General features: G+C 40.0%; 4 protein-coding genes and 1 non-coding gene across 7 annotated transcripts; 3 read left to right on the top strand and 2 right to left on the bottom strand.

The window, feature by feature from the left end:
• The first annotated feature begins 9,015 nt into the window (after positions 1-9,015).
• LOC128864278 (uncharacterized) lies at positions 9,016-15,445 on the top strand. Of its 3 annotated transcripts, none has more exons than XM_054103880.1 (5): positions 9,016-9,400; positions 9,470-9,731; positions 9,819-10,430; positions 10,488-10,704; positions 15,145-15,445. In XM_054103880.1, exons 2-5 carry the CDS (start codon positions 9,504-9,506, stop codon positions 15,336-15,338), a joined length of 1,251 nt encoding a protein of 416 aa, XP_053959855.1. In that variant the 5' UTR covers positions 9,016-9,400; positions 9,470-9,503; the 3' UTR covers positions 15,339-15,445. The 3 variants fall into 3 exon arrangements, with proteins under 3 accessions (XP_053959855.1, XP_053959840.1, XP_053959850.1); XM_054103865.1 differs by having other exon boundaries at positions 9,017-9,400; positions 9,456-9,731; XM_054103875.1 differs by having other exon boundaries at positions 9,020-9,400; positions 9,502-9,731.
• A 1,741-nt stretch (positions 15,446-17,186) lies between these two features.
• LOC128856144 (U1 spliceosomal RNA) lies at positions 17,187-17,352 on the bottom strand. Its single transcript, XR_008453809.1, has one exon. It is a non-coding gene; the product is annotated as a U1 spliceosomal RNA (small nuclear RNA).
• Positions 17,353-31,079: 13,727 nt separating this feature from the next.
• On the bottom strand, positions 31,080-32,773 carry LOC128856587 (uncharacterized). Its single transcript, XM_054091898.1, has 2 exons — positions 31,523-32,773; positions 31,080-31,454 (listed from the first exon to the last, which is right to left on the bottom strand). The coding sequence occupies exons 1-2, from the start codon at positions 32,661-32,663 to the stop codon at positions 31,255-31,257; spliced, it is 1,341 nt and encodes a 446-aa protein (XP_053947873.1). The 5' UTR covers positions 32,664-32,773; the 3' UTR covers positions 31,080-31,254.
• Positions 32,774-38,283: 5,510 nt separating this feature from the next.
• Positions 38,284-40,281, top strand: LOC128856596 (uncharacterized). The gene is made up of 2 exons (XM_054091909.1): positions 38,284-39,434; positions 39,498-40,281. The coding sequence occupies exons 1-2, from the start codon at positions 38,396-38,398 to the stop codon at positions 39,701-39,703; spliced, it is 1,245 nt and encodes a 414-aa protein (XP_053947884.1). The 5' UTR covers positions 38,284-38,395; the 3' UTR covers positions 39,704-40,281.
• Positions 40,282-61,338: 21,057 nt separating this feature from the next.
• LOC128856607 (uncharacterized) lies at positions 61,339-62,980 on the top strand. Its single transcript, XM_054091918.1, has 2 exons — positions 61,339-62,516; positions 62,584-62,980. Exons 1-2 carry the CDS (start codon positions 61,445-61,447, stop codon positions 62,781-62,783), a joined length of 1,272 nt encoding a protein of 423 aa, XP_053947893.1. The 5' UTR covers positions 61,339-61,444; the 3' UTR covers positions 62,784-62,980.
• The last annotated feature ends 9,109 nt before the right edge of the window (positions 62,981-72,089 follow it).

Genomic DNA, 72,089 nt, shown 5'->3' on the forward strand with positions numbered 1-72,089 from the left:
ACTATACATAATTGTTTCATTAAAGCTGGGTTTGGGAAATCAGATATCCCAAATAACGATAGCGGTTAGACCGCAGAAGATGAGCGTCCGCTATCAGCACTTGCTCAGTTCTCCAACGTTATTAATCGAGTGCAGAGCGAAATCCAAGTTGACATGGAAGACTATCTTAATTTAGATAATGAAATATTCATTAATGATGAAGATTTGGAAAATGTCAATTCTGAAGTGTTAACTGTTTGCCAAGAATCGTTGGCCATCTCGTCTGAAGATGAAATAGAAAATGAGGTTGACGACAAGTTAACTTCCTATAAAAAGGCTTATTTAACTCCAAAAAAACTAAGAGCTTTTTTTCTAAACCACAACGATCTTAGGGGTGTTGAACTGCTTACTGATCTTCAAATACATCTTCAAGATATTAAAATTGAAGAAAAAATTCGCCAAGCAACAATTACTGTCTTTTTGAAATCAATTAGAATTTCTTGTTTAATAAATTTTGGTTTTTAGTTTGGTTGAAAAAATTTTGAAAATCCTTTCTTTGTCTTATGTATGTATATATGTATTAGTATTCTTGTTTCGGAAATAAAACTGTTTAAACAAACACCCAAAGAAATTTCCAATAAGAGCTGTTATTTTGATAAAAGATTAATGGTTTCGTTGCTTGTGTGACACGTAGCGCCGTGAATCATCTCTCGATAGCGCAATCCATTCACCGTAACTGTGGCTCCAGCTTCATTTTCGAAAAAGTAAGGTCCAGTGACTCCGCCGGACCATAAACCGCACCAAACAGTCACACGTTGAGGATAGAGAGACTTTTCAACCATAACCCTTGGATTTTCTGAGCCCCAGATCCGACAAGTTTGCTTGTTCCCGTGCCACCGAGGTGGAAATGGGAATTCGATAGAATTCCGGATTATTTTCATGCATTCCAACGACCCGATCAGCAAAGACACGACGTTGTTGTTGATCGGCCGGCTTGATTTCTTGTGTTAACTGGACTTTATAAGACTTAAGATCCAAATCTTTGTACAAAATACGGTGTAATGACGTTTGTGGAATGCCCAATTCCAAAGAACGACGAGGACAAACCTGGGTTTTCTTCAACACTTTCGGCTACAACAGCAATATTTCCGGCGGTTCTTGAGCGACGTGCACGGGTTTTATTCTTCACATCACTAACTTGTCCCAACAGCTCGAATTTTTTCACCAATTTCTGTATTGCGTCCGACAAGGAGCTTCACGTTCACCCAAAAATGTTCGAGTTTTACCAACCGACCCTGCCAAATTTTCACCAGTTTTATAGTGAATTTTAATAACTTCAATGCGTTGTTTAAGCGTGTGTCGTTCCATTTTTATTAATGGCGCAGTTTTTACTTGTCAAATTTCAAAAAATGACAGCTTCAAAAGTGACTTCTACCGAAATAGCGCGCTATTCAAAACAACACCTGTTATTGGAAAACACCTGTTCTGAACTCTTTTTATATTTTTCTCATAAGCTGACAAATTTGTCAGTTCCTTGGGTGTCAGCTTAATGGGAGTACACTGTACATATGTATGTAAGTATGCACGTATAAATGTAAATATAGATTTCCAGGTCAGTGCTTCATAAACGCGCACTTCATATTTTTCTTTTTTTTCGACACGATTATCAATTTCAATGTTTGTGTAAATGTGTGTGCATATCGCTTATGTGGGCCACAAACGGGCAGCTAATCATAAGAGTGGGTTGAAATTCGTTTCGTTCCCAACAAATTTTCATTTCACATTGTTCGCCGCGGAGTAAACACGAAACACGGAAAGATAATAATTGCCCTGTATGGGGGTGCTTATTATGGATTTTGGAACCTTTCCGCTCATTTGTGCACTTTGAAAGCTCAACGGAAATTTGAAAAATCGTCAACTTCGTCACGTATACACAACCGATTGCAAGAAAAACAAAAATGTTTGTCAACGTCGATCTATTGAACTTTCAACCGATTCTTATGATTTGTTGCCTGTTTCTGACAAGTAAACAAAAACAAATGACAAAGATTCAGTTATCGAATGTAGCTCGCTTGTGCTCACGACATTGCAGCACAGTGTGTCAAGTGCAGTAATTAATTAACACAAACGGCATTGCCACACATCTGATTGAGAAATTTTGTTTCCGATATTCCACTGCGGAGAATAACAGCGCTTACGAGAAACAACTAATCTTATTGCAATGCGAAAATACTTACATATTTTAGGTGAATTTTCTGAACACCCCTGTATGGCAGTCCGACTTGTTTGTAAATTTTTCGTTTTGGATTATCTTTTTGAAGGTGCGTATTTTATTCGCCAAACTGAAATAAATCAGTCAACTATTTTTAAAACTATTCAAAATAAATAAGTTAATAAATGGAGAAAACAAAGGCAACACTGCCTTTTGATCTACACTTTATAAGGGCGAATAAAGGGGAAAGGGTCAGATTTTAAATTTATCGTGGCAGAACTATTATTTTTTTATTAATGTTTTTAATTTTTTTTTTTTAACATTAACATTTTAGAAAATTTAAAAGTGGCTAATTTTTAATTTCTGATTGAAAATAAATTAAATTTCAATTCATAGGACGACAATTTTGATGACGTACGGGCGTTCGCGAGTTAGGTTTTGCAATTTTTTTTTTATCTTTGAGTGTGTGGGAAAATGTAGCAGTTTTTTTTTAATAAAAATGCTTCAGGTTAGGTTAGGTTTGGCAGCCGCATCGCACATAGAGACAGCGATGCCACTTATACCACGAAATGGGTCCGTTGTGAGCCAAAAATGCTTTAAATTCGTATAGAAATAAAAAATAAATAATTGGCGTGTACAATTCTGTTAGGTGTTTGGCCGAGCTCCTCCTTCTACTGGTGGCGTTTGCCTTGATGTTCCTCCGCAAATGGTGGGACCTACAGTTTTAAGGCGACTCCGAACAGCAAATGGTTTTGTATGAGGAGTTTTTTCGAGGCAGAAATACACTCGGAGGTATGCCTTTGCCTGCAAAATGGCAACCGCTATTAGAAACAACTCTTTCTATTATTTGATGCTCATGCACAGAAATTCGAGCCTATGCACTCCCGAATGGTAGTCACGCACAAACTCATTCGATTACGGCGGCCACATAAGGCACCTTTCTGCTCTAGAGACGTAAAAATTGAATGCGTTGAAAATTGAAGAAAAACAATCGGTATCAATTGAAAAGAGTTTTTATTCATTAGATCAATTCTTTATTTACAATAATAAAAAAATTGCTTCCCCTGACGTAACACATGTCACTGGCGTAACTGGTTGCGTTGCTCAGATACGACTGAAAAAAAAATCGTTCGATTATTCATCAGCAGATATTTCGCTATGGTGGGTAGCAGATTTACAAAAAAAAATGTATAGATATTTTATCAGTTTATTGAAAAACAAAAAGGAAAGGATTTGTTTCCACGTTCTCGCTCTTAAAAAAATTAGAAAAATTTATTATAAAGTTATAATTCTGCTACTCGCGAGAGCCACAAGTCTACACAATAACATATTAAAAATTCAAATTAAGTGACTCAGTACTTTTTAAGAAATTACCAACGCCAACTCGGAAAAAATAGTTTCGAGAAAATCACGGGTAAGGCGCTAATACCTGGACGTCGTACTCCAAGCCGGCCTCATTTTAAAGGGCTGTAACGTAGCCGGCGGCCGCCATAACCGAATGGGTTGGTGCGTGACTACCATTCGAAGTTCACAGAGAGAACGTAGGTTCGAATCTCGGAGAAAAGAAATTAAGAAAAAAAAATTCTATCTAATAGCGGTCGCCCTTCGGCAGGCAATGGCAAACCGACGAGGGTATTTCTGCCATGAAAAAGTTCCTCATAAAAATATCTGCCGTGCGGAGTCGGCTTGAAACTCCTCAAATAGGAGGGGGAGCTCGGTCAAGCACCCAAAAAGGGTGTACATATATATAACGTCCAAACTACAAAGAATTTCAATATAAAAATTTGCTAGTATAAACTATCATAACATGAAGAAAAAAATCGATTTTTTCAAAATTCTAGACCAGAAAGGTGCCTTAATTCGTATAGAATGCAAAAATACTTATAAATACGTAGGTACATAATTTTTCGACCCCTAGTCTTTAGACTACACCCTGAAGTCTGTAAATATCGGACCACCCCAATCTTCTTCACTCTAACGCCTACGGGTCCGGCTGTTGCAAAAGTTTTGCTTGCCAACCGTGAATTACTGTCCCTGCCTGACAGTAATATTGAGCACTCGTTAACTTTGCTGATACGCTGTGCGACGAGCTTACTTTATGCCTAAACGAATAACATTTATTCTAGTTTAGATTAGATTAGATTTGTGGGGGGTTGGACAAGTCCGAGCACTCAGTAAGGAGACCATTGTACTACACCCGGATAGAATTCAGTAGAAAGAATAGAGATAGGATAGATAAAATGTATTCACTTGTAAATTAAAGCTGTGCTCAGGGCGGTCGTGTTTTTAGCCACCAGGAAACCTGCCGTAAAACATAAAAATATGCAGTGGCTCACAGCTTATTTCATGCAGGTGAACTACTAAAACTTCGAATGCTGTATTTTGAAAGCTAAAACTTTTTTGAAAAAATTTAATTATCAAATAATTTATACGCAATTGCAGTATAAAAAAGGTACTTTATATATTTTTTAAAGTTTTAAACAAAAAATATAAAAAATAAAAACACAGAGCAGTTCAAAATTTTATGTCACAGCTTATTTCATGCGTTATTCATTTTTTCTTAAATTTAAGTTAAACTAATGATTTAAAAATGATTCAGTACTTTGTGTGGTATCCTTTGGCTTTATTAACAGCTTTTAACCTTTCTGGCATTGACTCCACTAGCTCTTTCGTTACTTCCGGTCCGATTTTGTTCCACTCCACCAAAATTACCGGTTTTATCTGATCTCTATTGCTTTGGAGTAGATTATCTTTTAGAATATTGAGGTACATTGTTTTGTCCATAATACCCTCGACAAACACAAAATTTCCTACTACGTCGGCTGACATACATGCCCATGCCATTGTACTGTCACCACCATGTTTCACAGTCGGTTTTATGTTGCTTTTGTGGAGCTCTGTATTAGGTTTCCGCCAGACGTAAGACATTCCATCTGAGCCGAATAGGTTGAATTTGGACTCGTCAGAAAATATTACCGTTGTCCAAAAATCAAAATCTTTAATTTCGACCGCTCTAGCGAATGCAACCCGCCTCAATTGATTTTTTTATTTATGAATGGCTTCCTTGTGCTACTCGACCATTAAAGTGCTTTTTACGTAGTACGCATCGCACTGTTTCGACGCAACATGATTTGCCCACTTCCTGCTGAATTTCGTTTAGCAGTTTTGGAGCCGATAGCATTGGGTTTTCTTTTATTTTTCGAATAATTAAACGCTTATCAAAAATGTTATTTAAGGCACATCGGCCTTTATTTTGTACCCGATTTTCATGAACGAAGCGTTCAATGATACTTTGTGCTGTAGCACTACGCAAAAAAACTATTTCCGCAATTTTTTGCTGCGACTTTCCGCTTTGAAAATGCTTGATGATCAGTTCTCGCTGTTCAATCGTAGTACGTCGGCCCATTTTTTATATTTTTTTATATTGTCCACTTGGCGATCACAGATATACTAAAAATTGCATAGAACAATAACTGTGCGATAGTTACACAAACTAGAAATTCAAAATACCGTTAACCAAGCGACTAGCCGCCGTCACAGCATAAACAAGTGCTTGAATGAAATAAGCTCTGAGCAAAGATACCGCATCAGTGTTGCCATTTTGGTGATTTTGGAGCTAGATTTAGCTCTTTTTTTTTTAAATTGCTCCAAAAATTTGGATTTAGCTCCTAGCTCTTTTTTTAGCTCTTTTTAAAATGAAATAGTTCTTTTTAGCTACAAATATTTTAAATATTTAAACAAAATAATTTACTACTCTTTGTACTTAAATTAATTCGACGTGTTTTTTTTGTTGCCGTGTGGTAACTCCTGTAGCCATGAACGATTTCTATGTTCTATAATCGATTAGTTTCAAAAGTATCATACCTAATACTATTGGCGCATTTTCACTTAAAAACGCGCAATGGAGAGGTAAGCCTTTTTTTTATTTTTCTAATTAATAATACTTTAAGATCACTTTTTACTTATGCAGATTTATAAGCAAAAGACTGCCGACTGCCGCCAATGAGGGTTCTGACCATGAATGTTTGGCAAAGCAAATAAGGTAAAATTTTTGTTATTTTGTTTAATATAAAAATAACCTCTTTAATGCTTATAGGAACTACGAGCAAAAACCGCGATCTACATGGCTTCAAGACAAAAGATTCAGGAAGTGGTTGATCGAGACTGGAAAAGGTTTGCAATGTAAGTACTGCCACTGCAGCTTGAAATCCAAATTACACGGCCTTATTCGTCACGCTGCCACAAGCAAGCACATAAATGCAGCTTCGCCATTTATGTCGGGCTCTCAGCCGACAGTTTCATTTATAAAAAAGCAAGAAATGGAAGTACACAGAGCGGAATTGGCCAATGCGTTATTCATCGGAGTACACACTTCAATTAGAGTGGTTGACCACCTAACCATTTTGCAAAGCGGGATATTTTCGGATAGCAAAGCTGCACCCAATTTGAAGCTACGAAGATCAAAGTGTAGCGCTATACTTAAAAATGTGCTAAGTCCCTATTTTAAAAGTTTGCTAATGGCTGATCTCAAAGATAATAAATTTAGTCTAATTATCGACGAAGCAACAGACATAACTACAAAAAAATATGTGGGCATTGTAGTCAGATACTACAGTAACTCATCGAAAGTTTTCGTTAATACTTTTTTAAAACTCGCGGAGTTGGAAAAGTGCACGGCGGATGGCATTGTGTTAGCCATTTCCAATACATTAAAGGAATTTAATTTAAGTTTTGAAAACATAGTGGGTGTAGGAACAGATAATGCTAGTGTTATGGTTGGGGTTAATAACGGAGTCATTACTCGACTGAAGGAATTCAATGCCAATATCAAACTCGTTCCTTGCATTTGTCACTCAATACAACTAGCTGTTTGTGCGGCTTCGAAATGTATGCCAAATGAAATCGAATTTATAATTTCCGAAACCTACAACTGGTTTTCAAAATCTTCGCTGCGACAAGCACAATACGAGTCTCTATACTCTACCATTAACGATGGTATGTGTCCATTAAAAATTACTCGAGCGTGTGAAACACGGTGGCTGTCAATCGAACCAGCAGTCAAAAGAATTGTAGATCAGTGGTTGGAACTTAAAACTCATTTTGGCATAGCTGCTTTGAATGAATCATGTCACAAAGCCCAACTTCTTTCAAAAATGTACACTGATGAAAATTTGGCATATTTCCAGTTTTTAAAACCAATTTTAAGTGAAGTGCAAAAAGTGAACAAACTTTTTGAAAGTAACATAGCTGACCCTATGAAATTGTTTTCCGAAGTTGTATATTTAATTTCAAGCTTGTGCATCAGTATAGTGTCACCTTCTGAAGATTTCAACCCTTTAACGTCTGAATTAGACAATTTTTTTACTCCTATTCCTTACTTTCATTATAATTTTGAACAATTTATTCGACAAAAAAAAGAGGAAAACACCATAAATGAGAGCACAGAAAACGAAATTCGTAATATTTGTCGAAAATTTATAATGAAATTAATTGAACAGTTGAGGCAACGTTTGCCACATAACATAAATACTTTAAAAAAAATTGATTTTTTTTCCACTGAAAATACTCTAAAAACAATAAAGCCTCAAATTTTTGATTACTTTGAAAACGAAAACAATAATTTCAATATAGATGAAATTACATGCTTGGAAATGCAGTGGCGCAACATACATTTATATGATTGGAAAAATGTGAACAATACTTTAGATTTTTGGATCGAGGTTAAGGAATATAAAAATTCTGTAAATGATAATCCGTTTAATGAACTGGCAAATTTTGTATTTTCTCTTCTTGTGCTACCACTTAGCAACGCTGAAGTTGAAAGAACTTTTTCGATGATGAATTGCATTAAAAATAAACAACGCAATAAAATTAATTTGGTTATGTTAAACACTTTGTTAACAATAAGATGTGGGCTTAAGAGACTTAATAAGTGTTGCCATGATTTTGTCATAAAAGATGATCTCTTAAAGTTAATGAGAAATGATATATACGACTGCAACAATAATGATGATATTGTAGAAGATTTTTGTGGTGATGAAGAATTTGATATATTTTGATATATTTAAATTGATATGTTATATCGTTACACTTTATTTAAAAAAAAAGTAAGAAATGTATTTTTTTCATTGTTTTCCATACATAAATGTGTTCCTAATGAATTCTTTAAAGTACAAGATTTATATTATTTAATGTGATGTTTAATAGACTATTTTTTTTTTGTTTCTGCTTTTGCAAATAAATGAATATATGAACTTTTTCATATATTGTTATTACTGAATTGTTTAAAAATATATTAATTTTAATTTTGAAAACACTGAACAAAATTTAGCTCTTTTATTAGCTCCAAAAAAAAATTTTTGGCTCTTTTTAGCTCTTTTTTTTGACAAATTTAGCTCCAACAGCAAATTTTTTCTGGCAACACTGTACCGCATTGTGGTTTCATTTCATCCCGTGGTGTGAGTGGGACTATATTTCCACGAATTCTGCTCTACTCATTATGTTAGCAAATCATTTTACTAAATATTTACATTAACTTTTTTTTTAAATTGTGACAATTTTTCCTACTGCAATAATTTAAATTCATAAACTGAAACTGCATGAAATAGCTGTGAGTGACTGTATGTTGCAATCAGACACAGCCTACATTTAAAATAGTACCAATATTGCACATGCACACACACATATTTTTCCAAAAAGATATTGGAGCGGCTTCGAGAGCCACATCATCGTTACCGTCGCCAACAACACATCGTTTAGTCTACACGAAACACTGTGCAGGCAGAGCAACATTTCTAATCTGAATAAAGCTTTCAAATGCATATTTTATAAGCTTAATTTGGGGGAAGCTTTTTCATTAGCTTCCTAATCAAAATCAGCTGTTATTGTGCCACAACAAAATACAAGTTTTATCTCCCGCGCTCGTTGCTTGCCGCTGAGTGAGTGTGCTGTGCTGAGAGTGAGAAGATAATAGGTGCCATAATAAATCGCACATTGTATACTATTTAACGGGGACAGCAATAAAAACACAAAGTTAACTGCTTTAACAAGCGATAAACACAAGCACGTGAGAGCCAACACTATTGCTCGCTGGTGAGATTTGTGAGGTTCATAGAAGCGCAACACAGCGCCGATCGCCACTACCCCAAAAGCAGCGATTCAGCTACACATCGACGGCCGGTTATCACAAAGGGAGTTAATTTGTGTCAGGTGACTATTAAAAAACTAAGAAAATCAAAAGCGCACTAAATGAAATTTACAAAAGCCCTAAAAAACTAGGTTTCATAAAAATATTTGCTCACAAAATATAGCAATGGGAACAGGCGCCAAGAATTACCAGCCACCAGAATGGATTACAGCCGAATTTCTGCAGGACGTGCTGAAGGAGTACTTCAAAGATAACACGTTGGAAGTGCACGAGTTGGTGGTGAAGAGTGCATTAAATGGTGAGAAAGGTAGCGGCTATGCCAGCGAAATGCACCGTGCCACTTTCAACTTGGCACGGAAGGACGGCAACGGCCGCTTTTCGGTGATCGTCAAAGTGAGTAATGCGTCAAGTCTGCTATGGTGAAACTTTGTGAATATTGCCATAACAGCTAACAGATTCTATTTCATTTATTTGTTCTAGGATCACCCAAAGGGCTACACTGGTGTTGTTGCGCACAAGAGTAAACTGTTCAAACGTGAAATATTGGCGTATAAAGAAATACTTCCCCGCGTGGAGGAATTGCTGGCTTCTATTGGTGATAAAACCAAAATTGCGCCCGCCTGTTACTACACCACCGAGACACCTGAGCCGTTCCTTGTACTTGAGGATATGCAACTAACGGGTTTTGAGAACTTTGAAAGGTGCCGTTTGCTCAATCTAGACTACACTTTGCCAACCATTGAAAAGCTAGCCAAGCTGCATGCTTGTTCTGCAGTTATAGCGAAAGAGACACCCGAGGTTTTAGAGTTCTTCCAAGAAGCACCAATTTCCAGAAATCCAGAACGCAAGGATTTTCTTAGCTTCTTTCCGGTGAATATACGCTGTGTTGCCGAAGAGTTGACCCATTGGAAGGGTTATGAAGAGATCACTGAAAAAATGTTTACATTGGCTCAAAACGTGCTTCAAAATGCTGTGGAAATGTATGAATCGCACGACCAAGGCTTCCGTGTGCTCAATATGGCCGATTTGTGGATCGACAATCTGATGTTCCATGTCAACAATGACACGAAAGAGTCCGATGATGTGGTTATGGTGAGTATTCTGAAATGGCCTGCAACAGAATGAACTCATTTCATAATTTACTTGCAGTTGGATTTCCAATTATCATATTACGGTTCGCCGGCCATGGATCTGAATTACTTCCTTTTCGGTTCGCTAAACGAAAATGTACGGAAGGTGCATTTCAAATTCATAGTGCGTGAATATCATCGTATTTTGAAGGAAACACTCGAGAAGCTGCATTACAGCGGGGAAATACCTACGCTGAAGGACATAAACATTGCGCTTATACAGAATAGCCTGCAAGGTAAGAACTTAGTTGTTAACTCTATATTCAGCTAATAAGTCTGGGCAGCCTTTTTTGTAACAGTTTTAAATATTATTTAAGTATTCACGAAATTCCATATACGAGTACTTTCCTAAAATTGTGATACATATATAAGTAAAATTTTAAGTATGTTGGAATTTGTGGGGCAAGATAATCGCGATGGATAGGGCAAACCAGCGCACGAAGTCAGCAGAGCTACTTCAGACTGAAATCCACACTAAGCACGAAATAGAGGCGCCAAAATTGAGCGGCGTTAGTCTTATGCTAATCCAACAGGCAAAATACTTAGGTGTTATCTTAGATCCCAAACTCAGCTGGAGGTCCAACGTAGAGTACAGGGTAAAGAAAGCGAATATAGCACTTACCACGTGTAAAAAAATTTATGGTAAAAAATGAGGTATCCAACCAAAACTATCCAATTGGTCCTACACAGCGATTGTAAGGCTAATACTAACATATGCGGCACTAGTCTGGTGGCCCGCAACAGAAAAGAAATACAACCAAACCAAGCTGAACAAGATACAAAGGACAGCGTGTATCTCAACTACAGGAGCGCTTAGCACCAGTCCTACTGAAGCGCTCAATGTACTAACTCATCTATTACCATTAGACTTACATATGAAAACAATGACTACTTGCAGCGCGGTGAGGCTCAGAGATATAGAAAGCTGGACAACAAGATTGTACGACCACAGCAAGATCCTCCTACAGGGACCCTCACGGCTCAAAAACAGATCAGACTACAGTCCCCGAACTTAGCTTCAAGAAAGATTTTACGGTACATTTTCCACCGAGAGCCGAATGGGGAAAAGGGAAGGTGATTGGAAGATATGATATTCAAATCTACACAGACGGGTCTAAGATGAACTGTGGTGTGAGAGCTGGCTTCCATTCGGAACCGCTCAACCCATCTCAGTCAATTCGACTTCCTGACTATGCCAGCGTCTTCCAAGCAAAACTACTTGCGATCAGAGAAGCAGGCACTAAAACTCTACAAGGAAGTTGGTGCACGAGTAGCTATCTTTTAAGACAGTCAAGCAGCTATCAAGGCCTTAGGTTCCGATTCCACCTTATCCAAACTAGTCTTACAGTGTAGAGAGGAACTGGAATTGTTTAGTGATTGTCTTAAATTACTCTGATGTGGGTCACTGCAACCCTTTTAGGTCATTGGAATGTAGAGGATCATGCAACCTCCCTTTCAATCCCATCTGCAGAAGCTGTCAAGCGGAAGGGGTGAAGGAAAGTATTTTCCACTACTAATGTGAATGTCCAGGGCTAGCTAGGGTACATCTCATCGCTCTTTCGGTAAGCCTTTCTTGCAACAAACTAGTGGGATCTCAGACAGAATTTGCTGCAATACCTCGGACGAAATGGATCTGACTTAGAAAAAAACAAAAAAGACATCATCACACAAGACCAGTGGTAGTGAAACGGTGCTGATCGCTAATTAGGATTATTTCAATAGAAATACTCAACCACTTCAACAACAACAACAACAGAGGACGCCACAGGGGATCATGGCGACGTAACAATGATCGTATAGACGAAAACCTGAGGTGGACACAGGTTAAGGCAAAAGCTGAAAACCGAAACCAATGGAAATCATTTGTTCTGAAACTATGCGCCCAGTGACCGGAGCGATAGTAATCAATCATCATCGTATATAATTGGCGCCTACACCCTTTTCGGTTATTTGGCCGAGCTCCTTCTCCTATTTGATGTGTGCGTCTTGATGTTTTTTGCAGAAATGGAGGGGCTTACAGTTTTACGCCGCCTCCGAACGTCACATGGTTTTTTTGTGAGGAGCTCTTTCATGGCAGAAATACACTCGGATGTTTGTTATTGCCTGCCGAGGAGCGATTGCCATTACAAAAACTTCTTCTATCAATTGGTGTTTTGTCTCCGCAGTTTCCAATCTGCGCACTTGCGAATGATAGTCACGCATCAACCCATTCGGCTACGGGGACCGCCGTTAGTAATAAAAGGCAAAATATGGTTAGTCTTATTAAGTATGAATGTGACATTTGAGAAACGGAGAGTTCATGCCCTTAACTCGCCCTAATCCGCGTGCTTGTTTTAATAGGCGGCTCAAAAACAAGAAAGCCGTTGGAGCGGTCAGACTTCCCGCCGAGCTATACAAAGCTGGAGGTGTAGAGCTGACAAGCCGCATGCATCAGCTCGTTTGCAGGATATGATCGGATGAGAGCATGCCAAGCGAAAGGAACCTGAGTGTGCTGTGTCCAATACATAAGAATGGTGATTATGCAATCTGCGCAAATTAACGCGGGATAAGCCTGTTTAACATCGCATCAAGGTCCTGTCGAGCGTATTGTGTGAGAGAATGAACTCCATGGTCAATAAACTGATTGGGCTCTATCAGTTCCTGGTAAGTCCATCATAGACCAGATCTTCACAATACGCCAAATGCTGCCGAAAGCCTACGAAAACCAACTCGACACGCACCACCTCTGCGTCGATTTCAAAGCCGCCTTTGATTTAAAAATATCCTCTCCCAGCCGTTCGATACCAAGCGAGGTTTCAGACAGGACGATTCTCCATCTCATGACTTTTTCAACGTTTTGCTGGAAAAAATCTTTCGCGCTGGCGTGCTGAACCGCACTGATACTATCTTTCATAAGAGCACCATACTACCAGCATATGCCAACGACATCGACATTATCGGCGAAACCAACCGCACTGTATGCTCGGCATACTCCAGTTTAAAGGGAATGGGGGTAAAACAAAGTATCTGCTGTCAACACACAAAGAGTCTTCGCGTCTTGGACAATATGTCAGTGTTGACAACCAACAATTTGAAATTGTGCAGGACTTTGTCTACCTTGGGACCAGTATTAATAACAGAAATGACGTCAGCCTGGATATCAAACGAAGAATAGCATTTGCCAATAGGTGTTACTTTGGGCTCAGTAGGCAGCTGAGAAGTAGAGCTCTCTCTCGAAGGACTAAACTGGCACTCTACAAAACGCTCATCATTCCCGTCCGAATATATGGCGCAGAAGCGGATGAAAACTTTTTGGGAGCCTTCGAGAGAAAAATTCTGAGTAAGATCTGTGGCCCCTCCTGCGTTAGTGAGGAGTACCGAGTTCGGTGGAATAGCGAGTTGTATGAACTATATAGGGACATGGAGATAGTTAAAGGTATAAAAATTTAGCGGCTACGCTGGCTTGGCCATGTCACTCGTATGAAGGAAGACGCTGCAGCAAGGAGAATTACCCCAAAAAGGGAGGCGTGGAAGAGAAAGACCACTTCTCCGTTGGAAAGACCAAGTGCTGCAGGACCTAGCTTCACTTGAGATTTCCAACTGGCACCAACGAGTGCAGGAGAGAAACAGCTGGCGCGCCATTTTGGATGCGGTCAAAACCGACGCACCGACGTTGTAGCGCCACATAAACAAAAACGGTAGTGTGTAACAGCACAAAGTAGTCGAGATAAATAAAGACATATATATGTACGATATATATATCAAAATACTCAGAATGAGCAGAAGATAATTCGATTTATTCAAGGCTGCCTATCCCTCCGTCCGGCCATATGCACGATAACTCGAGCAAAAATTGATATATTTCCGTGAAACCTGGGTCCAATATTACTCATTTTCCAAGATAGTTTGGTATTAAAAATAGGCAAAATCGGTCACTAACTACACCCATCTCCTATATAACGGTAATTTTCGAAAGAGAAAAAAAATTAAGCCAAATTACTTCCATTTGGTATTAATGACAATCCCAAAACAAAAATACGATGAAAGGAAAATTAAAAAAATGGATGGTGTTATGCCCGCTTTTGGGTAGCTGCATGTATTTTGTTGCCTATTACACTATCGCTTCTCTTCTCTTCTTCTTCTTAATTGGCGTGATAACCGCTTACGCAATTTTGGCCGCGTTCAACAAATCGCGCCAGTCGTTTCTTTTTCGTGCTAACCGGCACCAGTTGGGCACACCAAGTGAAGTCAAGTACTTCTCCACCTGATCTTTCCAACGCAAAGGAGGTCTTCCTCTATCTCTACTACCACCAGCTGGTACCGCATGAAATACTTTCAGAGACGGAGCGTTTGTATCCATTCAGATGTCATGACGCAGCCAACGTAGTCGCTGGATCTTTATACGCTGCGCTATGTCTATGTCGTCGTCCTCTATTACTCCTTACCTTATTTAAATCCGACATAAATATTTTTAAGATCTGCCATTTGAGATTTGAAATTTCCGGCCGTCAATCCCAATAAGATTTTACATAAAATGTGCACAGACATAAAAGGTTAGATCTGAACTGAATTTTGTACTTACAGCCTAGTTAAATTATATCCACAATTTACTTTATCCGTCTGTTTGGAAAGTAAAAACCGTTAATTTTCCTAAAACTAACTAAAAAATTGTCTGCTGATGTTCCTTTCTATTTCAGGTGTTATCGCCGCCACATGTCTCACCCCACTAATATTTATGGAATCGACAGGAGATGAAAAATTGGAGAACCTCACCTCACGAACTGAAGAAGGCGATCAGATGCGACGCCAGAATGCTGAAAATCCCAAATATCGCGCATTCCTGCAACGTACAGTGAAGGAGTTTGAGCTGTGTGGCTTTTTAGATGCATGAAACTGACTAACTTGAATATGGCTGAGTAATGAGAACGAAAAACGAACTGTTTATGATTATAACTCAAGTAAAATTATATTGAAAAGAAATAATGACTATTCAACCCATTTGAGAATTTTCTTTATAGGTATAGTAGATTATTAGAAAAAATCAGATAATGAAATACATTTTCGGTGAGTTTATTTTAGCATCGAAAACAAATTTAATTGGACATACATACCTGCGGATTTTGGCCTTCTTCGTCTTGATTGACGCGCCAATCGGTTGGGCAATTTTGGCAGATTTTGCCTTTCAAGTCTTTAATGTGATACCAGTTTTCCAAATTCCAAATATGTTTTCAAAGAGGTAGTTTTGAAAAATTGTATACTCTTATTTTAGATTATTAAAGTCTGAATTTAGATTTGTATTCAGCAACCTCGGACACCTTAAAGTTTATCTTTTCGTCAAGTAACAAGGCTTAGAAAAATGGGATCTGTCAATATGAATTTGTCAACTTTTACCATAAACATTAATGAATATTTTTAATTTGATCGAAAATATTAGATGTTTTGCGGAGCCGTTGCAGGGTTAAAGTCAACATGGGAACATTTTCTTCTTCTGTTTAATTGGCGCGATAACCGCTTACGCGATTTTGACCGAGTTTAACAAAGCGCGCGAGTCGATTCTTTCGCGTGCTAACCGGCGCCAGTTGGACCACCACCTGATTTTTCCAACGCAGAGGAGGCCTTCCTCTGCTGCTTCCTTCCTCCTCTCATACCACCAGCTGCTACCGCATCGAATACTTTCCGAGTCAGAGCGTTTGAATACATTCGGTCGACATGACCCGGCCAACGTAGCCGCTGGATCTTTATTCGCTGCGCTATGTCTATGTCGTCGTAAAGCTCATACAGCTCATCGTTCCATCGCCTGCGATATTCGCCGTTGCCAACGTGCAAAGATTCAAAAATCTTGCGCAGAATCTTTCTCTCGAACACTCCAAGCGTCGCTTCATCGGATATTGTCATCGTCCACGCTTCTGCGCCATATGTTAGCACGAGCAGGATGAGAGCATTGTAGAGTGTTAGCTAACATGGGAACATAAATTGATTAGTACTTAGAAGTGCAAAGTGTTTACCAGAGTTATTTGTATATCTTACCTGTTTCTAGTAAAAATGTCGGACAAAAAACAATGGGCAAATTTCAATAAAACCTCGATCATGGCTGTTGAAATATTGTTTATGACTGTAAGCAGGTATTATATTCCCCTTACAGGAAAGAGGTGTAACGCTTTAAACTGCAATCCAAGCTTTTAAGCAACCCTCCCTCTTTGAGACTCATTTGAAAATAAGACAGAAACCCATTCGCAGTATTTTTTAAACTAATTTTAATTAGATTCGATTCGTCTTTGAAAACAATACCGCACAGTTTCGAGCTGACTTCATCTTCCTCCCGCTTCCACTGTGATGATTTTTTTTTCGTTTCACTTCCACTTTGTCTGCAATCTCATTGTTGAGAACGTGAAGATATCGAAGTTGAAGGTTGTTTAGCAATATTCTTCAGTTCTTAGTCTGGCAGTCCTTTTTCTGCCTCGACGGAAACAGTTTGTTGACATTTTTTCACCATGTCGACTCATTCGGATGATTATTTTCACAAAAATTAACGAATTTTGCGATTTGTTTTTCTTAAAAGAGATCGACCATTTTCATAATAAGTTTCAATAATTTTACCGTATCAATTTGTACATTTATCTACGAGTACTTGACAAATGACAATATAAATTGGTTACGCTTAAGAATTATTCACTACAGACATCTAGGCGTCAGATTCGAAAGACCCTTTTATATGTTTTTTTTTTAATATATTCAAAATGTCGGGACGGCGCGTACGCCATTCCCGGCTACCAAAAATTACACGCACGAGTTATTCGCATTAGGAATAATCGCAGAGGTCAACCCAATCGAAAGTGCAATAATCAGGTCTCGCTCCGAAGGAACCGCCTTCGTGATCACGGTTAACCTCTACGCCAGGTAAGTATGCTTTTCTACGCTCAACGCAGAGTACTTAAGTCGAATCACTCTCAAAGTGGTTGGGAATTACTAAGCGAAAGATGAGCATCTACTCAATGATGAACGAAAAGGATATTCTTACAAATGCTCTCATAAGCGTGTTCGTGTATACATACACACACATATATACACTCATAATTGTATACGGGTGTGTGTGTGATCATGCAACCGAGGTAGGCTAAAAGAAACAAAATTTGTTGCAGTTTCACGTATTCACAATGCAGATTCAACATGCAAATATTGAAAACAATCGAACGTATTTATGGAGATCACTTATCACCAAATAATTTTTCACGAATTGTAATTTTTACAGATCTGAAGGACTTTCATTATTTTAGAAGAATATTGGCACGGCATAAACAACGAGCAAAGGGCTGATTAAATGTAGTTCTAAACCTACCAATTATGGCGCCGGTTTTCCTTCGTCTCGCCTCAGGTAGGACCTCTCTTAGCAGCATCGAAGGTGGCTCTACAGCGTCATCGTGCGCCATATAGGCTAAGATCAGCCAGAGTGTCCCAGTAGTGCACTCCAGGCTTATGGTAACATTGCCATCATTGCTGAGATTAGGTAAAATAAATGCTTCAGTTCTGCGCTGGTGAGTATACAGAATCTAGGCGTACCTGTTCCTCTATGCAACATCAGTAAGCAGTTTTTCGGCCTGATTACAGAAATACAGGTTGCCGGCTCAGAACCACATCGGCTCCATCGAGCTCAATCGGGAGTAGTAAATTGATGGATGCTGCCTTAGAGTGCTGACGATTTATCTGAAGAATATTTATCTTCGATAATCCTCTCCGCCGTAGCCGAATGGGTTGGTGCGTGACTACCATTCGGAATTCACAGAGAGAACGTCGGTTCGAATCTCGGTGAAAACACCAAAATTAAGAAAAAGATTTTTCTAATAGCGGTCGCCCCTCGGCAGGCAATGGCAAACCTCCGAGTGTATTTCTGCCATGAAAAATCTCCTCATAATAAATATCTACCGTTCGGAGTCGGCTTGAAATTGTAGGTCCCTCCATTTGTGGAACAACATCGAAACGCACACCACAAAGAGGAGGAGGCTCGGCCAAACACCCAAAAAGGGTGTACACGCCAATTATATATATATAATCCTCTCCTACACCCTGAGGTCAGCATTTTCACTATCCGAGGCCAGAAGCCACTCCTTTTCCGCCCTGTCGAACAGTTGCCCGCTACTGCAGGCAATCCCCGCTAGAGAGCGGATGTCATCAGAGCTACCCTTATCGGCCATGACGGATTCAACATCCATCCTCATGGAAGCTTCCTCTAGCATGGGTCTATCCCTTCCCATCACCCTCGGCACTGCAGGGACATCCCGGCTGTCATTGGCTGGATACACCTTTAGGGCTAACCTCTCCAAGCTAAAGGTGATGACCCCTTTAGTTTCATATAAAAACCCGAGAGACTGCATTTTAACCTTAACCACCTTCCATTTGTGCATGGGAAGTTTTGGGTTGCAATATCGGAGGATTTCCACCATTTCCTTTGAAGCAGAACGTTCAGAGGGGAGCCAGACACGGGCACGGGAACGCAGAGGCATGGCCATTTTGTTCACCGCTTCGAACTTAGCTCCCTCTCAGATCTCCCTCACCAGAGCTAGCCTAACTTGGTAAAACGCTTACCGAAACGTACCAATCAATGGTGATGATAGTTTATGTCGTAGCACTTTTTCAAGGGAAATTTGCGCTACGAAGTACTTTTTATTCTTCACTAAATGATAAACAATCACCGATTTATAAGTAATTCTAAATTCAATAATCGAAGGAAGGTATCTAAGAGGCCACTTGAAGAAAATTTGTACTAGCGTTTTGTTTTCAATATGACTCAAAATAACCAACAAAATCACAAAAAATCTCGTATGGAGAAGTCATAAATGCGATTCCAAGTTCCGCTATTTCACAATTTTATCTTGAAGTGTTCAATGCATTAAACTAGTCGTGCTGTGCTAAAATATCATGCAGAATTGAGGGACACTTGGCACGACTTTTAAACTTATTATTGGGTTTTAACTGTTAATCACTTTATATATTCGCCTGATTTTGAATCATACACTGGCTGTATACAGCAGTGGTTAGGCCTATTCTCTACTATGGTATTGTAATATCGTGGAATGTCCTTGAGAAGGATGTGAGCATCAAAAAAATTGGCATGGTTCAAAGACTAACTAGCATCTATTCTCATAACTGGCGCGACGTCAACCACACCATCGAAAGCATTTCAATGTCGCATATACATTGATAAAAGAACTACTGTCGCGGCAAAATCCTGGTTGGCACTTCGGAGCTTCCCGGATTGGTGAACAATGCACTCGCGCCTACATTTGCCATTACAACGACCCTCCTACCTTCAAGGGAAGAGTGAGAACGGGACGATGTAAGGCAGGGCGAGTCTATCCATGTCTAGACAGATGGCTCAAAGCTCGAAGGCAGGGGGACGGAGGTGTATACTCCGAGCATCTGGGGATCTCCTTCAGTTTTCGGCTCCTCGACTGCTGTAGTGTCTTTCAGGTTGATGGCAATAATGAAAGCCGCGTCAGTAGTACAGTGTGTATAATTATATCTAATTCATATAATTCGAATTACTCTCGAGTCCGGGCCCCTCCCCCCGCCCCCTCTCGGGGGACCTGGATATCTGGAAATGACATCTACATTTTCTCTGACAGCCAGGCGGCGATAAAATGCCTCACAAAACAGGCGACAATCTCCAAGGTAGCCATGAAATGCCGCACATCTCCTAATGAGATGGCTGAGTCATTTCGCTCAAGGATAATATGGGTTTCTGGCAATCGCGACATTTAGGGTAACTGTAGAGCCGATGAACTAGCGACACTCGGCACCAAATTGACCGATGAGCACATAGGCATACCCTTACAAACATGTAAGCTGCTCATTCTTGAAAAAATCGTAAGGAAAGCGAACGAAAGATGGCGTAATGAAGCCACCTGCAAAATCGCCCGTCAATTGTGGCCGATTCTCAATGCTAAACGCACAGAATCTCTGCTAAGCCAAAATAAACACAGTCTTAGCGCACTGATTTTAGCCATAACGGGGCACTGCCTATTAGGTAGACATGCCCAAAGAATGGGTGTGTAAGCACATGACTGCTGTAGAAGTTGTCTTGATGAGGAAGAGGAAGCGACAATCTTGCACCATCTGTACCATTGTTCTGCTCTATCCAGACGGAGATTTACTATTCTAGGCCGAACGAATCTTTAACGAATTGGAAGATCTCAGTTCTGTTCTAAAATTTTTGAAAAGCACACTGATTTTAGGAGAGATAGCGAAAGCTCCTCACGCGGCATCACAATGGGCTATGAGCCTGAGTTTGTCCCACAATGGACAACCGCTTCAACCTAACCTAACCTAATGTGTATACGAAAAAAAAGTGAGCATTCACAAACAGGTGGCATCACTGCGATTATAACGCTAGAACTCATGCATGATTCAATAATAAAAGGTTTGCTCAGTAAGCAGCTTTCCCATTTCCTCTTGACAAATCGGCTCCCTTAGCAAGACCCTGGGTTGCTAACTCTAGAAATTTTTATCAAAAGTGGAAGAAAAGTAAAATGTGTAGTAAAAAAATTGTGCTTTGATAAGGAACAAGAACTTGCTCGGAATGCCCATAACCAAAACGATATGGAAAACATCCTGACATACAGCTTAAATCAGGATATGATAGCGCATCTGTTTTGGGCAATGAACGTGAAAGATGAACGTTTTGACAATTTGAGCCAGATGCCTTTCAAATATAGGTTGGGAAAGTACCTACTAGGTTACTTTAAAAATACATAAGTTACCAACAAGAGCTCATTTAGCAATATGTAATTGATCACAGATTCCGGATAGTAGATGATTTTTATGAGGAGCTTTTTTATGCCAGAAATACACTCGGAGGTTTGCCATTGCCCGCCGAAGAGCGACCGCTATTACAAACAACATTTTCTATCGTTTGGTGTTTCAAGCCCAGGGCTTTGAATCCTTGCACTTCCAAATGGTAGTCACGCAGCAAGCTATTCGACTACGGCAGTTGCCGTCGATATAATAATATTTAGTTTAACCGTAGATCAGCCCTACAAAAAACTTCACAATTCTATACCGTGTATCTTTTTTGATACATACTGAATTATTATTAAAAATGAAACAAACCAATGTGGTTTTAACTAGATTTTGAGACAGTTATAAAATTAAGCTTTATTGACGCATTTTGTTCAAATAATTTCCATATGTTTGTCTTTACAATAAGGTTTTTTGCATTTGCTGCAATATAAAGAGGTCCATTTGTTTTTATTTTCTCCGGAACTATAACACATACAACATTTTGCTCGATTCTTTTTTTCCAAACTTTCCATTTTAGCCTTTTTTGATGATCCAGCATCGTTCTCGTCTGCACTGTTGACGACGCCAGTAAAGAAAATCGACGAAAGCGTGCCATTTTGAGTACGTTAGGATTGTTTTTCAACATAAGGTTTAGCTAATGAAATGGCAAGTTCATGAAGAAAACACTTGCGTTTTGTGTGCTTCCTTGTAGACTTCCAGTTTGGATCTATTTCAGTATATATAATATATGAGTTTAATGCTGAGATGTCAATCATATTGGAAAAAACTGCCATAGTCCAACGATTGTTTTTTCGCTTGCAACTGTAACAGGTTAACATTTTGTCCACCGTATCAACTTCTCCTTTCGTCGAGTTATAAAAGGAAATTAATTCTGGCAATTTTTTTGAGTTACCTACAACATTCGCGTCGTGGTGCATTGTGCTCATAACAATTGTGCATTTGTTTTTATGGCTCATATACGAAACAAGAGTAGTGTCCGGAGTAAATGCAAAAGTTGAATTAAATCTAGGAATGTTTTTGCACTGAAGTAACTTTGGAGGAATGGATATCTTATTTTTGCGCATTGTTCCAACCATTGTTAGATTTCGTTTTAAAAGTTTTTGACCCAAAGTATGTGACGAGAAAAAGTTGTCCATGGTAACGTTGTGACCTTTCAATCCTTCCACTAAATCAAGTACGACCCGCTCACCTTGGTTGCGCTCTGGAACTCCAGTAATTCCTTTTCCCCAACGGCCAACCAAAACTTTATACCGTACTTCTCGGGTTTCGACGGAATGTACTGGCGAAATTTACAGCGGCCGTGAAAACCCAATAATTGTTCGTCTACTGTGATGCAATCATGAGCATTATAGAACGTAGGGAGTAGTTTTACCCACCGTTCCCAAAGATCGCGAATTGGTGCAAATTTATCTTCACTTCTTCTCTCTCGTCGACTAAGTACGCCATCAAAGCGTATAACTTTCAGTACATATAAAAATGTTTTTTCGGTCATAATTGTGCGAAATATAGGTCGCCCATATGTAGTATCGAATAAATCATGCAAAGTTTCATTTTTAGATCTATATAAGTATTCCAAAAAAACAATTTTTTATTTATGATATTTTAGTTTTTGAATATATCTATAATATTACGGTCTTATATACACCAGCCAATATCAAAACAGCCAGAAAAGCCAGAAGTAGACCTTCATCAATTTCTAAATGTTTATCTCCATGCAATTATTTCCCATACTTATTCGAATTTTCAATTATTATTTTCGTAATCGATGTAGGGGAAAATAAAAGCATGGAATCTGGGATGTTTCCAACTCGGCTAGATGCGTTTCTTGTTACTCCTAAAAGAAGTAAGTCAGTATGTAAATTGAAAAATTGTAATATTAAAAAGCACAGTTAGTAACCTGGCCTCAAACTAATGACGTTTTCCGCCCTTGAAAGACCGATGGTGTATGGCTCTGGATTCCATATGGTACCATCTTTTGCAGTATATAACGGATCAATATCAAAGTTGAGACCAATATTCTCAGAAATATCTGATAAAAAACTCTCATTTGAGTCATTTTCAAACACATAGTCCTCCGCCTCAGTTTCTGAATTGGAAAAATTTCCATTTTCAGATTCATCGTTTGAACTTTTATCCAGAACTTCATTCACCAGCTCCTCCAAAGTTAAATATTGCGGACGCGACATTTTTGAACCAAACTTCACTAACAATCACTTATTCACAAAAAAACGTCCGAATAATGTCAAAACAAGGATGAAACTAAAACTATTCGCACGAAAAATCATTAAAAATTTCATATGTATCAAATATGATACAATGAGTAGAATTATGAAGTTTTCGTTTTTCTTGCGGCCTACTTGATTTCAAAATTTGAAACTCAGTTTAAAATGCTTATATCAACGGAACAAACAAAGTCATAAAAGTTGAGGTAAGTGTTGCCAACGTGGACGAATTTATTGGCTTCTAAAATATGAAATGTATCATTTTTGATACAAAGAACGATCTACGGTTAAATGAGTGGAGGTAGTTTGTTAAGTATTTATGAATGTAAGAGTATTCTTGACTTGGTGGTCAAAACTCCAAACTTACGTGGGCAAGGCATGGTAAAGTAAAGCGCCGTGAGTATGTTCAAAGTTTGTTTTTAGTCAACCAAATTCATGATGGACTCGCTTCTTCTATGATAGAATTCAAGGTCATAATATGTACTTAGGTAATCACGAAGTATCTGATCAGTTTTGAATTTAAAAATTAATTCACAAAATATAATTCTGGCATTAAGTTAAACCATTTTTTTTAATATCATACTTGGCAATTTCCGTTTATATTGTACCCTATATTTTTTTATACAATAATTTAACTAAAAAAGGACTATTTTACTACCATTTTAAGCAAAAAGTTATTTAATATTTCCATTTTCTTCATCCTTTTTAAATGCGACCTTTTGTAAGGGAGTGTCAGAATTCTAATGTCATAAGTGAGCAAACCTTTAATAATTGAATCATGGAACTCATGTAGAGTTTTTCACCATACGCTACATTAATTTCAATAAAACCGGCACTGTGTGCCCCGATGTGATTTGCAACTTGTTAGTTATGAGGCCAAGTTATGCTGTCTCTCGCATATGCAGCAACCATTGAGCTTTTAAAATATGTATTATCTTCTGTTTTTGGTAGAAAATAAATATAATTTTATAACTTTTATTTGTTGCCGGATATGTTTTCCCCCCGCATTCACATCTTATTTTGGCTAGCTGACATATTTGCCCTAATTTATTTTAATTGTTTGCCAAAAGGAAAATAATTCTCAGCTAATACCAGTAAATTTATTCGAACAAAATCCAAAATGAAACTAAGAGCTAAATCGTTAACTAAATCATCTGCACACGGCTTCACTCTATCGGGCATTCGCGTGTGCGAAAGCCTTGTTAATAAGAGATTAATAGAGATCTCAAATGGCTCGTCGCAAAAGCTCGCTTTATCTGAGTAAATAAGTAATTCTGTTCGTTTTATAACAACAATCCAGCTTAGACAAATCTTTTCAAATATTTAAACATTTTTATGGTATTCAACACATGATTTAGAATGACTGCTTATCAAGCGAGTTTTTGTATTTGTTTTTATAAAAGGATTTCATTTTTATATTCAAATTCTGTTTGTTTAAATTTTTCCGACGGAAGTTTGCAGATATGCATTTACTGTTATTGCTTTAATTGTCTGACGTTTCATAAGTTAAGCATCTGGCTTTGGTGACATCCAGATGCTATTTTCGCCAGAAAAGCTGTTTTGGAATTTCGAATCGCAAAATTTTACCGGCAAAAATGGGAACAATAAATGAAATAACATTTGAGGTATCCTTGGCTCCTTTTCAGCAATAAGGATTGGATTATATCCAATCTATTTATTAATGATATTTGTACCTGTTTTTCATTTGCCAACTTTCTTTTGTATGCTGATGATTTTTGTTTTCCAATTTATTACATCTGTCAACTTCATCTGAAACTTAGTAATTTTTATAACAATTATGGAAATAAAAGTGTAACATTAAATCATTATTTAAAGTACAGTTCTTTTTACAGCAAAAGAGGGATAATGAATGCATGCATATATGACATAGAACGTAGAACAGGTTGATATTTATTTTAGTGATGAAGTATCTGCTTGGGCTGTCGGAGTTATTCGTTTTGGTCTTCGTTTTTGCAGTTCTGAATGTGTGTGTTAGTAGTCTGTGAGTATGATTTGTGCTACATTCTCGAATGATGTCTTCGGTAAATTTAATTTTAAGGGCCCTGTGTATATCGTCATTGGTTATATACCAGCCTGCGTTTGTGATAGTCCTTAGGATTTTTGATTGTAGTCGTTGCATTATTTTAAGGTTTGATTTGCTTGCTATTCCCCATAGTTCGATGCCATATTTCCAGATCGGAGCTATAAGAGTTTCGTAGATTAACCATTTAACCATTTATTATCAAGTGAAAGACACGAGTCGTTTCGTAGTAGCCGGTAGAGTGGTCTGAATCTGTTTTTAACTTGATTTCTTTTTTTGAATTATATGCTCCTTCCAGGTCAATTTTGCATCAATTATTATGCCTAAATATTTGGCTTTTGTGTCATATTTAATGACTTTATTATTTATAGTCAATATTTGTGGATCATACTGTCTGTTTGTGTATATTACTTGGATGCTAATGATTTGAAAATATTTTCTGCCATCAGAAAAAATGAGGATGTTTCTATGTGGCAAACGGAAACTAATGCGCTCGTTCGCTGGCGCAGTAACTCTTTCATCTCTCTAAATAGTAAGAAATGTTTTCATGTCACTTTCGCCAAAACTCAAAATGTTTTCCAGTCAACTTAAAGCATTGATAATACTTTACTTCAATGTGTTCATGAATTCAAAGATCTAGGGGTTATCTTTGACTCACATTTTTCTTTCAATAGTCACATTAACTTTATTGTGTCCACTTCTTTCTCAATCTTAGGTTTTATACGGCGTAATAGCTCGATGTTCTCGGACCCTTATACTCACAAATTACTTTTTACTTCGTTTGTTCGCTCTAGATTAGAATATGCTACTTTTATCTGGAGGCCTTGCCACCAATTCGCTATTGAGAGAATTCAACATGTACAGAAGGTGTTCCTTGAATATGCTCTCAGATCGTTAAAATTCTCAAGTCCTATCCCTTGCTATCATTCCCGTTTGATTTTAATTAACTTAAAGCCTCTATAGAGTAGAAGGACTATACTCTCACTGTCTTTTGTCTTTAGTGTAATTAAAGAAGAAATGGACTGTTCATCCCTACGTTGCATTTACTTTGTTATTCCTACGAGACCGTTACGCAAAACTTATCCATTTCATCTTAAATTTCTTAACACGAATTACGCGCGTAATGCTCCTATTCCCCGCGCTTTAAGAGAATTCAATGAGATCTCGAGTTCTATTCCGCTTGACTTTTCGGTTTCAAAGAAAGAATTTTATAAATTTATAGACTCTTTTTTCCAATTTATTTAAGAATTATAGCAATATAGTAGTAATTTACGCTCATATTAGATCTAAGTGGTCTGTAAAAACAATAATTACGTTTTAAACTTATAAGAAACGAAATCAATTCGCTAAGATGTTCTGCAACAGATCTGTTTTTGTTTCGCATCGCTTTTAGTCAATCTCATCCCACTAACCTTTGATATGATTAATTAAATTCTTGGCTATTTTCTATTATGAGCAATGTGAAATTTAATCCGCAGTAATTTAGTTTAGACTTCCATATTCCTTACGACTTCTTAGTGGCTTCTTGCTTCAATGCTTCGGATTGAAATAGTCTGGGTGAGATCGAATCTGTTGCCATCGATGTCTATGTTTTCGCAAGCAGGATTATACCTCCTTGTTCAAAAAGTTCCCGGAATATATTCAGAAAAGTCAGAATGCAAATTTATTCCTTAAATTGGTATTATCGCCTTCAAAGTCCTCCACTTTGGCACTTATGCCAGCGTTTCATCCAACTCTTGAAACATTTCTGGAACTTTATTATCAGTATAGCCATCAGAGCCGTCTTCGATTTTTCCATTACTTCTTTTCGGCTGTGAAAACGCGTTCCCCTTAGTTGTTTTTCACTCGATCAAGCACGAAAAGAATAGCAGGGGCCCATATCAGATGAATTCGATGGCTGTTGGGTGGTATTCGTTTCGTTCTTCGCCAAAAATCCACGAATAATGATGGCCCTATGCGACGGAGCGTTATCATGTTACAAAATCCACGAGTTCTTTCCCGACAATTCCTCCCTTTTTTGTCGAATTGCTGCACGTAAGTGTCTCATAACGTCCAAATAATAAAGGTTCTTATTAACTGTTTGGTTGGTTGGTTAGAGTGGTTATTCATCCAGAATCCAACTAGCGCTGCCGCACCATTTTGCATTAACTGTCTGACCTTCTGGCAAAAATTTGTGGTGTATAAGTACAATGCCGTTGTAATCTATAAAAGCCGTGACCAACGCTTTTTCTTTATTTTTTCTTTGACTGAGAACGACTTGGAGCTCTCCACTCGTTTGCCTGATGTCGGGATTGCGTGTTGCACTCATAAATTCACGTCTCGTCTCCAGTAATGATGCGTTTGATGAATGTTGGGTCGGGTTCAGCCTTGGAAATCATGTCTTTGGCGATATCAACGCGGTCGCTTTTTGCATGAAATTCAGGTCCCCTGGGACCAACTCTGTAGCAACACAGCGCAAAGCCAAATCATTAACTATAGTCTTGAACTGATCCATAAGCAATGTTCAAGTCCTATGCCAGCTCTCTGAAGGTTAATTTACAGTTATTAATCAATTTTTCTTTCACTTTATTGATGTTTTCACCAGTTGTCGATGTTAATCACAGATTTAGCAACCTAACAAATAAAAAACAGCACTCAAATCAGTTGACTTAGAGCATCACCAACGGTTGTTTCGCGAACTTTTTGATCAATAATGTACTTTTATGCAAAAATTGCGCTAATAAAAACACCACCTCTCTCAAATTTTCTTCTAAAATAGTGCAGTCGTAATGGATTTTTCCAACAAGCTTCGAAAATATTCTGAATCCACAATTTAGTTGGACAGATGACCCGAGTTTGTTTTAAAACATTTTCTTGAACCAGCTCAAAGGGAACGGGTGATTGGTCGGAGCTCGGACTGTAGCTGCCCTTAATGATTATCCGACACGTTCCGCAAACCGCACGATTTGTTCGAAAGATTTTGCAGTTGCCTGTGCCCAAAGTGAGCACATTTTACATGCTAAAAAACCAAAATAAGATGATTTTATAATTTTTAATGTTTAGTGAGTCTCCAGAAGTTGTCTCACAAATAGGAGAACTCACAATTTTGCCGCCTGCGAACAACAAATGTTTTCAGGGCGAAAAGTTTGCATTACTTGTGGAGAGGCGACCGATGCACGCATGTGTTAGAAAAAACTATTTGCTCTTTTTTTTAACAGTTTAGATTCAACCCAGAACCTGTTGCACGTATGCCAGGCACAAAGATATTAACGGAACAGATTTACTCAGCAAAACCAGAATATTTCTTGAAAACTGTTGGCTGAAAGACAAACGAAGAACGAGAGTTGCTATCCATATTTCTATTTCATCTGACATTTCCACGGGAAAGTTTGACACAAATAAAATAAATAAATAATTGGCGCGTACACTTCTGTTAGGTGTTTGACCCAGCTCCTCCTCTTATTTGAGAGATGTTGTTCCACAAATGGAGGGACCTACAGTCTTAAGTCGACTCCGAACGGCAAATGGTATTTTATGAAAAGCTTTTTCATGGCAGAAATACACTCGGAGGTTTGCCGATGACTACCCATAAGCGACCGCTATTAGAAACAACTGTTTCTTTCATTTTGCAGTGTCATGCAGATTCGAATACATACACTCCTAAATGGTTTTTTTTGTCGAGCAAGTACACCACTCAGACACAATTAAGACCATTGTACTGCACTAGGGTTCCCTTTAAATCTACTTGAATCTAATCGAAATCTGAGTAGAGCTTGTGGTTCCAAGGAGCCAAGGTGGCCACTTCTGAACACATCAGCGCCAAAGACCTCAAGCCTCAGCGAAGGTTGGACAGACGCACGGAAAGTGGTCCGCCGTCTCATCCTCCTCTCCACATTCCCATAGAAAGTAGCCCGTCAACAGTCCAACCAGCTACCTACAGTCCCCTCTGCTTAATGAAAGAAGGAACTGCGACGGTCGGTGGGACATGAGAGGTAACACCAGTTTTATCCATCTGCAGCCTCTCTCAGCCTCACTTGGGGTGGGAGTAACCCCTTTGATGGCTGCAGAAGGGAGTGACAGAACGGGCTCCGGGCCAAGGAAGTTGACCTCAGAGCCCAGCCAGAAGGCTGTCAGTGATTTGGATGTCTTTGTTTCAAGGTGTGACTTCAAAAGAAGTTTACTATCGAGGATTACTCCAAAATATTTGATTTCTTTGGATAGCTGGATTGTGACTCCTTTTAGCTTAGGCAGAACGCGTCCATCAAGCTTCCTCCTTCTGATAATGTCTGTCTTGATAGGGTTTACCGATAGCCCATTTGCACAGCTCCAAGTGTCCAATCATATCCAGAGTTTTCCGCAGATGTCCATAAGCGAAGGGCCTGTTACCAAACAGGCAACGTCATCCGCATATGCTTGTGCGTAGACTCCCGAGTCGTTTAGTGATAGTGAGCAGAGGATCGATGAACATTCACTGGAGCAATGGAGACACCACACCGCCTTGGGGGCAACCTCTAATAACCCCGGATGGCACCAGCAGATCTACCTCTGCTCGTACCGGGACGATTCTTTGGGCCAGCGTCGAAGGAATCCAATTCACTAGCACCCGGTCGACGCCGTGGCTGCTAGCAGAGCTGCACGCACTATCAAAAGTGGCATTATCAAACGCTCCCTTTGTGTCGAAAAAGATGCCCATAGCGTAGTCTCTCCTGTCGATGGCAAGCTCTATCCTAGCAAGAAGCTTTTGCAGTGCCGACTCGCAGGATTTTCCCCTTTCATAGGCATGCTGAAATGGAGACAGAGGGTGAGCCTTCAGCGACTTCTGACGTATGCGCAATTCCACCAGTCGTTAGAAACTTTTCAGCATGAAAGAAGCCATGCTGATGGGTCAAAGCTCTCGGGGCTGGTCTAATCATCTCTTCTAATCCAAAGCGACCCTCACCATCCACCAAGAGCGTGGTAGATAGGCCTTCAATGCAGTGAATATTTTCTTCAAGGTTGCAGTCACAAGGCTGCAATGGTAGTAACGCACCAACCATTCGGTCACGGCGGCCGCCGTCTTTGACATACTCGTATACCACTCCCGTATACTAGAATGTTTTGATTTTTCAGCCATATTAGTGTTGTTTACAGTTTCAGCAAACTGTGAACATTTTCGCGCGATTATTTTCCACAGATTTTAACGTGAATTAACAGGACCAGAGTGCACGGATGAACCAAAGTTATTACAAGGCCAGTAAGCACCATACTTTAGCACCATAAAAACTAACTGGTAAAAGGGATTTTTTTCGAAGTCGCTGTGCCGGAAAATATCGAGGCCTATCGCGAAATGATTGAGTAAGATCGTCAAGTCCTATGAGATACTGTGAGACTAAGGCATCTTTGGGCATTAGTAGGACGAGCACCAATAAGATTTTGCATAATCTCCTCGTGCCAAAAAATGTATTTTCGCATTGGATCTCACACAATTTAAAAAACGCGCTGCAAGTGCTTCTAAAATTCATTCAAAAACATTTGTTAAAGAAACGATTTCACTATTTTCATTTTCTATTGTTAAACTGGAAATACAAATAACAACTCTGGTATTAATATTTTTTTTTTTCAATTCTGTGTTTAATATTCACTATTTGCTTTTTATTTGTTATAAAAATATTTGATGTTTTTCATTACTATCAGCATAAAATTATGCAAATACATTTACTTTTTTCACCTTAGCCCAATAAAAAATTAAAAATAATGCACTAGAATAAAGATCACAGGAGAGGAAAAACGAACTACTGTTCCGTTTCCAGTAAGCCACGTCGCTCATATACCGGCAATAGCTGTTTGATTATCCGCTGAACATGAAGGCTCTTAAAGCAGGTGTCCTTGAAGCGAAGCGCGCGCGCGTCGTCCTGCATTATTGCGTTGAAGTCTGCATCTGTGGTGTCCTCGTTGCGTTGAATCGCCATAATAACGCAGGTTGAATGAAAAGCTGTGAGAAGAAATATACCCCGAGATTATTTTACATAGACGCCATAGTTAACAAATATTACAACTCACCGTAAAACGCCTTTTCCTCCAGCTGCAAATGGAACTTGTGCAAACTGGGAATTTTAGCTTGATAGTTCAATTTGAGCAAAGTGTCCGAAAAGGTTTCATAGTAGCATCGTATGAGCTCATCTTGCTGGTGCAAGTGCATATGCTCCTCCAACGAGGTATTAAGGAAGTAGTCCAGATCCAATGCAGGAGAGCCCCAAGCTGCATACTGGAAGTCAATGATGATCGCATCTAGTGGCTCGCCAGTCTTTTTATCGTAGTTCACCATGACGTTATTTGTCCAGAGATCACCATGCGCCAACACGTTCACATGTCCTGGTACAACGTCAAACACCTGCTTGCCCAATTCGGCATATTTAGCCCTCAAATTCACCAGCTTCTTCGCGTAATACTCGTAGCCCTCCCACTGGGCTACACGACGACTGCAAGCCATCAAAAACCCTTCAAAACCGGGCATATAATTGTCTGTATGTCGATTGAAGAAACCACGATCATAAGTTTCAAGGCAACCACTTTCGCGCTCATTCAATACCGCAGACGTAGCGTGCATTTTGGCTAATTTGCGTAGCACGATTTTAGACAGCTGCATATTCAAACCATCCACCCGATTGGGCATTGTGAATTCGCGCACATTTAGGTCTTCGAAAATGAGTGCCGAACGTGCACGATCAACCGCCATCGTCTCGGCGAAGATCTGTTCGTGGTCACCGATCTCACGCAACAATGCATTTAGCTTCGGTAATACCTGTTCGTAGACCGATATTTCGCGATTGAAAATGTCGTACGGCTCCATCGTTTTGCGCGCAAACTCATCAGACTCAAAGGATGTTTTAACGACGTAATGGCCAGTAGCAACGGTGCCCACGGCTGTTTGATAATCGGCGCGTATGCGCGTCAAAACGCCTGCATAATTTTCACCTTTTCCCAGTGCTGGCCGCACATGCCATCTGAGTATCTTTAATTGGCTATCTTCGTGATAGGCACGCAAACAACGCTCGAGGTAGTCTTTTGTCAGCCAAGCAGGCGCATCTGATTGCTCGAAGTCTGCGGTGGGCGATTGAGCAACGGGAGCACTGAAGACTTCCTTCGACAACTTCGGCAAATTTTCAGTGGAGCTCATAATGCTTATATCAGTCGCCGACATATTGCAATCTAATCTAAAAATCTAAAATCTTAACGCGATGTGGGAGAATACGTATGCCCTACCCAAGACTTCGTAGTGAAATAACGAATGCAATGCTACGAGTGTGACTTTTTAAATGTCACGGCAGCGAAACTAAAGCAATACCGCGTCTCAGCCGAGTCGTAACGACTTGGCCACTTTTTATGAGTGCCCTGATTTATGGCATTGTAGAAGAAGCACATTTTTTGCACGCCGCCTAATTTGTTTGAATTTTTGTAGATCCATATTTAAATAAGCTCAGCTGTCATAACGAATAACGTCAAACGTGTAAAGCACAATTATTTGTAAAGTGCAAATTTTTTTACGTTAATTAACGTGGAAAGTAATTCAGATGTTCTCACATACATACATACGTACGTAAATACTGATATACGAGCAAGTACAAACATTGTACCCAAATGTGCTAGAGCATGCAAAGCAAAGAACCTTGTCGGAAATTCGGTACTTAAGAATTTTGGGATTTTACTTGACGTTAGGCCAAAGGAGGAATTCGATATTAATTGCTTACTAGAGATTTGATCGAATTACAAATCCCCTATGGAGCCAGTTTTGTATTTTGACTCTCTTGAAAAGGCTGACTTAAAGCGTCTCCTTAAGCAGTGCCTGCATAGTAAGTCCGTAATAAAGTGGAATGCCCCATCACTACGGAATTATTAATCCTACAAGATGCAAGAATATTTTTAATATCTCGACGATTATTTCTTCGAAGACCTGGGAAATTTGCATAAGGTCTCACTAGAGGGACTAGTTACCTTCTTAGAAAGATCTAAATGAATTAAGTGGTTCTTCTTCTTCTTAATTGAGCGATAACCGCTTACGCGATTTTGGCCGAGTTTAACAAAGCGCGCCAGTCGTTTCTTTCGCGTGCTAACCGGCGTCAGTTGGACACACCAAGTGAAGCCAAGTCCTTTTCCACCTGATTTTTCCAACGCAAAAGAGGCCTTCCTCTTCCTCTGCTACCACCAGCTGCTACCGCATCGAATACTTTCAGAGCCGGAGCGTTTGTATCCATTCGGACGACATAAATCAGCCAGCGTAACCGCTGGATCTTTATTCGCTGTGCTATGTCTATGCTGTCGTAAAGCTCATACAGCTCACCGTTCCATTGTCTGCGATATTCGCCGTTGCCAACGTGCAAAGGTCCAAAAATCTTACACAGAATCTTTCTCTCAAACACTCAAAGCGTCGCTTCATCGGATGTTGTCATCGTCCTAGCTTAGGACGGGCATGCTGAGAGTCTTGTAGAGTGTTAGTTTTGTTCGTCGAGATAGGACTTTACTACTCAGTTGCCTACTTAGTCCAAAGTGGCACTTGTTGGCAAGAGAGATTCTACGTTGGATTTCCAGGCTGACTTTGTTTTCGGTGTTAATGCTGGTTCCTAAATCAACGAAGTCTTTAACCAGAGGATGATTCCGTATGTAGAAGTCCACGCAAGAGAGGAAAGTTACTGATCCCCATTCACTTGTAAGTGGCCAGGACGATTCTTCTACATATGGTTCAAGCAGCTCACGACTTCCGGGATTAGCCCAAGTAGCCTCTGGGTAGCTTCTGAACATCCGTTCGGGTGTGAGCCAACATGAGAAGCTGAAGCATCCCAGGATAGCTGGTTGTGCGCTGGGTTTGGGACTCGCCACTTAAAAAGGGGGATCTCAATGAAAAGATGTACAAAGCCTCAGATGAGAACTTCGTAAAAGTAACTTAGTTAGGGGATGGAAATCAAATGTTGGTATCACAATGGGCCTTAGCACCACCGAGTGTCTTTTCTTAGACAAGTAACCTGTCTAACCTAACCTAAGCCTATTTTTCCCACTATTTTTACAACGCTTCGTGCTGACTTTATGGAAATATGTAAATTAAATTTAATGAAAATATTTTTAATGAATTTTAGGGTAAGGAATCAACGACTGCGACTCGACAAGACTCTTCCATCATACACGGTTCTGGTTGTTTCTCCACCGTCCCATGAGATGTCGGCATCTGCTAGTTCGCGCAGCATCGACCTTCTCTAAGTGTTTTTGGTCGACCGCGGCCTCTGCTCCATTGCGGTTCCAGTCCAGAGTCATTTTCGTGATGCTATCGGCGGTTTTCTGTACTGTTTCTTCAACGTGTGACCTATCCATCGACACTTTCTGCATTTGATTTGGCTAAGGATGAGTTCCTCGTTCGTTAATCTCCAGAATGCGTCGTTACTGATGGTGTTTGGCCAGAATATTCTGCAGATGATGTGGAGGCATTTGTTAATGAAGGATTGTAGCCTCTGTGTGATGGTGTTAGAGACCAGCCATGCTTCGCTTCCGTACAATAATACGCACTTTACGCATGAGCCGAATATTCGTAGTTTTGTGGGTCTGGAGATTTCCGAACTCCTGCAGTTAACATCTTCATCTGCCGTGATGATGCAGCCTTTCGACGCAGAAGCTGTCAACGAATTCAACCGGGCATCCGTCAAAGTTTTTGTATATTAATCATCAATGAATCCAAGAGATTTGTGGAAGAGTGACCTCAAACTAATTTATCCGTCTTACCACCCACTTTTTATCTTTCCCATCTCTATTCTTTCTATTGAAATCTATCCGGGTGTAGTCTGTATGTGGTCTCCTGACTGAGTGCTTGGACTTGTCCAACTCCTACAAATCTAATCTAATCTAATCTGAAGTCGAGCCTTTCATAGAAGGGGGCTGTTGATCACTTCCTCTGCATATCTTCTCCATTACATCAACAGCTCTGGCTGGCAGTAGATATCTGCCTATCGGAAGTCTCAAATTGGTATCAAGACGGCGCTTGAGAGTGTTTGGGTTGAGTGCGGCATTATTGGCCAATTTTTTTCTCGAAACGAAGTCAACAACAATGTTAAGTACTGCAGGGACATGCTAAATTTTTTTTTACACCACATGGAGCTCTGATTTCAGCAAAATGACTTGGAAAGTATTTCACAAGTCGAGCAACAGTCGACTGCTTACATTTTACTAAATTTGATAGTCGTATAATCCGCCGCTTTGGTGATGTAAGTAGATCTCTATGGAGCGGCGGTTTTTAACATTGTTAGACTTTTTCGTTTTTTTTTTTGTTTGTGTTTTTGTCGTTAAGTTCGAAATGATGCCGAAGATTCAGAAACATTGACTAAATATGAAGAAAAATTTGTTTGGCTAAGTGGGCTGCTGCAGAGCCAGGTGAAACAGCCATTATTTCAAAGAAACAAAAATTATCGAGAAATACTGAATGGCGTTCTTTAAAGCATTTCTAAAAAGGGCCAACCCTTGACAATAAAAAGCTGCTTGTCCACGCCCTTTCGGATGAGTCGGGAATTTATTGTCTTAAGGAAAATGTTTCACAAGCAGTTCTCGTCTTTAAACTAGAGCAGAAAAGTAAGCCCCCATTTTCGTCATATGTTACTTTTTTATCATAGAAATGGTAAAAATGCTGTTCAAACTAGAGAGAAATTAACCGATGTATATGGAGAAGATATGTTGACAATACGTCAGTACAAGACTGGTTTGCAAAATTTCGATTAAGCAAATTTTGATGTCGAAGATCCATCACGTTCTGGAAGGCCGGTTGAAGCTGATAAAGACGCGATAAAAGCATTAGTTGATGCAAATTGGCGAGCAACAACACATGAGATCGGTGAGAGGTTAAATTTATCGAAATCAACTGTTTAAGACCACCTGAAAGGCATGGATTTAACCTCGTTGCTCGATATACCCACAAAAAAACGAAATTACTTTCCGAACAACTCAATATGTATTTTTTTCATATTTGCATGCTTTTCGGAATGTTTTCGAAATGCTTTCATAAATTCAAATTTGTTTCATTTCGAACAGAGAAGTTCATATTCTATATTTTTTACAATGCAATAGAATAAAAGGAAGCCACCCGTCGCTATGCTCGCAAGATCACAAGGAGAAACAAGGTCGCAACACAGAAATGTATAAATTTCAATTGAGTGTCGCACACGTCTCGTTGCTAGTTTGAGAATGCGCTTTGTATTCGAGGTAACAAACATACATACTTTTATTAACTTACTACTCTCTTACGCCTCCTGTGTCATAACAAGAACATACAAATTCTATTTATAGAGCAAACAGTCCGTCCCATTAATTCAAAAGTCCGACTGCCGGTCTCAGTTTAAGTGACTTTGTGCGGTTGCCCAATGCACAAACTAATAAAGAAAATATTTCATTTACTTAGGAAAGCGCGTTGACATATAAACTTGAGGAAGGACGCTGCCTTAACCCTCCAAATACTTTGAATAGTTAAGGTGAAAATTTTCAAAATTGGAACAAGATTGAAAAGTGAATAGGTGAACAAGGTCTTAAACGTCTTATACCCGTAGCGCTGTAATAGGTAGGTAAAATGGTTGAAGTGCACCTGTCACTCCTCAAGTAGCACTAAAGCGCCGTTTTGATGCCATTATGAGACCTCCAACCGGCAGATATCTACAGCCAGCCAGAGCTGTTGATACAATGGAGAAGATTGATGGGATTTAGGTTGGCGCACGGCCCCAGGCTGTCGAAGGGAGGAGTGCCCAGTGACTTTAGTCGTCTAGCTGCCAAACCCGGACATTTACAGAGAAAGTGCTTAACAGTCTCCTTCTCCGAAAGGGCCCCACAACTTCTGCAATGGGGGTTAAATGGTAACCCTAGCTACGAGTTTGGAAATTGAATGGCGAGGAGTCCAAAGAACTTTCTGAGTCCTTCCTATATCGTATTGAGGCCAAAGGGTTTTCGAAATACCACGTGAAAAAATGGAGCTCCATCCTTTCTGCGCTTTCCTGAGAAATAATTTGTGCAGTTCCCCTTTAACAACTGTCAAGGGAATGCCGATGACTGAGTAGGAGGTCTCTGAGGCCAACATTTCCCTCTATGTTCCTATGTCCGAGAACCCAGATCAAAGATATGTTACCTGCACACCCAAGAGATTTGATCTCTTCTTTACAGGAGTTTACAAATTTCGTTCTGCACTATGGCGTCGTTAGAGCCTTAATCGCGCCTTGACTATCGGAGAAAATGTTATTATCTCCCTCGCTCTCGCGTTCCCTAAACCTTTTGCATGCCTGCAGAAAGGAGATAGCTAAATTGGCTGATTTAGAGGAAAAACCCGCCCCGACTCCCGATTCCATCTTGGAACCGTCAGTGAAGACAGAGGTGCAAGCTTCGGTGCAAATTTCCCCGCTTTAATACTCGCTTTACAATTTTTTGGATCACAAAAGCGCATCGCCAAAAAGTACAAATAAAAAATGTATCGTTACGCTGTGAAGCTATTTGCTCAGGTATCTGGAAATATTTGCATTGGAGTACTATATACATATACGTACATAGATACTGTAAATATACCTATATACAGATTGAGTAATTTGATTTTATTAAAACGGGGTCTGCTGCCATTCAGATACCGGCACGTTCGTCTAGACGACGCGTTCGCCGTCTGAGCATGAAAGAATGCTGCTGGTCGTAAAGAACTGAAATGTTAGAATAACAAATTCCTATTTAAATATTAACATTTATATGAAGCACGAAGTGTTAAAAGTAGCTTTGTGTGAACGTTATCATCCCTCGCTGTGATATTGAAGCACGTCACATCGTCGCAGCAACCAGTGATAACGCAGTATAAAAAGGCGCAACAAGCATCTGAATTTTTAGATACTCCTACACTCTCAGAAGAGCAAACGAGCAGTAAGAAAACAGCAAAATAACATGGATGCGCCAGAGTGGTTGAACGAGAATTATATGCAGGAGGCATTGCGTGTTCATCATGCAGATCCCAGCCTTCAGCTGCTATCCATGCAAGTCCAACCAGCCATGGGAAAAGGCGAGAATTATGGCGGCATACTAACACGTGTCAAAGCACAATATAAACTCAGCCACGGTCAGCAGAAATTGGAGAAAAGCTTTGTGGTGAAGACATCATACGAAGAAGATGCTACTGCCAGTGCCATAATGGCGCCCTATGACATCTTCAATCGTGAAATGCGTATATATGAGGAGGTGATGCCTAAACTAAACGCGCTGCTACGCGAAATCGGCGACACTGAGCAACTCTTTGCCACAGCCATACACGTGGATTATAAACGGCAATTGCTGATATTCGAGGACCTGAGTGAGAGAGGCTATGTCATGGCTAACCGATTACATGGACTCGATATGACACATGTCAAGTTGATACTGCGTAAACTGGCCAAAATGCATGCAACCTCGGCGGTGTTGAATGAGCGGCAGAATGGCTGCCTAGAAAGTTACGATCGCGGCTTCTTCAATCGCTACACAGACAATTACAGTCCGTATTTTGTTGGCTCTCTGCTGGCATGTGCAGAGTTCATTTTGAAGAATATGCCCGAGCGCGCATACTACGGCAACAAATTGAAAGCGCTAGCGCCTTATTATATGGAAATTGGAAAACGCTGTTTTGCACCCACTCCGGGACATGTTAATGTGCTGGCGCATGGTGATGTCTGGGTCAACAACGTAATGTTCAAATACGATCCGAAGACAAGCGAGCCCGTAGATGTATTGATCATCGACTTTCAATATTCATTCTGGGGCTCGCCGACGCTGGATTTGCACCATCTGTTCAACACCTCTTTGCAGGAGCCGCTGCGTCTGCATAAGCAGGATATACTCTTCCAGTATTATCACAGCATCTTCACTGATGTGTTGAGTAGACTAAACTATAGTAAGCATCCAGTGCCTACGTTAAACCTCTTCCGGCAACAGGTGGAGCAAAAGCGATTTTTCGGTGAGGTGACATGAAAATGACATAAGTTCAACGGATTTCTAATGATTCATCTGATTATTTCAGCCTTTCATTCATCCTGTGTCATACAGCCGGTGATGATCAATGAAAATACAGACGATGCAGACTTCAATGCATTGATGGGCGAGGATGAACGCGCACTCAAGTTCAAATACAACGCCTACAAAAATAAGCAGGTGCAGAAGAATCTCATAAATTTGCTGCCTATATTCGATAAGCGAGGACTTTTGGAAGTGGATCAAGCAGATTAACAAATGAATACTTAACGGGATACGGGAGGAGGGGTGGAACAGCATATTATTATTATTCCATACAAGTGGCCTGGGTGTTTTTTAAGACACATTTTCATGCATTTTATTGGAAAATTGCGGGCTGGACTCGTGAGTTGCTTTAAATGTACTGGTATGGTATGAGAGAATTGGTCGAAAAGCAGCAAAAGATGTACGCCATTGAATTTGAAGGGAATATCGGCCTATACCCGTCACCGCGCTTTAATTATATTTCTTCTATGTATTATAATGTAGCCCTAGATGAAATGATTCAAATTTGTATTGTATCTGAAAGAGGTTGGGCTTGAAATCAACAAAACAAAATCGCCAAAAAAATCGCCGCGGTTTGAGACCTAATCTAAACACTTTTCACACAAACCATGGGGATTTCATGTTTGGGTCATATTGGCCTTCAAAATTATTTTAGTTGGAACATTTGTTTTATTTTTAAGAGACATACATTCATCCACATGTAAGTTCACAGAACAAGAATTCAAATAAGAGATTTCAATACTCACACAATTTTTTAAAACAAAAAAATATATAGCAAATTTAACTATGGATCGTAAAAAATTTAAACTCACTTAGTTTACTACGACTTTTTTTTACTTTTTTTCTATTTCTTCTTCTTCAAATTTGCTTTCTTCGTGGGTATGACTGTTCCCGACTGCCACTTTTGTAAGTTGGTTGTTATTAAAACCATTTCCTTTCCAAGTTCTTTGAGCATTCTCTAGAGACCACAGTTTTTTCCCCCAACAACAACTTTAAGTCATCGTTACCAGACCTCGCTGGAGTTTTGAGTGCGCGGAAAGTTACCTTTAAAGGAGTCTGCGACACTCCAAAATTTAGGATCATGTTTAGGCTTGTTCGATCCGGCTTTTCCAGTTAAATAGTTTTCTTTAAACCAAACCCCTATCCTTTTAAAATCCTTATCTTGAGAACTGTCAATTCGTTTTTTGTAGTAAAGTAAGACGTCTGCAGGTGGAACAAATGACAAGCTTTTCAACATGCCTACTAAAAAATAGCATCATTTATTATCTTTTATGGATTTAAGGGAATATTTTGCGAAGCAGTCAAGAATTGGGAAGGACCTCTCCGAGCCGTTTGATACCAAACGAGGTTTCAGACGGGATGACTCGTTGTCGTGTGACTTCTTTAACCTGATGTTGGAGAGGATCGTACGAGCCGCAGAACTTAATCGCTCAGGCACAATTTTTTATAAGAGTGTACAATTGTTGGCGAATGCCGATGATATCGACATCATCGGCCTTAACAACCGCGCTGTTAGTTCTGCCTTCTTCAAACTGGATAAAGAGGCAAAGCGAATGGGTCTGGTGGTGAACGAGAACAAAACGAAGTACCTCCGGTCATCAAACAAACAGTCGGCGCACTCGCGTATCGGCACCCACGTCACTGTTGACAGTTATGATTTCGAGGTTGTGAAATGACTTCGTATACTTTGGAACCAGCATTAACACCGATAACAATGTCAGCCTGGGAATCCAACGTAGAATCTCTCTTGCCAACAAGTGCTACTTTGGACTAAGTAGGCAATTGAGTAGTAAAGTTCCCTCTCGACGAACAAAACTAACACTCTACAAGACTCTCATCATGCCCGTCCTTATGGGGCAGCAGCGTGGACGATGACAACATCCGATGAAGCGACGCTTGGAGTGTTTGAGAGAAAGATTTTGCGTAAGATTTTTGGACCTTTGCACGTTGGCAACGGCGTATATCGCAGGCGATGCTGTATGAGATTTACGACAACATAGACATAGCACAGCGAATAAAGTTCCAGCGGCTCCGCTGGCTGGGTCTTGTCGTCCGAATGGATACAAACGCTCAGGCTCTGAAAGTATTCGATGCGGTACCAGCTGGTGGTAGCAGTGGAACAGGAATGCCTCTTCTGCGTTGAAAAGATCAGGTGGAGAAGGACTTGGATTCACTTGATGTGTCCAACTGGCGCCGGTTAGCATGAGAAAGAAACGACTGACGCGCTTTGTTAAAGTCGCCAAAATCGCGTAAGCGGTTATCGCCCCAATTAAGAAGAAGAAGAAATTTTGCGGCTCGCTAACTAAAGGATGGTTAAGTTTCAAGGGCCGGTGTTGATTTTGAATAAAATACAATTTTTTTAGGAAATTAATGCCATTTCTCTTTATTATGATAATATTGGTATGGCTCAATTACGTATGGAACAAAATATCGGCCAAATGGCCGCCGCGGTCTCGGCGGCACACCTCCATCCGATGGTCCAAATTTTTAGAAGACGCTGAGGCATAATTGAGGTTCTATGCCGTTAATGTGCCGAATTATCTCATCCTTTAGATCTTGAATTGTTGCTGGCTTTCAAATAACCCCAAAGAAAGAAGTCCAACAGTGTCGTTGACGTTTAGGTGTGGTTCACATTCAACATCGGCCCTTGAAATTTTACCACCCTTTAAAAAAAAAACTAATAATTGGCGCGTACACTTCTGTTAGGTGTTTGGCCGAGCTCCTCCTCCTATTTGTGGTGTGCGTCTGGATGTTGCTCCACAAATGGAGGGACCTACAGTTTCAAGCCGACTCTGAACGGCAGATATTTTTTCATGTGGAGCTTTTTCATGGCAGAAATACACTCGGAGGTTTGCCATTGCCTGCCGAGGGGCGACCGCTATTAGAAAAATGTTTTTCTTAAATTTGGTGTTTCACCGAGATTCGAACCAACGACCTCTCTGCGAATTCCGAATGATAATCACGCACCAACCCATTCGGCTACGGCGGCCACCCTTTACATCATCTAATTTGGGATTGCCGACGACTTTAAGCTTTTGTACTTGCTTGGAAGAAAGTACACCCGGATTTTGCAGTTCACAATATAAATATATATACAGATATAATTGGCGCGTATACTCGTTTTGGGTGGTTGGCCGAGCTACTCCTCATAGTTGTGGTGTGCGTCTTGATGTTGTTCCACAAATAGAGGGACCTACGACCATTATTAGAGAAAACATGTTCTTCATTTTGGTGTTTCACCGAGAATTGAACCTACGTTCTCTCTGAATTCCGAATGGTACTTACGCACCAATCCATTCGGCTACGGCGCACAGTTCACAACAACTTCTCATATTATTTGCGATGTTTGAAATCCTGAAAACACTGCCATTTCCTTTAAATTAGAATTCGCTTTTTTTATTTAATTTATAGGCCCACCACAAGACCAGTGAAGTTCTTGATTTTTATTTTTAGAATGCAGATGGTAAGCAAATAACAAATCATTTGTTTTTTCAACGTTTACTTCCATTTTGATAATAATTTTCAAAATATTTTTCACAATGTAGACTTTTCAATTACTTCTTTCTATTTAATTTTTTAATAGCTCCACCAAAATAATTCGATAATCGATAAACCGAAATTAAAATAATTTTATACAAAACAAACACAAGGGGAAAAATTACCGAGCACCGAGTTAACGGATACCTATCGTTGAGGTTAGATTAGGTTAGGTTTGGCAGCCGCATCGCACATAGAGCCAGCGATCCTACTTAGACCACGAAATGGGTCCGTTGTGAGCTGCAGGGGCTGGGCTACATTTCCCCTTCCATATTGAACCATCCTGAGCTTTTGACAAAACGTCAAAGGTTGTTGATACCTAAAGTGTATAGATTATCTATATTCATTAAGGAGTAGGATCTTAAATATTGATTCCTGCTTCTAGCCAGGTGTTGAATTGTTTCCAACTCTTCCTCATTCCTGCAGCTACGACAGAAATCATGCGTGTAATCGCCTAATCTCTTTGCATGATTTCCAATGAGAGAATGTTCTGGGAGGGTCCCTACTAAAGTCCTAATTTGAAGTATACTCAATTTTATAATATTCTTGGACAAACGTAGATTTAGCCTTGGCCATGTTTGCCTAGGAATTTCACCAGTATTGCCACTAACCCAACTTTGATTTACAGAAGTGATTAGTGCGTCCTTAATTAGCAGCTTACAAGTTGCGAAAGGTACCCCCATAAAATTACGTATGTATGGCATACAGATACCTTCTCTTGCAAGTTGGTCAGCCCTACAGTTCCCTGGTATATCTCTGTGGCCTGGAACCCAGCATATGATAATACGATATTGTTGGTCATCTCATTAAGAGATTGGCGACAATGTAAGACACTCCTTGATGTTATTTGGAATGCGTCCAGGGCCCGTAGGGCAGCTTGGCTGTCTGATAGAATGCAGATATTTGTTGGTGATATTCTGTTTATCTCTAACCATCTTAAGGCTTTATTTCCGTTTGAAAAACACCTCAGTGATCCGGTAGTTTAAAGGATTCACTGATAAAAAGCTCTTAGCAATATAACCCTGATCACACCTGTGTCCATTTTAGATCCGTCCCTGTAGAGCTTAGCGCGATGTGAAGGCCGCTATTATTTTTTACATACTTATATAATATAGGTATATAAAGCTTGGAGATTTAAATTTGGGTATTTTGAGCTTGGGGATAAGTTTCAAGTTGGGGATTTTGAGTGTTTGGATTACATTTCTGCGAATTTTAAGCCTATCCCATTAGAAAGATTCAAATTGCGTAAATTTTGACAACTGGTTTCGGATGCTGTTTAGTCCATATCGAATAAGTAAGACGCGAAATTAATACAGATTTGTTAATAAATCCCCTCCTCCTCAAAATAATTGCTGCGCCACTAGTACTCTGTCAGTGTGAGTCTCGGTAGTAACGCAGACGCTTATATTTCTTCACATAGCAGCGTACAAATACCACACAACTTTAATTAGGAAATAAAAAAATCTTCCTTGCTCCATTAATCTGACCTACTTTTAATTTTTTCTGCAAACGCTGATTGTTATTACGCTCTCAAGGTCAGATTACGCACACATCGGACAAGTTCGCATTAATTTTAAACTGTTGGATAAAATGCGTTGAATGCGCTTTGCGTATGGATGTGTCTGATTACCCGGAAATTAGCGCAACTTGGTTGATATTTTGTTCCATATGTAATTGGGCCATACCAATATTATTATAATAAAGAGAAATGACAATAATTGCCTACGAAAATTGTATTTTATTCAAAATCAACACCGGCCCTTGAAACTTAACCACTTTTTATAAGAAAATTGCAAATATATTTTATTATTATTTTTTATATTTTATTGTATATCATTTTTCTTTTTTTTAATATAATAAACACTAATTTTTTATGTATGATTGCTTGCGAAGCATAACCAGCCTTAAGCGTGCAAAAGTTGTAACGAAGTTATGCGATCAGGCCTTTAGTTGACACACTCAAAGTGACGCTTATTTTCCCGCTTCATCATTTTTTTATTATTAGCCGAATGGTTGGTGCGTGACTACCATTCGCAATTCAGAGAGAACGCACATTCGAATCTCGGTAAAGCACCAAAATTAAGAAAAAGTTTTTCGAAAAGCGTTCGCCCCTCGACAGGCAATGACAAACCTCTAAGTGTATTTCTGACATGAAAAGCTCCTCATAAAAATATCTGCCGTTCGGAGTCGGCTTGAAACTGTAGGTCCCTCCATTTGTGGAAAAACATCAAGACGTACGCCACAAATAGGAGAAGGAGCTCGGCCATATGGGAATAAGTTTCCGTACTTTCTTAGCCAAAGTTTCGAATTATTTAAACAATTAAATTAATTATTAAAACAAAGCAATGAAATCATATCTGATAATATGTGAAGTATCTGCCATTGGAAGCTACAACTCTACTCCATCTTTCAGGCAGCATACGGATTCCTCTGCCGAAAAATTCGAGTTCTTTTCACTTGATCCATTCATTGAGCCAGTTTGCGATGATCTCGTAAGAAGTGAGCCGCTCTCCAATAAGAGTAACAGATGGTACTCCAAAGGTGCAATATCTGAGGCATACGTCGGGTTGGAAAAGATTTCCCAATTTAGTACCTCTAAATATTTCTGGACCGATTTAGCAACGTGTGGCGTTGTCAAACAGCAAAATCAGTTTGTCATGTCTAACCTCCCATTACGGCCGTTTTCCTTTGAGAGCTCGATTCAAACGCATTAGCTGCAGTCGGTAACGATCGCCAGTGATGGTTTCAGATGGTTTAAGGAGTTCGTAATAGATGACGCACCCTTCTGATCCCATCAGATGCACAACATAACCTTGAAATGAAATTTGAAATTTGAAAAGGTCGAGCCAAGAAGCACCAAGAGATTTGGTGGCTCTTAAAACATTCAGGCTAAAAAGCCCATTGAATTTAAAGCTCTGGAAAGGCTACTCAAGGAGGGAAGGAGAAAAGTATCAGAGAAAGAGATAGGAAGGAATAAAGACAGAGGCAAAGGTAGTTACTCCCGTGAGAATTTTCCAGATTCTTTGGCAAATTTGTAAATATCCTCCACTTTTAGAAAATGAATATTACTTGAGAATCATGCCATCGGAACCCAAAACTCGTAGCCATGCTCTAGCAAAGGCAGGACACTCACAGAGAAAGTGTTCAGTGCTATCCGCCTGGCACATTGGGTCCTCAATGATCCCAATGGTGCTCATATGTTGACCCCATGGGTTGTGTCCTGTAATGATACCGGCCATCAACCGAACATCTTTCCTTCTAAGTTTTAGTATAAAGTTTGACAGTTTTCTGTTCGGACTTGTCACAAAACACTTTGCAGTTCTGCAGCGTTCTAGACCGGACCATCGCTCTTTATGTATGTAGATTGCCTACATAATCGCTAATTCAATGCATGTTTCCTGCGGAACTGATTCAGATTATTGGCTCTTGCCCTTGTGGAGGAACCGCTGATCCTCGGTTTGCCAATTGATCGGCAATTTCGTTTCCTAGAACACCGGAGTGTCCTGAAATCCATAGCCTGTTTTGTCTTACGACAGAATTAAGCATCTTCTTACGTTCTTGAACAATCTTTGACGTTTGCTTCGCGTTCTCCAGGGCCTTCAGTGCAACCTAACTGTCACTGAAAACTCCAATCTGTTTCCTGCTCCATTTCCTCTCGATTATCCATTCGGCTACTTTCAGGATGGCAAAAACTTCCGTTTTGAAAACAGTTGCCATTTCCCCCATAGCATAGCACACAACATAACCTTTGAGGATAAATATTTTTTCTCGCTGTCGATAGATCTGTTTCACCTGGTAGACTCCAACATTTTCGACGCTTAGGGTTATTATAATACATAGATCCATTTTTCATCGCCAGTGACGATGCGATGCAGAAAACCTTTTCTTTTCTGCCGTTCAAGAAACATTTCACACGTCACCAAACGTCTCTCGATATCTCCTTCAATTGATGTGTCACCCAGTTACCTGCTTGCTGGACCATTCCATCCAACTTTTTGGACATATCATCAAGGGTTCGATGTGCGTCTTCATCTAATGATTGTTGTAGTAGAGTATTTTCGAATTCTTTCGGTACGCCTTCGCGATCTTTATCACGTCGAAATTGCCACTTTGGAAGCGTCGGAACCACTCTTTACAAGTTGTATCTGATGGAGCGCGATTACCGTAAATATTGATCAAAATACGACACGTTTCAGCTGCACCTTTCTATAAAAGGTACTAATGAAGCATAACTTCCCGCAAATGCTGTTTTTTTCGAGAGGAACGTAGACATTTTTGACGTCAGATAAAAAATCATCTTTACGCTTCAAACAAATGTCAATTACTGCAATCGAGACCTCACATATACACCTTCAAATCACCAGTATATTACCAGAGCAAACACAAAAAAAGTATCAGCAGCGACACCTCTTTTACGAGGGCGGAAACTTATTGCCATATTCAATATTAATATACATATAATTTTAAGAGAGACTTTTGACTAGGGCTTCAGCCTTTTCTCATTTCAATATGCGCAGTCTTGCGTGCTATCATTTTTTAAGGCGTGCAACGCCAGCATTGGGGGTCTAATTGCGTGTTCCATGAATGTAAATTTAAGAAAAACCTTTTCAGAATATGCGTATATGTATGCATGTATGTACATATTGAAGTCATTTAGGAGTGGAAACGTACTTTGGTTAGCGCCGGCAAGTTTCATTAGAATTTGAATTATTCTTAATAATCGCTTATAGCTGAGTGCACCTGTGGTAAACGGTGTTTACCTAACAGTATTTCATGTAATTTTATTCTTGTCATCCGCTATCCACTAATGCCAGTGGTATTTCATCACATTCGTGTGGCTTTATTTATCATATTAATTTTTTTTTTTGTCACATACATATAGGTATAAATTTTTTACAGCGAGTGAACTCTTCAGATAATTCCCTCAAATAATGTGCGTCCGCGCCGCTATTTCTCTATTATGTCAGCTCTTAAATCTATTCACCAAAATCTAATCATTTTTAACTCTGCTGTAATTTGTTGGCAGAGTAAATTAAAAACGTTGGCATTCTATTATTTAAAATTTATAAATTCGGATACCTATAAGATATCTCGGAGATATACAGCCATGGACAGATAAATAGCACAAATGTGACGCTTATAAAGGGTGGTTAAGTTTCAAGGGCCGGTGTAAAATACCATTTTTTTAGAAAATTATTGTCATTTCTCTTAATTATGATAATATTGGTATGGCTCAATTACGTATGAAACAAAATATCGGCCAAATGGCCACCGCGGTCTCAGCGACACACCTCCATCCGATGGTCCAAATGTTCGATGACGCTGAGGCATAATTGAGGTTCTATGCCGTTAATGTGTCGAATTATCTCATCCTTTAGCTCTTGAATTGTTGTTGACTTATCGATGTATACCTTTTCTTTCAAATAAACCCAAAGAAAGAAGTCCAACGGTGTCGTTGACGTTTAGGTGTAGTTCACATTCAACATCGGCCCTGGAAATTTAACCACCTTTTATGTTAAGTTCATTTCTTAGTACGAACTCTGCTTTGATCAAATAAATTTGTTTGTTTACATTTATTACCGTTATTAAGCTTACATTTATGCAAGGAATTTACCATTTTTTTCGATAGAATTTTTTGCGTTCTATTTTATTATGCTTTTTTCTGTTTTGAAGTGGCCACAAAAATAGCACATTTTATCTTGTGCAGCGGAGAGTAAAACTTCAATATTGTTTGAGCGATTTTTATATAATTTTTTGTTTCTTAAATAAAATTTTAAAGTAATTACTAAAAATGGGGCGTGGAAAACACGCCGAAGAAAAGAGCTCTTATATACCGTATAAGACAAAACGGAATGCAGAAATAGCTGAAATGATGATGTGCTCTCAGAAAATGGTTTATAATGGTCTTAATTTAGTTAGGTTAGCCTGCTTGGAAATAAGCCACGCATAGACCTTTTGGCCCCTAGCGATACCAGATAGAGATGGACCTCTATGAATACTGAAAGTAGACATCATGTGGGATGTCAACGCATTTGGCGAATCTAAGCAGAGCTGGGAGATCCGCTTTTGAGACGTCTTCCAGACCAAGAATCTGGTATACAGGTGTCCAGAAAGTTTGTAGGAAGGCGTCTTAACGAAGCCCAGCTGTTTGGCCGCATAGGCAGAAAAAAAACACTACTGTAAAAAACACTCCTCTCCCTTTGCAAAAGCCCAGAAAGACAAATCTATTCAGTTTTTGAAAAACGTACATTGGATCGACGAAACCAAAATAAATAAGATGGGACCAGATGGGAAACTATTGTACGTCGTCCAAAAATCAAGCGCTAAATCCTAGGTTCACGAAAAAGACGATTAAACACGGCGGCGGAAGCATCATGGTTTGGGGAGCTTTTTCCTGGCATGCTGTTGGGCCGATTGTTCGCATGGGTGGTAAAATGGAGAGATTTCAGTATCTGGATATGCTCCAGAATAAAATGGAGCCATTTGTGTTTGAGTTTATGCCTTTAAATTGGACATTTAGGCAGGACAATGATCCAAAGCATAGGTAGGTAGGTATAGTGGTTGTCGTTTGACACACCTAGGCCTGCTGTAGGCCCATTGTGATACCACCGGGGCTGTCCCCTTTCCTCACTCTACATTGTCCTTATTGAACCAACTCTGGCATGCCTGCCAATCAGGCAGTGCCTTGTTAGAATGTCAAGAAGATTTCTCACGTTTTTCCTGTTTAGTTTCAACAGTCGGTTTGTGCGACCCATGTTCCATTCTGGTCACGTTATTCTACTTGTTACACAGCTCAGGAACTTAGTCCATAGCCTGTTGGCAGCTCTGATAGTTTGTTTGTCTATAAGCATCTTACAAGTTGCTAAAGGTATGTTCGCTTTGTCTGGTTGGACCGGTAATGTGGTACCCAATCTCGCCAGTTCATCTGCTTTGCAGTTGCCTTCTATGTCTCCATGACCCGGCACCCAGAGTACTTTTTTAACAAAGTGCTGTGATAGTTGTGTCAAAACGTCGATACGTTCTTTTACTGTCTTCGAGTTAATATTAGGCGATCGTAAAGCTTTCAGAGCAGATTGGCTATCTAAATATAGGGCCAACAGGCCTTCCCTGATAGCCAATATTTCAGCTTGAAATACACTGCAGTGATCCGGTAACCGGAATGAGATGTTGGCATTCATTTCTTCAGAAAGAAGGCCTCCACCTACTTGATCATTTAGCTTGGAACCATCAGTAATCCAAAGCATACTGCAAAGACAGTGAAGCAATGGTTCAAAAGAGAAAAAATTTATGTACTGGATTGGCCGGCGCAGAGCCCTGATTTTAATCCAATAGAAAATTTATGGAATGACGTTAAGGTCAAAATCGCTAACAAAACTTTTAAAAATGTTGATGTGTTGATGATTTCTAGGCAGCAATAGAGGAGGCTTGGTACTCTGTTCCAAAGGAAAGATCCCACAAGCTTGTAGAAAGCATGGAGCGACGGCTTAAGGAAGTTATCAAAAACGGTGGATATAAAGGGTGGTTAAATTTCAAGGGCCGATGTTGAATGTGAACCACACCTAAACGTCAAGTTTTTTTTCTGCATTTCATTCGACATTTTTCAATTTCAGACCAACTCATTTTGAACCATGGAAAGGTACACAATCGAGCAACGCGTTTAAGTTATTCAAGCTTATTATGAAAACGGTTGTTCAAATCAAAATACATATCGCGCACTTCGTGATTTTTTCAAATGTGCGGTCAGGCAGTTACTGTGAATAGTGTTCGCTATCGTGAGATGATAACGAACTTTTATGGCCCGAATTGGAAGATATGAATGTGGACGATATGTGGTTTCAACAGCCACGGTGCCACGGTGTTATTTGAAAGAAAAGGTGTACGTCGATAAGCCAGCAACAATTCAAGAGCTAAAGGATGAGATAATTCGACACATTAACGGCATAGAACCTCAATTATGCCTCAGCGTCATCGAACATTTGGACCATCGGATGGAGGTGTGTCGCTGAGACCGCGGTGGCCATTTGGCCGATATTTTGTTTCATACGTAATTGAGCCATACCAATATTATCATAATAAAGAATGACACTAATTTTCTAAAAAAAATTGTATTTTATTCAAAATCAACACCGGCCCTTGAAGCTTAACCACCCTTTAGTACAAAATACTAATCTGGTAAAAGAATATTACTTAACTATCTAATTTGTTTACTATTTTTGCTTTTATTTGCAATTTTTTAGGATGTGCTATTTATGTGTTCAGGAGGTTTCGTGAGTTATTAACGTTCTCGTAAATTGAATCAGAACTGAAATTCTTCTTGACCATTTTTTTGTTTTAAAGTGGAAGTAAATACGTTTTTTATTTTTTATGTTGCTTTTTTCCGAATAAAAAATAAATATTTAAAAAGATATTCAACTCTTTGCATCCAAAGTCTAAATGTGCTCTTTATATGACCTTGGCTGTATATATTAATGATGGAAATATTATATTCTTTTGGAAAATGCTGATATTTAATATAATACAAAACTGATGGTTATTAGTTTTTATGAACTTTTTGTAAAATTTATTAGGTAGATTCTTAAGGTTTTGAAAGCTAGGTGTATGTGTGTATGTATGTCCATACTACACACAGCCATAATAAAATTTTAATTAAACTATTGTGAAATATGTTCTTCTCGCCAGCCTCACAACTGTATGTAAGTATGTAAATCAATTCAATAAACTGTAATCGCGTTTCGTTTAAAAACTGTTGTGAGATATTTGTAATTGTTATTGCATTCGATTTGTAGCAGAAAGAAAAGCATTCATAATTGATTTTTATTCAGCTGCTTTTATTTTATATTAACTTCGACCGGCTGCTAAGACTGCAGGTTGATATATCAGTTTTGCTATTCTACAAATACATTCTCTACATAATATATGTATGTATGTATGTGTAGAGATATGTATGCTTTTTTTTAGGTTATTATTATACGGAAGTATCAAAAGCATACAGAACTATTAAGCCAATACTGTGTGGTATATGCTGCTAGAGCGAGCGGGATTTATATCCGGCTAAGAGCCATCCCTCATTAACAGTCCCCAAAATGTATTTAGGCATCTGCATTTACAACTGCTTGCTTAAAAATCTCATTTCTGATTGCTGAACTAAAAAATTCGTGTTAAAAATTGTATAATTTTGCAAAATAAATTGAGCTTGATTTGGATTTTAGACCGAAGCTATTTAAGTAAAGTTATATCGAGGACCCTTCGTATGTCTTTGTTATTGACATCCAGTTGATGACAGCTTTAACTATGTAAAGTTCGGACAAAATTTGGCACTTCCTTGCTTAATTTTTTTGTTCCTTTTTTTTGATTGATCTGATTGCTTCAATGTAGTGGTGTTTTCTTTTCACTGAATTCTGTCACATACATTTCATCCTGCGCCAGAGCTGTCAAGTTCTTCTTTCCTTTTCTCAAACTGTTGTACTCGCACCAGGCGAAGGTATAGCATTTTCTACTTCTATGAAACGGGGTGAGCGTTGTTCAGCTAATTTTTGTTTAGTTCGGAAAATTGCTTTTATTCAAATTAATTTTTACTTTGATGAAAAATAGTACAAAATTAAGAAACAATTTACTTTTGCTCGATATGGCCGCCTTTTGCCTTGACTATGACCTTGAGACGGTCAAGAAACGAATCGCAAGCTGCCTGAATGTGACTTGCAGTTATTTTGGCCTACTCGCGGACTATGGCTTTTTTCAGCGCCTCGAAACTGGTGAATCTTTTAGTTCGGACTTTCCTCTCCCAAATTACCTAAAGAGAATAAGCCATCGGATTCGCGTCTGGTGAATTTGAGAGCGATTGTGTGAAAGTTATGAAGTTCGGAACGTTGTTTCTTAGCCATTCTTGGTTCACTCGAGCTTTGTGAGACGGTGTCAAGTCCTGTTGAAATGTCAATGGTCTGCCACCGAAATGTTTGTCTACCCACGGCTTCAAAGCAACCTCCAGAATACTTTCCCAATAATATTTCACATTTACCTTGACGCCAGGCTCGATGAAAACGATTGAAAAGTGCCCATCTGCGGTTACAGCGAACCAAACCATTACCTGTGGCGGGTGCAGCCTCCTGGTGGCCAATCGATGACTCAAATTCTCGTATGAACGGTTGGTGAGTTAAACCCTATCGTTTTGGGAGTTTACGAATTGCTCAATTTCAAAAAATTTCTCGTCAGAAAACACATTGTTCGGAAATTTACCGTTTTCGGCTAAGCGAAGCAACTTCTTCGCTCTCTCAAGTCTGACTTCTTCTTCTTGCTGCCTTGGTGTGAGATCATGCGCTTTTTGGATCTTGTAAGGCTTAACTTTGAGATCATTTTTCAATATGTGGCGGATGCTACGCTCAAATACTTTCAGTTCTGTTGCCAATTGATTGGCACTTCGTCAAGGATTTCAAATCGCTTCTTCACTTTTTGAACCATTTCTCCATGACGTTTCGTGATGCTATCAGTATCATTGTAACGACTAGTGGTGCGATAAACAAACCTTTATTCACTTTCAGGTGCTCGAGCTCACGAACAATCGCCGGCTGTGATTTTCCAGCCAAATATAATGCAATCAGACTATTACGTTTGAAATCCATTACTGATTTTCTTTTTTGGCGTTTATTCGCGCCAAAATGCCTCCGCGCGCTTGGAAACAATACTTTGGACTGTCATATAGCCAACTAACAGGCAGTCGATGGCCGTGCATCAACCTCAAAATATAAACCAAGTCAATAGGGGTCTTCGATTCGCCATGCGTTAGGGAGTGGCGAAAAGATGAAGCTACTAGCATTGCACTCGAAAAGAGCTGCCAAGAATTCCATTTGTTTGGAAGCACTTAATAAGTATTAATAAGACTGCGTTTATACAGGGAAACTTTTGTTGCTTCAATTTGTTATTTGCGATGCTCTCTGTCAACACCCTTTGAGTTCTCGTTGCTCTCAATGATTTTGTTGACTGTAGACTAAAAACTAACCATTACAAAGTGAGAACTCGAAAAATTGAAGCAACAAAAGTTTCCGTATGTGGATGTGGTCTAATGAAACTTGCCAAAGATAAGAAAATAGAGTTGGCAGTATTGAAAATAATGAGTTATACCAGTTCGGTTATTGCTTTTGGTGAATCTCGATCGATATGTTGTTAATGTTGTTGCTTTCACAAGCAAATTTTTCGTTAAGCGAGCAGAGCCGAAGCAAAGCAAGGAACTGTTTTTTGTTTGTTTATTTTTTTATTAACGAAAACATGTACCTGTATTAAATGCTATTATTTTCAATTACAATTTTTTTTTTTCAAAAAATGTTGACAGGAAAAATTATATGCAAGTGTCATTGTCTCAATGCCCCAGATTTATTTGTGCATTAATTGCAGTGATAAATCAAGTGTTCCCTGCCCCGATAGAAAAGTGTAAGCTTAAAATATTAATTATAAATACACTTTTATGACAAGACAAGACACTCGTCAATTTTAGTACTACTTTCTTAATAAGGCATAACATTAGGGTGGTCTATGTTTGCAGAGAAATTTTCCTTTGTGATGCGAAAAAAACTTACAAATATTTAACAGAGCTTTTTAAAAAGTCTTATTCTCAGTCTGCCTTTAAGCTGGCATGAAAATAGCAGTGAATACAAATTAAAAGAAGTATCTGGGTAAGGACAACTTGAAAGGTTAAGTCACAGTAATGTTGACAATAGAATTGAGAAGTTCATTCTTTAACTATTCTTACCCATTCCAAGCGTGAACGGAATCCTCTCAAAGATCAACTATCTTTTGAAAATAAAAAATTTATCGGAACAAATTTGGAGATTTCATTAAACTCGATTCAGGCTCTAGTAATAGGAGCATTTTGCGCATGACGAGATTTTGAGATACCAACATGGAAGAACTCCGAACTACACAGAGCTCTGGCAGGAATATTAAAGAAAATCGTCTCAAGATGCACCGGACAGTCAACAGCACCACGGATCAAATCAAAAACGAAAGAAAAAGATAAAATTATTCTCCTGTTCCGCAATGATTTTAAGTTAATTACTAAACACCGAGCTTCATACGGAAGGATAAGATATGAGGAGCGTACGCAAGCAACACGAAATATAAGAATACTTTCTGGATTCGTTCGATTCTAATAGCATGGCACGTATAATACAGAGACCAAATGAAGATGCAATACAAGTCTGGAACGCACAAGCATCGTACACAAAGACTTCAGCGTATAAGGGTCGGGGAAATCGGAGCTATGCCGCCTAACAAAAGCAAGAAGCATGGCGTAAGATTTGGTAATAATAAAATGTATATGAGATAGGATTCACCAGGTACTGCTAAGTCTTGGAATTCCAGCTCGTTATCGTAACGCAATCGCAATACAAAAGACACAGTGATAATTCAAGGGAAGCTCACAAACTCTTTCTCTATTGAAACAGGTGTAAAACAAGTTCAACTGTCATATTTAACTTAATGCTGCACTTCGTCGTAAAGGAAGTGAACAAAGGTGTTCTAAAACAACCCAAATATCTGCTTACGCAGATGACAACGCTATTCCCTCGAGGAATAGGAACGATTTGAAAGAAGTCTTTTTAAAAGTTAGCTAAACTACGAACGGCATTGCTCCGGTTGTAAACGAGAGCAAATCGAAATATTTGCTGAAGTCGGGGCGGCCTACACAGGCATACAATTTTTATGTGGGAGAGTACACTTTTGACTATCTGTCCACATCCAAAACAGCAAATTATGTGCAACTTTAGAACACCTTCTGTGCGTTTGTCCGGCATTATTAAAAACGGGTTTAAAATGCCTGGGAGCCGCACTGTTTGACGGTCTGGAAGAAGTCTCAAAAGCGGATCACCCAGCTCTGTTTAGATTCGCCAAATGCGTTGTCCTACATGATGTCTACTTTCAGTATTCGTAAAGGTCGACTTCCATCTGGTATCGCTAGGGACCAAAAGGTCGATGAGTGGCTTAATGCCAACCAGGCTAACTTAACCTAACCTATACTTCTGAAGCAGTGCAACATTTAAAGTATTTGATAATTATGTTCACATGTAGCGGTGATTCAACTTTTGCACTCAAGGATCGCATCAACGCCGCCAGCAAAGCGTATTATGCCCACCCTAACTCATGCAAGCCCCGGCTTTTATTTAAAATTACAAAGACGCTTATCCGACCAATCTTAACGTATAGATGTGAGGTATGGACTCTTAAAGTTGCAGGCTGCGCGTTGATTGTTAGCAGTGCCGTGTGCCGTACTGACTGTGCCGTGAAGAAAGCCGTGCCAGGAAAGCTAATGGGCGTAAAGGCCAAAGGGCAAACCGAGAAACTGATGGACAGACACAGTGGAAAACGATCTCAGGGATTTGAGAATACGTAACTACGAAGCAAAAGCTCAAGATCGACTGCTTTGGTGGAGTATGGTGAAGGAAGCTTTGACGCACCGGGTATTGTAATGCTGTGAAAGAAGAAGAAGATATTTATATGACTAGCAAAAGTAAGCTTCGAGTCAAATATAACACCCAAGTTTTTAAATTCACTAACACGTGACAGGGACGTGGTGTCAATAACAGGGACAGAGGTATCAATAACAGGGACAGAGGTGTCAATAACAGGGTAACACCGAAACACTTATTGATACACCAGTTACAGAAATTATCTAAATCAATTTGCATCAAGAAAGAGTTTGTGATCGCCGAAGAAATCTTAATCTTATCTGCCTAAAGCAGGAATCTGGTTGACGAGAAACTAGAGCAAATATCGTTGACAACAAAAAGAAAAACAAAGTGGATCTAGAATACTACCTTGCGGACATCTCGCTTACTTCATGAGGTAAACCAGCGTTTCAAGCAAGTGAAGACCGCCAGTAAGAAACCAGCTGTAGAAAACCAAAAATTCACATCAAATTTTTCAAAATTTTGCGTAATAATATAGTATGTAACCCTTTGAAATTACCTTATGGAAAAGCTCTTTGTTTCTCTATCCTATAAAAAAATTAATGTACCAAGAAATTTTGCCTCGCAAGTTCCAATACCTATCGAGTTAAGAAGGCCAATATAGCTTTCTAATAGGACTATGAATAAGTTCGTGCGGGTTTTTTTCGAAATTTGAAACTTTATTGACGTAAAATGGTTACAAATTTAATATTCAAAATATTGTCCATCGCTTACTACTACTTTTTCCCATCTTTCTGGCAATTCACGGATTCCCTTTGTGAAAAATTCGGTCGGTTTTGCCGCAATCCACGAATCGATCCATTTTTTGACTTCATCGTAATTACGGAAGTGCTGGTCAGCCAGGCCATGTTGCATCGATCGGAAGAGATAGTAATCGGATGGCGCAAGGTCTGGACTATACGGCGGGTGGGGTAGGACATCCCATTTGAGCGTTTCTAAGTATGTTTTGACCACTTGTGCAACATGTGGCCGAGCATTGTCATGTTGCAAAATAACTTTGTCGTGTCTATCGGCGTATTGCGGCCGTTTTTCTCGCAGTGCTCGGCTCAAACGCATCAATTGTCGTCGGTAGACATCCCCCGTAATCGTTTCATTCGGTTTCAGTAGCTCATAATACACAACACCCAGCTGGTCCCACCAGATACACAGCATAATCTTCAGGCCATGAATATTCTGCGCCGACGTCGATGTTGAAGCATGGCCAGGGTATCCATACGTTGCCCGACGTTTTGGATTGTCGTAATGGACCCACTTTTCATCGCCAGTCACAATTCGATGCAAAAAACCCTTTCTTTTGTGCCGTTGAAGCAGTTGTTCGCATGCCATAAAACGGCGTTCAACGTCTCTTGGCTTCAATTCATACGGCACCCAATGGCCTACCTTTCGGATCATTCCCATGGCTTTTAAACGTTTGGAAATGGTTGATTGATCAACTCCCAAAGTTTTTGCAACCTCTTCTTGCGTTTGAGCCGGATCTTGATCGAGCAATTCCTCCAATTCGGTATCCATGAACTTTGGCGGCGCACCCTCGCGTTCTTCGTCTTCCAAGCCAAAATCACCACTTTTAAAGCGTGCAAACCACTTCTGGCACGTTCGCTCAGATAGAGCATGCTCACCATAAACTTCCACCAAGATACGATGACTTTCGGCTGCTTTTTTCTTCATATTAAAATAATGAAGAAGAATTCCCCGCAAAAACACATTATTTGGCACGAAATTCGACATTTTCAAGTGTGGTAAAAATATTGTTGTTTACGCTTCAAATAAAAAACTTATACTGACGTTTGTGCCTTACGACAGTAGCTCTCCAATGAATGTTTGGAAATGTGGATCGATGGAATAATAATCAAGTTACGCCATCTGTTGTAAAACCGTAACGAACTTATTCATAGTCCTATTACTCCTGTAAATCTATGTTCGGTAAAAAAAAGGAGGTCTCAAGCCACGTGTCGTACTTTGGATGCACAACCTAGTGGTTCTGCCAAATTTGACATATGGTTGCCTAGTTTGGTGGGTAGCTCTTCAGAAGGGCTACAACACCACTAAACTAGAGAGAGTGCAGAGATCTGCATGTGTGGGCCTCTCTGGGCCTTGTAGAACATGTTCAACTGCTGCCCTGATCGTCATTCCACGTCCCGTGGATCTGCAAGTTAAATACATTGCTGCTCAGAGCGCTGTTAGATTGAAGGAGATGGGCCTCTGGAGGCAACTCCCTGTAGGACATAGTAGCATCTTGAAGCAGATATCCCCTTCCTTCTCTGTACTTCGCACTGATCTCTCCATCCGCAAACTGGGTTTAGAGGTTGTGCTAGGGCTATCTTTCCGAGAATGCAAGATTGGAAAGAAGGATATAGGTACCTCTGTTTTCACTGACGGATCCAAGATGGAATCTGGAGTGGGAGCTGGGGTTTTCTCTAAATCAACCAATACTTCGGTCTCCTTTAAACTGCCGGAAACGAGCAGCGTTTTTCAAGCAGATCCTGCAAGCATGCAAAATGCTTAGGGATCGCTGTTGGGAGGGAAACATAAATATTTTTTCCGATAGCTGCGATCAAGGCCCTGTCGTCGCCGTATTGCAGCTCTCTTCTGGTGAACTCCTGTAAGGAGAAACTCAAACATCTCGATCGAGCAGGAAACATCTCCCTTATCTGGGATCCTGGGCTTAAGAATATAAAGGGAAATGAAATTGCCGATGAGCTTGCCAGAAAAGTGTCGACAGAACCGGTTTCAGTTGCCCCTTTCTCAGACATTGGTGTCTCCTTGACCGTTGTTAAAGGGAAAAGGAAAGAAATTATGCATTTTTCTAAAAAAAAGCGCAAGACAGATAGAGGTCTGTCTCATCGTGTGCTATTTCGTAACCACCATGGCCTCATTACGATGTAAACAGAACGCTTAAGGCGATGGGAATTCCCCGCCATTTAATTTCCAAACTCATTGCGGTGTTCACTGATCACTAGGTGATCGGTACTCATGCGGAGAACCTTGGAATCCCGTACAACCTTTATTGCAGAAGCTGTGGGGATCTTGCAGAGAAAGAGACTGTTGAGCGCTTCCTCTGCAAATGTCCGGCTCTGGCGGTTAGGCGTGCTGTCTGGGGATGACTTAAAGAAATTCTTCAGTCTAGATCCCTTTTCTCCCCTCCCCTACATCAACAGCACTGGATGTCCAAATCCAGGAAAAGACCCATGAAAAGCAAGTCGACACCCATCATCTCTTTGTCGATTATAAAGCTGCGTTCGATATCCCGATAAGGGATTGCCTGTACGCCACCATGCCTGAGTTCGGTATACCAGCGAAGCTCATACGGCTTTGCAGAATGACGTTGAGCAACACAACCAGCTCCGTCAAGGTAGGAAATAACCTCTCCGAGCCATTCAATACCGTTCGAGGTTTCAGACAAGGCGATCCACTGTCATGCAAACTCTTCAGCTTCGTGATGGGTGCTCCGAAAAGCAGGTGTTCATCGTAATGGCACTATTTTCTACAAATGTATCCAGCTCCTTGCGTACGCCGATGACATTGACATTATCGGCCGCTGTAAGCGAGATGTCACCGCTGCGTTTTCTGCTATCGAAAAGGAATCATCACGAGTTGGTCTGGCGGTGAACGAGGGTAAAACGAAGTATATGCTGTCTACAACGCGGGACACACGGTGAGTAGGAACGCACGTCATTGCGGACAACTATACCTTTGAAGTTGTGCCAAAATTTATTTATCTTGGCACCGCCGTTAACAGCAAAAACGATATCAGCCTGGAGATCAAACGGAGAATCACTCTTGCTAAGCTCAAGTCCTCTCTCGCATGACCAAACTGACACTTTACAAGACGCTCATCATACCCGTGTTGTTTGGCGCAGAGGCATGGGTAGAGTCACAAAGCGATGTAGCCGCTCTTGGGGTGTTCGAGAGAAAAGTTCTTCGTAAGATCTTCGGTCCTGTGCGCGTTGGCGAAGATTACCGTTCAAGAATGAACCACGAGCTGTATGAGCTCTACACCGACATTGACGTAGTTCAACGTATCGCCATCCAACGCCTGCGTTGGCTAGGGCATGTCGTGCGTATGGATGAAGAAGCTCCAGCAAAGAAGGTGTTCGAGGGCGAAGTCCAAGGGAGCCGACGCAGAGGAAGACTATTGCTCCGGTGGAAAGGCCAGGTGGAGGAAACCCTATGCTCGCTTGGTGTACAGAATTGGAGAAGGCGCGCGCGGAGCAGAGGCGCCTGGAGAGAGCTAGTGAGGTCGGCCGTAACCCGGTAACGGGTTATTATGGCCATCTAAGTAAGTAAGTAAGTAGTGGTCCACATTGTGGTGTCAAAACGGCACGTAAGTGCTACGTGTAGTGTACCTGGGGTACTCTTGCCCTCTAACCTACCTACCTACCTTCAATATATATACACCAAATAAAATTCAAAAAATAATGAAATTTTGTTTCATGCATTTATTTTGTCATAAAGCCTTATTTACCGTTACAGCTATGATTCCCACGGTGAGTAAACAAATGCCTGAACTTGAAAAAGTGGACCATATTAATGCACTCAAATGCACATACACACACACACGTAGACATGATAATAAGAATTATATTTGTAAATAGTATACAAACTTATCGCTTAAAATATATTTTATTACAAAGCGATAGTGCTACGTGCACACACACATACATACATGCATGTGCACATATCTAAATGATAGTTAACATTCGCGCTTTTGCACTTGCATATCAGCATCGCAAATATTCGTGTCTGTTGTAACTGTGCATGCACTGGCAGCACCCCCCAAGTCAACAACTACAGGCGATTCGTAATGCGCTAAGAGCCCGCCCCACATCGGGTATATATGCCGGCGTCTGGCGGGAGAAAGATTTCAGAATAAAGTAAACTCTCACTGAGTGAAGACCAACACAACCGCTCAAACTAATTTCAATTGCATACGAGCGCTTCTGCTTCCAGTTATTCTTATATAATGAAAGACACAACATTCCATACTGCGCCACTGTGGCTGACCACAGAATATCTCGAGCCAATTTTACGCAAATACAAACAGGATGAAGGACTCACCATTACAAATCTTGATATTAAACCGGCAACGGCAAAGGGTGAAAACTATGCCAGTGTGATGACGCGCATTGGTGTCGGCTTTCAGCTAAGCAACAAAGAAACCGAATATGGTTCATATATTGTGAAAACTTCGCACGAGAGTGATCCTTTTACGTCCGGCATTATAAGCAAATACGATATTTATAGAACGGAGATGTTGATGTACGAGCGAATTCTGCCAAAACTCACTGAGTTGCTAAAGGAAATCGGTGATACGGACAAACTCTTCGCCAACACCATTCATGTGGACTACGAGCACTCAGCCATAATCTTCGAAGACTTGGCGGTGCTTGAATTCGTCATACCCGATCGCCTGACTGGCATGAATGAGGCACAAACTATGTTGACGTTGAAGAAATTGGCCAAAATGCACGCCACAGCCGCCGTGCTGAACGAGCGTATGCCCGGCATTTTGAATAAATTGCAGCGTGGAATCTTCAATCGTAAAACAAATGGGTTTGCGCCATATTTCGAGGGTATTTTGGATGCTTGTGGCGACTTTGCCGAAAAATCGACAGCTTTGGGCTCGTATTATAAGCACAAACTGCTGAAACTGAAGCCGCATGCTATGGAATATGGAGCGCGCGCTACTGAGCCGCAGACTGGACATTTTCTAACACTAACACATGGCGATTTGTGGACAAATAACGTGATGTTAAGGTATAGCGGTAGAGGTGACGAACCGACGAAGAGTGGCAAGACAATCAAGGACATTCTGTTGATTGACTTTCAATTCAGCGCGTGGACCTCACCGGCTGTCGATCTGCATTACTTTTTCCACACATCGCTGCCATTGGAGTTTAAATTGCATCGTGAAGATGAGTTCATCCAATATTATCATGGCTTTTTAGCGGATACGTTGCGTCAACTTAACTACGGTGGGCACATTCCCACTTTGCACGAGTTGTGTGTGCAAATGGAGTCACGCCGATTCTATGGTACGTACTAAATATTGCATATTTGCGGCAGCAATAAGTCATTTATGTAAATAATATTCCCCGATAGCTGTGCTCTCGTCACTAGGATGTCAGGCTTTACTCATTAATGACAAAACCGATGAAGCCGAGTTTAGCGCCTTTATGGGAGATGGCGAACGCTCGCGGAATTTTCGCAATCTGTTGTACACAAACAAGAGGACCCAAGAAAGCACCGTAGCCTTTTTACCTTACTTCGATCGCAGGGGATTGCTAGATGAGATCCAATAGTAACAAATGCGTGTAAATGATTTGCATTTACTTATACATATGCAACTAAAATAATGTGATATGAATTTCTTGTAGTATTTACGCAATCCACCTAAGCGTGTCTGTACTATATGTGTTGTACAAAATGCTTGTTGGTGTAAAATAGAGAGCAAACTGTAATAAAAGTCGATTTTAGTTAGGATAAGGTAAATCCAATATTTATATGAAAATGACTTAAAAAAAGGAAAATTATTATGTGTAACTAAAGTGAGTATGGCTGGTATGATTTACCAGGAAACATCATTTACTAGATGTCAGGTCCCCGACATTGAATGGAATCAGCTTGTCGTTCAACGAACGTGCGCGCTACCTAGGCTTGGTATTAGATAGAAAGCTAAATTGGAATTTGATAAGGTGGCCAAAAGTAGACCAAACTAAGACTCAGATAACACTTAATAATATATACATTGGCACGACGCCTGTCTGAGCGTTACGGGAGCAATGCGAACATGCCCCTCAGCGGCTTTAGGAATGGTCACTGGACTCATTCCATTATATCTTAGCCAAAGTGATGGCAATCAGTGCAGATCTAAGGCTTCCTAATCTACTTCATCGCAAAGAAGGCAATCTTACAGGTCATGTAAGAGCACTGGGCTCAATCCCGAACTCTCCGTGTCTAACAGTTCACGACAAGATGTAAAGAAAACTAGAATTTTCCAAGAAATTCAAAGTGGTCATTAGTGACCGCTCAGCGTGGCGAAACAATGAAATATTCCTAAAACAGGGCGCACAGGTGTGGTATACTGATGGGTCCAAAATAGAAGACGGTACTGCCGGGGCTGGAATTATCGGACCACATTTCAAAAAAGCAGTTGCAATGGGAAAAACCACTTCCATTTTCTAGGCGGAGGTCCACGCCTTAGAACTGTGCGCCAGATAATGTCTATGTAGAGGCACGCGCGGTGCCAATATTAACATTCTCGCTGACAGTCAAGCAGCTCTAAAATCGCTGGATAGCTCCTCATTCCAATCGAGGTTTGGTCTGGAAATGTTTTAAAATCCTCAACACGCATCAAGAAACTTTGTTACCTTGATGTGGGTTCCGGGACATGAGGGGCACGAAGGGAAAGGAATTGCGGACACTTTAGCGAAAAAGGGGGTAAACACTCTCTTCATAGGTCCTGAACCTTTTTTCTGGGTAAATAACAGCTTCAAAAGTGCCTTTCTACGTGACCACGAATAACGAGGCCTAATCGATTAATGGCCTCTATCGACGCAACAATCAAAGCGGCATCCGCGGAGTGGCACTTTAAGTTTTGGGAAAGGAAAAAGTCACAGGGGGCTAAATCTGGTGAATACGGTGGTTGTTCGATCATATTGTCGAGTTTTTGGTAAAAAAAGTATTCACAATAAGAGCCTTATGAGATGGTGCGTTATCATGGCGCAATATCTATGAGTTTTCTTTCCACAAATTGGGCCTTTTCCTACGCACATTCTCTCTCAAACGTTGCATAACATCCAAATAATATTCTTTATTTAACGAACCATTTGGAATGAATTCCGACGGCACAACACCTTAATAATCAAAGAAAACGAGTAGCATGACTTTCACTTTTGACTGACTTTGACGTGGTTTTTTGGGTTTCGGCTCATGTGAATAGCGCCATTCAGCCTGATTAGCCTGTTGACTGGTTTGCATGTCAAACTCATATACCCAGGTCTCATCACCTGTTATGATGCGTGGATAAACGATGGGTCCGAATTCACTTGCTCAAGCATGTCTTCAGCCACCTTCTTCCGATGGATTCTTTGAAAGAAATTCAACTCTATTGGAAGGAGTCGCACAGCCACGCGTCTCATGTCCAATTGATGGTATAAAATGTTGTGAATTGATTCGCGAGACACGCTAAGGTGACGAGCTATATTACCTCCCTCAAACTTAAATGATGGTTTTCCAGCACCATTTCTTTGACTTTGTCGACGTTTTCGTCCGTTGAAGACATTGATGGGCGACCAGATCGGGACATTTCTTCCACGATTTCTCGGCCCTCTGCAAAAGCGTTGTACCATTCGTAGGCCCGTCTTTTTGATAAATCATACTCGCCATAGGCTTTCTGCAACATTTGCAACGATTCGGCACAAGAAATCCCGTTCAAAACACAACATTTAAGACGAATTCTGGCCATCATTGGAATCCATCATAGGACCCGATTTGTCTGTCGCACTTTAAGGAGGTGGATAGCACTGAGCTTCTTCTCTGTGAGTGTCCTGTCTTTGCTAGAGGAAGGCTGATGTCATAAGAATGAGTAATATTAATTCTCTCAAACTGTAGGATATTTTCAAATTTACCAAAGAATCTGGGAAATTCTGACTAGCTATCTTTGTCTCTATTCTTTTCTATCTCTTTCTCTCTGCTATTTCTTTCCTTTACCCTTTTACTTTACAGAGATTTGAATACAGTGGATTTTTTAGCCTGAGTGTCTTAGGAGTTATCAATCTCTCGATGCTTCTTGGCAAAAAACGTGTGAAAATGTCCCACCCGTCACAAACGAATGACACAGTACTAAATTGTATTGCTTCTACAATTTTTAATTTGGTTCAGTGTACAAATCATAATGTTGTAGTTTCGCCCCATTGTACCTTAAAATTATCTTTTCTTTCTTAAGAGGCTTTAATTAGCTATAAGCTTTTCCATTTAGTGCTGCTATTTCGCAATAATAAAAACGGTAGATAAATATTTGACGCTGAGAAAAGTACGCTCGCCAATTACTCTCGCAAAAATTTTCAAGTATCGGCGATTGTGAAAATTAAATGAAGCTTTTTTTAAGCAAATTTAACGAATAATAAATTTTTTACTTATGCCCTGCAATGCCAATAACTTTGCTTTTGTCATTTTAATTAAAATTTATCGCTTTGTTTAAAATTTTCGCTTTGTTTATGTGATTTACTAATTTAATTTATGATAATTGTAACTATTAGCTGTATACACTCATTAAGGGTGTTTTTTTTGCTGCATGAGAACTATCGATATCGATAACTATGGTTTGACAGCTGAGAAGGGCAAACTAAGTTCAAATTTGTGTTCAGCAAGTTTTGGCAAGTTGTCATGAATCGTTTAACGTCAGAGCAACGCTTCCAAATTGTGGAAAAAACTAATTTGTTCGCGAAGTTCAGAGAGAACTGACGGCATCATCGGCCCTTATTTCTTTCGAAATGAGGAAGGAGCTGCCGTTACGGTGAATGGCGAACGCTATCGAGCCATGCTGACGGAATTTGTTCCAGCAAGACAGCGCAAGTTGCGATACAGCGCGCTTAACAATCGATTTATTGCAATATTCAAACCTCTATTGACGCCATACGACCAGATTTATTCATTCCAAGTATATTTCTGTTTTATTATTTTCCAAGTTCCAAGTTCCCAAGCTCCTAAAAATACACCCTTCATTTAAAAAATTCTTCTGTACGTTCTTTGGTTGGAATAAAACACTCAAATAATAGCTGTGTTTCGATGGTCAGTGATCGGGATTCAGATATAAATTTTGCATGCAAATGCAGCAACAACGTAACGACCCAGATAAAGGTCTGATTAAATTTATATCCGTTCGGTTCGTTTTGTTCTTCTGTATTTCCTTTGAACTTAAGTAATCGCCTCAATCTTGTCGGAAATATCTCGAATGTATTTTTTTCCTAGGGCAAAAACATAAAAACTATCCGTATCGCTCCAGTGGGAATTGATTGTGATACTGGGCTGAATAATCCAAAGAAATACGATTATACAGGCAAGAAATGTCATTCAATTCAAAAGGTGAATTAAGCCCCCACTTTGTTTCCAGCAACAACTTCAAATGCAGAAATATATTAGGTGCGCAACCAAGTTCTCGCTGTTTTTTTATGAAAATACAACTTTACGTATTCTGAACAAATTGTTACAAGTGAATCATTGAAAGTATTGCCCATTGCTGGCTACTACTTTTTCCCATATTTCTGGTAGATCTCGCACACCGTCGCGGTAAAATTGTTCATCTTTTGAAGCTATCCACGGATCAAGACATCAAAAAATCTTCATATGAATGGAACTGCTGGTCCGCTAGACCATGTGCCATCGATCGGAACAGGTGTTGATCGGATGGCGTAATATCTGGAGAATATGGCGGGTGGGGCGGATTTCCCATTTCAGTGTTTCCAGGTATGTTTTAACGGGTTTGGCAACGTGAGGCCGAGCGTTGTCATGCTGTAGAACCAGTTTTTCATACCTCTCCTCGGCTCAATCGCATCAATTGAAGTCGATACCGATCCCCAGTGAAGGTTTCGCTTGGTTTTAACAGTTCATAATAAATAACACCAGCTGGGCCCCACCAAATACATACATAGCATAACCTTCGCAGCGTGAATATTCGACCGAGGCGACGACGCAGAAGCATTTGCGGGCAGTCCCTATGACTTTCTTTTCTTTAGATTGCTGTAATGAATCCATGTCTCATCGTCCGTCACGATGCGAGGAGAAAACCCCTTCCTTTTATGCCGCTGGAGCAGTTGTTCACAGGCGAAAAAATGACGTTCAACATCCCTTGCTTTTTAATACTGAAGCAAGATTTTCTTGCGTTTGACACGGATCCTCATTGAGCAATGCCACCAATTCAGCGTCTTCGAAGGTTTTTGGCCTTCCTTCACGCGGACGGTGAATAACATTAAAATCACCGTCTTTGAAGCGACGGAACTAATATTGGCAAGTTGTTTCACTTAAAGCAACATCTCCATAAACTTTTTGTAGTACTAATGTGTCGAAGCAGCTTGTTTACCATATGTCTAAGCTTGCTTTACGATGTTTAGGTTATGTTAGAATCGACTAGCACACACTGCTGGCGGCATCTATTGACAAACAGCGGGAACTTAGTAGCGCACCTAATATAATTTTTCAAAAAGTTGTGAGATACTTGGACGTCTTACTGCACCACTCGTGTACCTTTTGTTTGGTTGTATTTCAACAGTATTGGTAAATTATTGTAATAATTATTTCGTTCACTGTGAGGTAGTGTTTTTTATTTTACATTTTACATCCAGAACGAAATACTTACCCGCCTTGAAACTTTTCAAAACTATGTATGTAATTCCTTACTTCATTTTCCACTCAGGTTAGATTGGGTTGAATGGCTGTCATTCGACACACTTAGACCTGAATAGGTCCATTGTGATACCACTGGAACTCGTCCTTTGCTCTCCTGAGTCTTCTCTGGACCAACCTGTGGATTTAGAGAAATTTGTTAATTTCGGTAACACTATTTGTGATACCTCTTCAATGCTATTAAGAAAGGCAAATCCAAGCGTAGAAATCATTTTTCTGTATAGATCATCACATGCATACTGGAGGTATTCCACGGTTTCTTTTTCTTCAATCTTTTGGCAGCTTCGACAAAAGTCATTATGTGGTATACCCAGTCTATTTGAGCCATTCTGGCAAACTTTGTCCACTTATTTGGCAAGAAGATGATTGTCTCCAACTGGCATTAGCAGCATTGATGGAGTTAGAGTCTATTAATAACACAGGCCGACAAAATTTAACCAACATTCAGACCCAGAAACCAGACTATATATTTCCGAAGGTTTATGATGCGCTGAATCCAAATCTGGCCTCAGAATTGCTCTATTAGTTTGAGTTTTCGAGATATCCTAACCTAAAAGTGCAAAAAACCCCATTTTTGCCCATATTTGAGGTTATGTAGCCTTGCAGATGTTTTCTTTCACCAAAATTAAAGGTTGGCATCTTTAAATACAATCCTTCTTTTTTCAAATGGCGTTTTGTTTGCTCAAATATCATTTTTTTTCGCAGAGATATCGCATTTTGAAATTTTCATGTTTCGAAATTTTCCTACACCTGAAAATCGATTAAGATAACATAGACATGATATATTCGATTACTAATTTTCTTGAATTGAGTCTTATTTTTCTTAAAATTTTGTCTCACACCATAAGTGTGCTGACTCACCACATCCCTACACTATCTAACCTTTGGGTACCGAGTCACACACAGCCCTAACCCCTAGAAACCACCCCTATCATACCGCGAGCAGGCTAACCCACATAACCGCAAGCAGGCTTTCCCACAAACTCCAAATTTACATACTATTAATCCATATATTTCAGGCCCTCAAACCCAAGAAAATTAGTAAGCGACTATATCATGTCTATGTTATCTTAATCGATTTTCAGGTGTAGGAAAATTTCGAAACATGAAAATTTCAAAATGCGATATCTCTGCGAAAAAAAATGATATTTGAGCAAACAAAACGCCATTTGAAAAAAGAAGGATTGTATTTAAAGATGCCATCCTTTAATTTTGGTGAAAGAAAACATCTGCAAGGCTACATAACCTCAAATATGGGCAAAAATGGTGTTTTTTGCACTTTTAGGTTAGGATATCTCGAAAACCAGAGCTGATAGAGCAATTCTGAGGCCAGATTTGGATTCAGCGCATCATAAACCTTCGGAAATATATAGTCTGGTTTCTGGGTCTGAATGTTGGTTAAATTTTGTCGGCCTAGTTCCATTAAACACGAAAGATACGATTATCGTAAAAACTCAAACTAATAAATTAATTTTAGTTATCAATCCGAATTTTGCATGGACAGAGAAGCAGATATTAGTTTAAATTATTTCGGATACTTTTCCTTGTAGACTAGTGTAATTTACACGTATCTAAGAAAATCTGTTAGTCCATTATCTGGTTGAATATTTAGTGTTGTAACTTTCCTTGCAAGCTCATCTGCTGTGCAATTACCTTCTATACTTCTATGGCCGGGCACCCAAATAAGGTACATTTCAAAATATTGCAATACTTTGCATAAAAATTTGTGGCATACAACTACCACTTTTACTGACTTTATCGATTTCAAAGCTGCCTGACTATCCGAGTAGACATATAAAGGGTAACCAGATTGGAGGTACTTTTTCCAATGGGGCTTTTTTTGATAGATCACGCGTGACTACTGGCAAACTAAATACATACTTTCTTTCAATATTCCCTGACATTTCATCATGTAAAAACTTACGCCTCAACAACGTCTACAAATCGTATTACAAAATTGACGCTCTGTGAAAAATGTTCATCGCGCGCTCAGGCTAACTTATGGTGTACATAACCGTTCAGCGATAAGGCCCTTTTTTGGCTTAATGGCTAAGTAGATAAGCAAAATTGCTGTTTTGGGGCTGAAGAGCAACCCGAAGCCATTACATCCAATGAAAGCAACCGTTTGGTTCGGCCTATGGGCTAGAGGAATTATCGGCTCACATTTCTTCAAAGAGTTTGTACTTTTATTTGTGGGAATATGTAAAGTCTAAATACTTTGTGGATAAACCAGCTTCGATTGAGGCATTGAAGTCAACATTACTAAAGTCATTCACGAGTCATTCGAAATTTGTATTTAAGGATGGCCGAAATACGCCACAGTAGAAGCCAACAGACGGCGAACTGGTGACCGACGTACAGAGCAATCTTAAATTATGGAGGGAACACTTCTCGAACCTATTAAACAGTGACAGCTGCGCATGTCACCGAGAAAGTGAAGATCCCGATACCCCAATCGTTGACGACGGAATTGTCGTTCCGCTACCCGATCATGACGAGGTGAGAATAGCGATAACGCGGCTAAAGAACAACAAAGCCGCGGGCGCCGACGGACTGCCGGCTGAGCTATTCAAACATGGCGGCGAGGAGCTGGTAAGGTGCATGCATCAGCTCTTATGCAAAATATGGTCGGATGAAAGCATGCCTGCCGATTGGAATTTAAGTGTGCTCTGCCCAATCCATAAGAAGGGCGATCCTGCAATTTGTGCCAATTACCGCGGGATTAGTCTTCTAAATATCGCCTATAAGGTTCTAGCGAGCGTATTGTGTGAAAGGCTGAAGCCCACCGTCAACCAACTGATTGGACCTTATCAGTGTGGCTTCAGACCTGGAAAGTCTACCATCGACCAAATATTCTCAATACGCCAAATCTTGGAAAAGACCCATGAAAGGAGAATCGACACACACCATCTTTTCGTCGACTTCAAAGCTGCATTCGACAGTACGGAAAGGAGTTACCTGTATGCCGCGATGTCTGAATTTGGTATCCCCGCAAAACTAATACGGCTATGTAAGATGACGTTGCTCAACACCAACAGCGCCGTCAGAATTGGAAAGGACCTCTCCGAGCCGTTTGATACCAAACGAGGTTTCAGACAGGGTGACTCGCTGTCGTGTGACTTCTTTAACCTGATGTTGGAGAGCATCGTGCGAGCCGCAGAACTTAATCGCTCAGGCACAATTTTTTATAAGAGCGTACAATTGCTGGCGTATGCCGATGATATTGACATCATCGGCCTTAACAACCGCGCTGTTAGTTCTGCCTTCTCCAAACTGGATAAAGAGGCAAAGCGAATGGGCCTGGTGGTGAACGAGGACAAAACGAAGTACCTCCTGTCTTCAAACAAACAGTCGGCGCACTAGCGTATCGGCACCCACGTCACTGTTGACAGTTATAATTTTGAGGTTGTAAAAGACTTCGTCTATTTAGGAACCAGCATTAACACCGATAACAATGTCAGCCTTGAAATCCAACGTAGAATCTCTCTTGCCAACAAGTGCTACTTTGGACTAAGTAGGCAATTGAGTAGTAAAGTCCTCTCTCGACGAACAAAACTAACACTCTACAAGACTCTCATCATGCCCGTCCTAACGTATGGCGCAGAAGCTTGGACGATGACAACATCCGATGAAGCGACGCTTGGAGTGTTCGAGAGAAAGATTCTGCGTAAGATTTTTGGACCTTTGCACGTTGGCAACAGCGAATATCGCAGACGATGGAACGATGAGCTGTATGAGCTTTACGACGACATAGACATAGCGCAGCGAATAAAGATCCAGCGGCTACGTTGGCTGGGTCATGTCGTCCGAATGGATACAAACGCTCCGGCTTTGAAAGTATTCGATGCGGTACCAGCTGGTGGTAGCAGAGGAAGAGGGCGGCCTCCTCTGCGTTGGAAAGATCAGGTGGAGAAGGACTTGGCTTCACTTGGTGTGTCCAACTGGCGCCGGTTAGCACGAGAAAGAAACGACTGGCGCGCTTTGTTAAACTCGGCCAAAATCGCTTAAGCGGTTATAGCGCCAATTAAGAAGAAGAAGAAGAAGAAGCCAACATTTGAAAGGAATTATCTTTAAACAATAAATACCATGAATTCTACACAAAAATAATAAAGATTGCCCAAGCAATTGAATTTTCGTTATTTCATTTCAATTTAAAATCCGATACCTCTAAATTGATTACCCTTTACTTGCCTTGTGGGTAGGGA

The sequence above is a fragment of the Anastrepha ludens genome, chromosome 2 (genome assembly GCF_028408465.1).
Source record: "Anastrepha ludens isolate Willacy chromosome 2, idAnaLude1.1, whole genome shotgun sequence".
Classification (NCBI taxonomy): Eukaryota; Metazoa; Arthropoda; class Insecta; order Diptera; family Tephritidae; genus Anastrepha; species Anastrepha ludens.

Excerpts from the sequence above, each read along its gene's own strand:
- LOC128864278 (XM_054103880.1), top strand. The coding sequence starts at position 9,504 with ATGGGAACAGGCGCCAAGAATTACCAGCCACCAGAATGGATTACAGCC. Across the intron at positions 9,732-9,818 it reads GCTTTTCGGTGATCGTCAAA|GATCACCCAAAGGGCTACAC; the intron begins GTGAGTAATGCG and ends TATTTGTTCTAG. Across the intron at positions 10,705-15,144 it reads TATACAGAATAGCCTGCAAG|GTGTTATCGCCGCCACATGT; the intron begins GTAAGAACTTAG and ends TTTCTATTTCAG.
- LOC128856587 (XM_054091898.1), bottom strand. The coding sequence starts at position 32,663 with ATGTCGGCGACTGATATAAGCATTATGAGCTCCACTGAAAATTTGCCG. Across the intron at positions 31,455-31,522 it reads GGAGGAAAAGGCGTTTTACG|CTTTTCATTCAACCTGCGTT; the intron begins GTGAGTTGTAAT and ends TTCTTCTCACAG.
- LOC128856596 (XM_054091909.1), top strand. The coding sequence starts at position 38,396 with ATGGATGCGCCAGAGTGGTTGAACGAGAATTATATGCAGGAGGCATTG. Across the intron at positions 39,435-39,497 it reads GGAGCAAAAGCGATTTTTCG|CCTTTCATTCATCCTGTGTC; the intron begins GTGAGGTGACAT and ends TGATTATTTCAG.
- LOC128856607 (XM_054091918.1), top strand. The coding sequence starts at position 61,445 with ATGAAAGACACAACATTCCATACTGCGCCACTGTGGCTGACCACAGAA. Across the intron at positions 62,517-62,583 it reads GGAGTCACGCCGATTCTATG|CTGTGCTCTCGTCACTAGGA; the intron begins GTACGTACTAAA and ends ATTCCCCGATAG.